A 72,089-nucleotide genomic window follows, 5' to 3' on the forward strand; every position below is an offset into this window, starting at 1 on the left:
AAATCTGGCTCTGCAAAATCAGCCAACAATGAAATGTAGAAGTAGGCACTGGTAGCTCAAAGGTTAAGGTACTGGACTAGAGATAAACCAAAAGGTCGCTGGTTCAAGCCCCACCACTGCCAAGGAGCCACTGGTTAGGTCCATGAGCAAGGCCCTTAACCTTCAATTGATTGTGCTGTATTAAGTAACAAGTGAAAGTAACTTTGGATAAACGTGTCTGCTCAATGCAGTAAATGTAAGAAGACTGCTTGTACTAGAAAACAATATGTAACACGATACTCAAAGAAAATGTCTTGTTCTGAGAACATAACAGATAGATTTTGAGATGTAATGTCTTTAAAATTTAATTGCACTCTCCCAGGGTTGAGAGGAAACCCAAGCTGTTGTGTAGGGGAATTCGCTGGCGTGGTTAGATGTAAAAAAAAAAAAAGCAGGTTGATTTAGTCCACAGTCATGTGAGATTTGCAACACCATGGGCCTAGAGGATGCCAATAAAAAAACGATTTTACAAAATTAATTTTTTTTTTTAATTATTATTATTATTACTACTATTATGAATCATCTTTATCATGACATCTTTTATTATTAATTTATTATTTTTAATAATGGTATATATTATTGGTATATATATATATATATATATATATATATATATATATATATTAATGGTATATATATATATATATATATATATATAAAATGTACACCAATGAGGCATAACTTTATGACCACCTTTCTAATATTGTGTTGCCAAAACAGCCCTGACTGTAGTCCATCTGTTTCTTTACATACTTTTTAGCCCCCGTTCATGCTGTTCTTCAATGGTCAGGACTCTCCTAAAACCACTACAGTGGTTTGGGTGGTGGATGATTCTCAGCACTGCAATGACACTGACATGGTGGTTTTGTGTTAGTGTGTGTTGTGCTGGTATGAGTGGATAAGACACAGCAATGCTGATGGAGTTTTTAAACGCCTCACTATTACTGCTGGACTGAGAATAGTCCACCAACCAAAAATATCCAGCCAACAGCGCCCTGTGGGAGGGTCCTGTGAACATTGATGGAGGTCTAGAGATAAACAACTCAAACAGCAGCAACAGATGAGCGATCGTCTCTGACTTTACATCTACAAGGTGGACCGACTAGGTTGGAGTGTATAATAGAGTGGACAGTGAGTGACCACAGTATTTAAAAACGTCATCAAAATTGCTGTGTCGGATCCACTCATACCAGCACAACACACACTAACACACCACCACCATCTCAGTGTCACTGCAGTGCTGAGAATGATCCACCTCCTAAATAATACCTGCTCTGTAGTGGTCCTGTGGGGGTCCTGACCATTGAAGAGCAGCATGAAAGAGGGCTAACAAAGCATGATATGGCTGATCTGTATATACATACAGTGTATCACAAAAGTGAGTACACCCCTCACATTTCTGCAGATATTTAAGTATATCTTTTCATGGGACAACACTGACAAAATGACACTTTGACACAATGAAAAGTAGTCTGTGTGCAGCTTATATAACAGTGTAAACTTATTCTTCCCTCAAAATAACTCAATATACAGCCATTAATGTCTAAACCACCGGCAACAAAAGTGAGTACACCCCTTAGTGAAAGTTCCTGAATTGTCAATATTTTGTGTGGCCACCATTATTTCCCAGAACTGCCTTAACTCTCCTGGGCATGGAGTTTACCAGAGCTTCACAGGTTGCCACTGGAATGCTTTTCCACTCCTCCATGACGACATCACGGAGCTGGCGGATATTCGAGACTTTGCGCTCCTCCACCTTCCGCTTGAGGATGCCCCAAAGATGTTCTATTGGGTGTAGGTCTGGAGACATGCTTGGCCAGTACATCACCTTTACCCTCAGCCTCTTCAATAAAGCAGTGGTCATCTTAGAGGTGTGTTTGGGGTCATTATCATGCTGGAACACTGCCCTGCGACCCAGTTTCCGGAGTGAGGGGATCATGCTCTGCTTCAGTATTTCACAGTACATATTGGAGTTCATGTGTCCCTCAATGAAATGTAACTCCCCAACACCTGCTGCACTCATGCAGCCCCAGACCATGGCATTCCCACCACCATGCTTGACTGTAGGCATGACACACTTATCTTTGTACTCCTCACCTGATTGCCGCCACACATGCTTGAGACCATCTGAACCAAACAAATTAATCTTGGTCTCATCAGACCATAGGACATGGTTCCAGTAATCCATGTCCTTTGTTGACATGTCTTCAGCAAACTGTTTGCGGGCTTTCTTGTGTAGAGACTTCAGAAGAGGCTTCCTTCTGGGGTGACAGCCACGCAGACCAATTTGATGTAGTGTGCGGCGTATGGTCTGAGCACTGACAGGCTGACCCCCCACCTTTTCAATTTCTGCAGCAATGCTGACAGCACTCCTGCACCTATCTTTCAAAGACAGCAGTTGGATGTGACGCTGAGCACGTGCACTCAGCTTCTTTGGACGACCAACGCGAGGTCTGTTCTGAGTGGACCCTGCTCTTTTAAAACGCTGGATGATCTTGGCCACTGTGCTGCAGCTCAGTTTCAGGGTGTTGGCAATCTTCTTGTAGCCTTGGCCATCTTCATGTAGCGCAACAATTCGTCTTTTAAGATCCTCAGAGAGTTCTTTGCCATGAGGTGCCATGTTGGAACTTTCAGTGACCAGTATGAGAGAGTGTGAGAGCTGTACTACTAAATTGAACACACCTGCTCCCTATGCACACCTGAGACCTAGTAACACTAACGAGTCACATGACATTTTGGAGGGAAAATGACAAGCAGTGCTCAATTTGGACATTTAGGGGTGTAGTCTCTTAGGGGTGTACTCACTTTTGTTGCCGGTGGTTTAGACATTAATGGCTGTATATTGAGTTATTTTGAGGGAAGAATAAATTTACACTGTTATATAAGCTGCACACAGACTACTTTTCATTGTGTCAAAGTGTCATTTTGTCAGTGTTGTCCCATGAAAAGATATACTTAAATATCTGCAGAAATGTGAGGGGTGTACTCACTTTTGTGATACACTGTATATATATATATATATATATATATATACTTTTTTCTTAAATATTATAACTTTATTTTCAAAAGTGGCTGACTTTTTGTACTGTTATGGTTTTTTTATATTCTTATATAATAATAAGTTTATAATATTATATGACTAGTATTATTATGTCATTAGAGTCTTTTTCTTGAAATATCAGACCATGTGACTTCAAAATATTTTCTACTTTATTTTTAAAAGGTCATAACTTGATTCTTAAATATGATTTTGTTCTTGTATTTTTAAGACCAGAACTTGTTTACTTTAGAGATTAAATTGTCATTGCCATTAGTAATATGTGAAAAAAAAGTCTGACTGCTTTGTGTGCTACTGTTTAAATACAGCAGTTATTCTTAAGCTTTCTATCAACATACAAAGAGTCTAGTGTAGATTTTGGAATGCAACAATCAGAAGCCGTGTGACTGGTGTGTGGTAGACCTTACTTACACAGAAGGATACTCACCTTCAGCAGGTGATGCTTTGGTACAGTTAGCTAGAAGACAAAATATACATTTCATGGGCAACATTTATATAGACATAGCAGAAACATTAAAATCATGGCACTGGCATTTGTGGTTTCGGCACATGTTAGAATGACTTGAGTCCCTGTACAATTAGAGAAGGTGAAATGCATGTCAGGGCAGGCTTGGGATTTTCTACATTTTTGCCACTGTTCTTTTCTGTGATTGTGGAATTAAACAAATGAAACATAGTTTTGTATGTTTAATGTATTTAGTTTTAATAGGTTTATTGTGAGATCTATGTAAAAATCTACTAGATCAAAAATTTACCAAGTGATTTTCTTCCTCAGCAGCCTCGAAGCCCATGACAATATAAAATACCCAGTCTTGTCCCATTATCAGATTACTAAATGGCTAATGTGTGTGTGTAAGTGAATGTGTGTGTGTCTGCCATGTAATGGACTGGTAAAATAACAGACAATGAACGAATGAATAAATTAATATTACGTACATTTAAACACACACACATTGATATAAAATAGTTTGTGTTATATGATCAATTAAAGTGGACTTACATGAGCAGTCAACAATCGTCTGTAGACATAAAAAAGAAAAACTTTATTATTATTATCTAATAACTTTATCTTACAACCCCAATTCCAATGAAGTTGGGACATTGTGTAAAACATGAATAAAAACAGAATACGATGATTTGCAAATCCTTTTCAACCAATATTCAATTGAATACACTACAAAGACAAGATATTTAATGTTCAAACGGATAAACTTTTTTATTAAACGGATATTGTTTTTTGCAAATATTCACTCATTTTGAATTTGATGCCTGCAACACGTTCCAAAAAAGTTGAGACAGGGGCATGTTTACCACTGTGTTACATCACCATTTCTTTTAACAACACTCAATAAGCGTTTGGGAACTGAGGACACTAATTGTTGAAGCTTTGTAGCTGGAATTTTTTCCCATTCTTGCTTGATGTACAACTTCAGTTGCTCAACAGTCCGGGGTCTCTGTTGTCGTATTTTGAGTATCATATGTCTGGCTATTATTTTCACATTTAAATGGATTATAAACAAAAGTTATACATTAATATGTCAGTATTATTCTGTAGAATGTAGAAAATTTGGCCTAAGGCTTTTCTGGCAACAACAGAATTCCCCACTGACCCCAGGAGACAAACCATGGGCATCATCAGAGACTTTTCGTCTGCTAGTGTGAATGCAACGTCAGTTTTATGTTAACTGAGGCTCTATTAACAATCTGTTATGATATTTTAAATAAAATGAATAATTGTTTGATCTACTGTCTAAAAATCATGTTGTGGAAGGCAGCCAGTAGATGTAAAAGTGATAACATTTGATGACTTACCCCAGTGCATATGTTCGTGTATTTAACATTTTTGTGGCAGCTTTTAAAGTTGATAGAATGAGAATCTTGATTTAGAACCATTGTCTTGTTAAAATCATCATTGTGGGCCACCGCTGTGCCCTAAATAACACAAACATATTTCATTACCTAAAATATAAATAAATACACATCTTGTACAAACATACATTAATCATTTTCTGAGCTACACATACCATACCTGTTATTGGTGTATCTGCTGTATTCACAATGTGTCAGAATCTTCTGCTAGACTAATGATTTCTGCTGGTTCAAGCCTCACTACTACCAGGTTGCCACTATTGGGCCGTTGAGCAAGGCCCTTAACCCTCAATAGCTAAGACAGTATATTGTCACATTACTATAAATCGCTTTGGATAAAAGCATCTGCTAAATGCTGAAAATGTGAATGAGCTGGGAGGAGTTTCAGCCGTGTCCAAACCTTGATTATAGGGGCCTAGTGGTTAAGGTACTGGACTAGTTATCAGAGGATCGTTGGTTCAAGCCCCACCACTGTCAGGTTGCTGCTGTTAGGCCCTTGAGCAAGGCCCTCAACCCGCAATTGCTCAGACTGTATACTGTAACTGTAATGTAATTGGCTTTGGATAAAGAAGTCTGCTAAATGCTGAAAATGTAAATGTAAAATTAAGTGACTCAGAGTGTTGGTCCTTAATTTTCTTGATTCTTAAAATGAAAAAAGAAATTAACACAGCAAACTATTACAACATCAGTAAAAGTTTATTATCAGTTACTCTGTATATAATTACGTTTAAAAAAACTTAAAATAGTAATTGTTGCATGTACAAAAAATTGGACTTGCAGAATGTTATTAGGTGTTATTTTACTTGCTATAACTCATTAGGAATTGTAATTTAATATTCCAGAGGGTAAACCATGTGCTAACACTCAATGATCATGTGATCCTTTAAACAGCTGAATGAGAATTTAACAGTGTGGCTTGCATAATTCCAACAGTCAAGCACACTGGCTGTCGTGTAAAAGTGTTGCCAGGTTGACCTACTGTAACTGATAAAACCATTATTTATCCTTTGGCAGGACCTTAAAGGGACATAGCATGCTTCCTAAATCTACTCTACAGCTGCTAATTTTAAGCAGTGAAGTGGGCCAGTATTGCTCTATAGCAAGATGAAAGGCTGACTGTTTAGCTATTGAAATGTGAAAGCTTTTGGTGGCACAAGCAGTAATGACTTTCTTTTTTACATGAATGATGCCTTTATGGAAGCACTTCTGTAAGTCACTCTGGATAGGCGCGTCTGCTGAATGCAGAAATTGTAAATGTAAGTGTTACTTTCCTATTTTCTTTCAAATGAGTGTATTAGGATCTGAAACAATTTAAATACAGTATACAGAAAATAAAGAGGGGAAAACTGTAAGTACATGAATTTCAAGCTATGGCCTTAATGTGGTTTGCATTTGATAATGTCAAGCCTATTGTTTTCTAAGTGCTTAAGATAACTACAACAAAAGACACACTTATAACAGACACAAACACTTGAGCTATATACTCACGTTATTGAGCCAGTTATATTGATCACAGGGAGTCCCGCTGTCATTGAAGTAGAATGTGGTTGTGCCATCATCATTGTGCTGACCATGACACAGTTCGTTGCCTTTAACCTTAGGTGTCCAAAGGATGAAGATGCAGGTGACTAGAAAAAAAGTGTTAAACTAGATTTAAAGAGTAAAATAAAATATCATTTTAAAACCTCTCTTCTCTTTTCCTGAATTTGTCAGCTAAGGTCAACAGGTAGTACAACATGCTTTGTGAGGCTGATCAGTCATTTCTAAAGAGATTTTATATCTGGGGAGGTCTTTACAAAAGCTGTGTTTTTCACAAGCAAAGCAATGTCTCAAACCTTACTAATCTAGCCAGATTTTCGTGTTTTATGTAGGAATGGGGCTGCCAACTACATTTACACAGAGGGAATGAAATAAATAGCCAAACAATCAGTTCATCAGATGCCCCCCAGGTGGGGCGGTCCGGGTCCTTTCTGTGTGGAGTTTGCATGTTCTCCCCATGTCTGCGTAGGTTTACTACAGGTGCTCCGGTTTCCTCCCACAGTCCAAAGACATGCAAGTGAGGTGAATTGGAGATACAAAATTGTCAATGACTGTGTTTGATATAACCTGTGTAACTACTGTTCCTGTCAAGAATGTAACCAAACGTGTAAAACATGACGTTAAAATCCTAATAAACAAACAAACATTAGTGTGCGCGGTTTAACGATTCTGTTTGCCATGTTGTGTGAGTGTAACAGGCTAAACTAAGGTAAAACTCCCCCAAATATGTGAAAACTACAGTATTACCTACATACACTGCTACAAAAACATTTTGTTGGACCGCCTTTAGCTTTGATTACTGCATGCATTCGCTGTGGCATTGTTTCCACAAGCTTCTGCAATGTCGCAACATTTATTTCTGTCCAGAGTTGCATTAATTTTTCCCCAAGATCTGGTATTGATGATGGGAGATTTGGACCACTGCGCAAAGTCTTCTCCAGCACATCCCAAAGATTCTCAATGGGGTTCAGGTCTGGACTCTGTGGTGGCCAATCCATGTGTGAAAATGATGTCTCATGCTCCCTGAACCACTCCTTTGAGCCCGATGAATCCTGGCATTGTCATCTTGGAATAAAAAATCCATTGATGGAATAACCTGGGCGTTCAGTATATTCAGGTAGTCAGCTGACCTCATTCTTTGGTCACATAACGTTGCTGAACCTAGACCTGACCAACTGCAGCAACCCCAGATCATAGCACTGCTCCCACAGGCTTGTATGATAGGCACTAGGCATGATGGGTGCATCACTTCAGACACCTCTCTTCTTACCCTAATGCGCCCATCACTCTGGAACAGGGTAAATCTGGACTCATCAGACCACATGATCTTCTTCCATGCTCCCTAGCAAATTGAAGCCGTTTTTTGTCGGTTAGCCTCACTGACAAGTGGTTTTCTTAAGGCTACACAGCTGTTTAGTCCCAATCCCTTGAGTTCCCTTTGCATTGTGCATGTGGAAATGCTCTTACTTTCACTATTAAACATTTCCCTGAGTTCTACTGTAGTTTTTCTACCATTTGATTTCACCAAACGTTTAAGTGATCGCCGATCACGATCATTCAAGATTTTTTTCTGACCACACTCCTTTCTCGAAGATGATGTTTTCCCCACTGTCCTTTCACTTTTTAATAATGTGTTGGACAGTTCTTAACCCGATTTTAGTAGTTTCAGCAATCTGCTTAGATGTTTTCTCTGCTTGATGCATGCCAATAATTTCACCCTTCTGAAACAGATTAACCTCTTTTCCACGACCACAGGGTGTGTCTTTCGACATGGTTGTTTAACAAATGAGAAGCTACTCACTGCATTAGTTAGGGTTAAATAACTTGTTGCCAGCTGAAACATAATCACACATGCAGTAATTATCCAATGGGAGGCTTTTACCTATTTGCTTAGTTAAATCCAGGTGGTGATCTTTTTTTTTTTGGCCAGGCAGTGTATTTACCTAAGCATTATCCTTAATGTGCAATACTTACAGAGCCAGAACATGTCGAAGACCGTACCGTGACCGTCGATCAGCCGTTATCTTCTCAGCCGCTTGTGACACTTGTCCCACTACACGCTCGCAGACAGATGTGCAAACTCATCAACTCAAATCAAATCAGCGTTCGCTCGGGGCTCGAAGATCGGCATGTGTGAACTGCTCATGTGTGACTCGATCCTAGCGGCTCGCAGATCGCTCGAAGTCTCGAGAAAACTATCTAGTTTGCTGCTAAATATCTGGACCTGTCGGCATCTCCAAATCCTGTAGTGAGAGATGTAGCGGTCAGCTTGTGCCTGGCAGCCGCTGAGTGTGAGGCTGAGGAGGAGAAACTTCAGAAGAGGAAATAGGGGGCGGGATTACGTCACACTGGCATTCACACAAGCATTCACACCAGCTTTGGTCTTTGCCATACACACAAACTGAGAATGAGAGCCAATAGAAGTCTGTGCTTTTGCTAAGTTATGTGTACTTTATTTAACTTCTTTTTTTTTTTACAAATAACTGTGTGCACCTTGTTTCCAAAAAGCAGAGAAGTGTAATCAAAAAGAGAACTTTTATTTTATTATATCATTGTCTATCACTGTAGACAAACTGAACTAACTGGATAAGAAGGATAAAGCAATAAGCCACGAGAGACCATGCGTTACTGCGATTTTAATAAAATCACAGACATCCCAAGTCTCCCGGAAGTTCCGGGAGTCTCCTGCATATACGTACATAGCGGCTCCCTGATGCCCGCAAGTCAGATAAAATCTCCCGGAATCTAGAACGAGCAGCCAAGAGCGCACACACACATGCGCGCACGCGTATTCAATCTAGCGCACTGTGTAGGGAACATAAATCAATTGTCTAATATACTGTCTAGTGCACTATGTAGGGAACATAAATCCGTTATCTGATATACAATTTAGTGCACTATGTAGGCAACATAAATCCGTGATCTGATATACAATCTAGTGCACTGTGTAGGGAACATAAACCAATTGTCTAATTCACTTTCTAGTGCACTATGTAGGGAACATAAATCCGTTATCTGATATACAATTTAGAGCACTATGTAGGCAACATAAATCCGTGATCTGATATACAATTTAGTGCACTGTGTAGGGCACCTAAATCCGTTAACTAATACGCTACCTAACGCATTAACATTCCTCCACAAACATTATTACACTATTTCTTGGACGAAACACCCGCTTAATGATTAGGATTACTGTTTATTTTAATCTGGACATTTCAAATAGTGTTCAACCAAGTTTGTACTTTTTCTTTTCAGTGGCGTATTAATATGGAATGATGAGATGTGGTCATAGGTATGTGAGTATATCAGGGATTTTACAACGGCTTCGAACGCGGCTCAACCAATCAGATTTTACGACCGGAACTATCCGTTTTATAATTTAAGTTTCAGAACATTTGTTGTTTAGTAATTGTTTATTTTATACAAAGCCATTGATAGTATGTAATTGTTTCTGTCTGAACATAACAAGTTTGAAAACATATATTGTTCTCCAGTAGTAATTTTGTGCACAATACATGTTTGAATATTCGGTTCATTAGCCGACACTAAAATCACCAAATAATTTGGTGGCCAAAAATATGTATTCAGACATTATTACAAATTAAGAATACAATTACAAGTAATTGTAATACATTACTGCAATATTAACAACTTATAAAAACACTGACAGATCCTAACATTAAGCAAAGCTTAATGTTGTTTTACCACCACTGTATCCTGGTCAGGGTTGCAGTGCATCTGGTCCACTTGGCGAAAGGCAGGAAACTCCCTGGACAGGTAGCCAGTACATTACAGGGTAAACAGGGTAACAGGGTAAACTTAGGCCAGCTGGCCTGACTGCATGTAGGACTGTGGAAGATTTCACTATTGACAGAGATTTTTTAGCTAGAACATAGAAACTGGTCTAAACCAGCTAGAACAGGGTTTAGAGGTCATACCATATTCACTGAGCGAAAGGCAGGAAACTCCCTGAACAGGTAGCCAGTACATTACAGGGTGAACACTTTACACTTAGGGCCATTTTTAGTAGCTCCGGGTGGCCTGACTGCGTGTCTTTGGATCTGTGGGAGGAAATCAGAGCAGCTAAAAGAAACATACACAGACACAGGGATTAAATGCAAACTCCACACAGAAAGGACCCTGGCCGCTGGGTCTGGAAATCAAAGTCCTTCTTGATTTGAAGCAACAATCGTTTATTTTTACAGTGTACAAGTGTAATAAAAAGATCTGTAAAATCTTTAAATGATTGCATTGACATGTATGCCTACACCCACTCTTGTGCCAAAACTCTAAGCAGCTCTTGACATTCTCAGAAAAGAAGAGTTTCTTGAGCAACACTTTTTTTTTCACTTTTTAATTTAGCAGTTGACCTACTTTTTCAAAGTTAAGGTGTGAAGTGTAAGAGCTGATGCTTCTACAAGGGGAAATCATTCTTGGCCATTCTTTTCTGAAATAGAAAGTAAACTGTGGATGGGCTTGACATTAATGTTGTATGGAAAATATTTGTAGGGCAAAGATTTTTTCTGTGCACATATAGGGTCAGGTCAGTAATGGCATTATTTTTTTTGTTTTAGCACATGTACATGTAGTTGCTTAAAGTTGAAAAAGCAACAAGAACTGCAGCAGATGTTAACAAATGTTTTTTACAAGGTCATGTTAAATTAAAAACACTGAACAATGGGTTTATGCTGTAAACATTACAGTAAATGAAGAAACAAACCATTCACACCACCGTGTTTACCTGTTTATTTATCTCAGTACATTTTAAACATCGACCTAATATCTAGCAATTTATTATTGTGTTATTTTATCACAATAATTATAAATATTACAATATAAAAATTATAATAATACATGGGCATAGGGATGAAGATTCGATCTTTATCTTTAGTCTCTGTCTGTGGAGTTCTTCATGTACCCCCTGCATGTCTACATGGGTTGACTTAAGTCAAGTCAAGTCAAATGTATTTATATAGCGCTTTTTTACAGTAGACATTGTCTCAAAAAAACTTTACAGAATCCAGGACCAACAGACCAAAAATCCTTACTCCACACACACCCATCTTCTTCAAACTGTTCCTAGCATTAAGTGATTGAAGTGGTCTAAAAAAAAGGATGCAAATCAATCTAGCGGCCAGTGTTAGACCCACCACAAACTTGACCAGCATAAAGCATTTAAAGAAAATGGAAATATAATATCTGTTTTGTTCTGAGGTGATGTTTTGTTTTGAGGTATGACGTTGGTTATCAGGCTAACATTTTTATACATATTCAGAGCAGATACATTTTCACAAACTTACCTTAACCTGTCTGAACAATTTAAAGCTCTCTTCTGGTGTTTGCTTAGGTCAGGTATGGTTGGATAGGGGGTATCCTGATACTTCCACTGGTGTTGTAAAGTGTTTACTTTGGTAGCTTATGTGGTTACTAGTGTGTTGCTAAGGTGTAGCCCTGATATACCATGTATTTGGAATTTGACATCACTGCCTTGTATCTGTTAAGATTAATCAACAGCTGTGTTTGGACACACTGCTGTCTATAATGACATTTTTGTGGATGATCCATTAGAAATTCAACACTCAGTTAGTGCTATGATAAAACCACCACAATGGCTTAATGAGTCAAACTAAACTGGTTTACTGATACTGTAAAATGTGTTATTATATGATTCATCAGGTGATATGGGGCTCAGGTGTCAAACATGAAAGAAAATAATATATTTAAAAGCTACTCTGTACAGTTTATTTAGTTTTAGATTACCTTTAAGTTTGAGATTTGTATAAATTGAAGAAAATCTTAACTCTTAGCCACTCACTCAGAACAAACTCAGATCTGTTCATTTATAAAAGTAAATATTTACAGACTTGTCCCTGAGGTGACCACATTACAGCCCAGGTGACACATCTGCCCAGATGAAAACCAATTTACAGCATGTAGCTATAAATTGGTACAGTTTATTTAGTTTTAGATTACCTTTAAGTTTGAGATTTGTATAAATTGAAGAAAATCTTAACTCTTAGCCACTCACTCAGAACAAACTCAGGTCTGTTCATTTATAAAAGTAAATATTTACAGACTTGTCCCTGAGGTGACCACATTACAGCCCAGGTGACACATCTGCCCAGATGAAAACCAATTTACAGCATGTAGCTATAAATTGGTACAGTTTATTTAGTTTTAGATTACCTTTAAGTTTGAGATTTGTATAAATTGAAGAAAATCTTAACTCTTAGCCACTCACTCAGAACAAACTCAGGTCTGTTCATTTATAAAAGTAAATATTTACAGACTTGTCCCTGAGGTGACCACATTACAGCCCAGGTGACACATCTGCTCAGATGAAAACCAATTTACAGCATACATGCTTTTACAAATAACACCGTTATGCCTTAATTTAAAACTTGATTAATTCCAAAACAATGTTTAAGCCTTTCTCCAGGATTTTGGAACTTGGCCAGTTCAGTTAAAAAAGCAGTTGTCAGGACATGTGGTAATGTTAGACAAGGAGTACTGGCTTACAATCTATCTTTTGTTTATCCCAAGGGTGTTTAATTAGGCTGAGATCATTAAATATCTCTGTAGGCACAGACAGAACTTACAAGTAGAAAATAAATTAAATAAACAGCTCTATAATTCAGTACATGATGTACACTGATCAGCCACAACATTATACCCACCTCCTTGTTTCTACACTCACTGTCCATTTTATCAGCTCCACTTACCATATAGAATCATCAGTTTCTTTGCATACTTTTCTATATATATTTCTATTTGTGCGCAGTTCTTATCGGCGGTAATCCACCCATTCGGCTAAGCAGAAACAAACACAGGCACATCTCTGCACAAGAGAGGATTTTTCTGAAACTAAATGCAATGTAACCACAGTATGTCTCTTCCCTGTAGATTTTTCTCTATCACCTATTATCTTTAAAAGTCAAAGAACTTGTTTTTTTTTATGCAAACTTGCCCTAAATGCAAATTTTTGTAAATTTTACTAAATTGCTTTTGTGTTTCTAATGTTTTTATGCTTGAAATGTAAGCCCAGTTTGGCTACAAGTTATACAACAGATGGTTTATTGCAATTATTTTAAACTATTTTTGTTATTAAAATATACTTGTTGTCAATTTGTATACTTTTGACAATCTTTTTTTCTCATTTAAGTGTTGTTTGAATTAGGCCTACATTTAAGGACAAAATTTGACAGCACATAAGCTGCTTTTATAAGTAAAATGTACTGGTATCAGTATCAATATCAGCAGTACCGCCCCTGTATTTACAATGGATAAAGTTGCATTTTATCTGTCCACAATGACTAGGCCGTAGCCATGAATTGAGACGGCAACCAATCCTATGGGGCAGGGGAAGGGGGTCCTGGGGGTTCTGTAATTGTAAAACATTACTGCAATATTAACAACTTATAGGGACACTGACAGATCCTAACATTAAGCAAAGCTTAATGTTGTTTTACCACCACTGTATACTTGTCAGGGTTGCAGTGTATCTGGTTCACTTGGCGAAAGGCAGAAAACTCCCTGGACAGGTAGCCAGTACATTACAGGGTAAACGCTTTATACTTAGGACTGTGAAAGATTCCACTGTTGGCAGACATTTCTTAGCTAGAACATAGGAACTGGTCTAAATCAGATAGAACGGGGTTTGGAGGTCATACAATGCACTGACGTACTTTTTAATACATACAGTACATACACATCCAGTAACATTCCATTGTAGCCGTATTCTTGGAAAATTGAAATATGACTACTGGCAATTATGTACAGTTGTAGCCTAGTAGTTAAGGTACTGGTACAGTAATTAGAAGGTTGCTGGTTTAAGCCCCGCCTCTGCCAGGTTTCAACTGTTGGGCCCTTAAGCAAGGCCCCCTACCCTCAATTGCTTAGATTGTATACTGTCACAGTACTGTAAGTCGCTTTGGATAAAAGCGTCTGCTAAATGCCATAAATGTAAATGTAGACGTATTAATAGAGTATGTATTAATACTTCTAGTGTAAATTAACACTTTTCTCCCACACCAGTAAAACTGGGTAATCCGGTTTCCTTTAACCTCATGAAAAGCAAATTCTGGATCAGGTGCTCCAAATTAAGCCTTTCGTGTATCAGTTGTATCAATATCAGTGATACCGCCCCTGTATTTACTTGGTGAAAAGATTTTTTTCATTACCAATTCAAACAGCAGCAATAGATGAGCGATCGTCTCTGACTTTACATTTTTAAGGTGGACCAACTAGGTAGGAGTGTCTAATAGAGTGAACAGTGAGTGGACACGGTATTTAAAAACTCCAGCAGCGCTGCTGTGTCTGATCCATTTGTACCAGCACAACACACACTAACACACCACCACCGTGTCAGTGTCACTGCAGTGCTGAGAATCATTCACCACTAAAATAATACCTGCTAAAAAAGTAAGTAGAGAAACATATTGACTACAGTCAGTAATTGTAGAACTACAAAGTGTTTCCATAAATGGACAGTGAGTGTAGAAACAAGGAGGTGGTTTTAATGTTATGGCTGATTAGTGTATGTGCCTCCCCCAAAGTATATTGTGATTATGGACTTGCACAGTGGTTAGCGTTAAAAGTGTGACTTTCTTCTGGTTCATTGTGCTTTCCAATCAATGTTCTTTATTGGTCAGTATACTGGTTAAATACTACTCTTCCTCAACAAATATTAAACCTATGAATGTTTTTTCTAATAGCAACAAAAAGTATCAATGCCAAAAAAAAACACCAGTTTAGCACCTAATAACGGCTGTACTGTTGACTACTATAGGGGTACACGAGCAAAACATTCAGAAAATAAAGAAAATGAAATACCAGATTGAGGAACAGTATAATGATTGCTTTAAAGACTGCTGTGGGGCATTCCATTGAATAAAAAACAGCTTGATCAGAATTTGCTTTTTAACATAATGTGTTCTTAATATTTTAGAACATGGTTGGCACAGTGGTGCAGAAGGTAGTGTGGGTGTCATGTAGCAACATTGCTTTTGAGGACTTGGTTTGAGTAATTGCATCTGATTACAGATTGCTGCGCAAGCTTCATGTTAGAACATGTTTAATGTCAATTTAATAACTCATGTCATAGGTAAAATTATAATGAAACATAATTTTAGTTATACGTTCTGGTATCCAAGACTTTATTATGTGTTAATAGACCTTCAGTTTGCCCACCAGCCTGGCGTTGGGGTGGATGATGCTGTCATCTATCTTCTACATAAAGCTCTTTCTCATCTGGAGAGGCCTGAGAGCACTGTGAGAATCACCTTCTTTGATTTCTCCAGTGCTTTTAACACCATACAGCCAGGGCTCCTGAAGGACAAACTGGAACATGTTGGAGTGGACTGTCACATGTCAAACTGGATACTGGACTTCCTCACCAACCGACCATAGTATGTGAGGACATGGGACTATGTGTCTGATTTGGTGGTCTGCAGCACAAGGGCCCTCAGGGAACGGTCTTGGCCCCGTTCCTCTTCACCCTGTACACGGCTGACTTCTGACCTCCACAAGTTCTCTGATGTCTCAGCGATCGTCAGACTCATAACTAATGAGGAGGACAGCGAGTACAGAGAACTGATTCAGGACTGGTGTCTGCAGAACCACCCCCAGATAAACGTGGGGAAGACCAAAGAACTGGTGGTGGATTTCCGCAGGTGCAGACAACCTCTCCCATCACTGAACATCCAGGGAATGGACATTGAGAAAGTGGACTCTAATAAGTACCTGGGTGTTCACCTAACCAACAAACTGGACTGGTCAGTTAGCACTACTGCACTTTACAAAAAAGGTCAGAGCAGACTCTACCTACTTAGGAGACATTTGGAGTGTGGGCGGGGGGGGGGGTGGGGGGCTCCTGAGGACTTTCTTCCATTTTTTATGGAGTGGTATGCAGGGGCAGCAGCATCTCTACGGCAGACAGACAGAGACTGAACAAACTCATTATAAGGGGCCGGCTCTGTCCTGGGAAGCCCCTTAGACCCAGTGCAGGTGGTGGGGAACAGTAGGATGTTAGCCAAGCTGGCATTCATGCTGGAGAATAACTCCCACCCCTTGCATGTCTATTTTTGAGTGCCTTGCTATCGCTTCGCTGCTGCAACAGAATTTCTTCACTGTGGGACGAATAAAGGATTATCTTATCCTATCTTATCTTAGTTGGCATCTGAGTTGTATTTTATTTGTTACACAAACATCAGTAACATGTAGTAATGACTACAGGCCAGTCGCAATAATTCTGTTTCCTAAGTTGTCTAATCCAAGTAAGCAGGATATTTATTAAACCAAACATAAGCATGAAAGTAGCTAGTCTCTGATATTTTTATAACTGTAAGTGTAGTAGGTAAGCATAAGTGACATTTAACTAAAGTCATAAAAGAAAGTCAGTGCAGCGAAAAGGCTAATCACACCATAACTACTTCATTTGACTAGATGTGAATTTAAGTACGTTTACTTATGAATTAAAAACATTTGTTCATTGTCTGTTTTACCACCACTTTATCCTGGTAAAGGTCGTGGTGCATTTGATTCACTGGGTGAAAGGCAGGAAACTCTGCACATGTAGCCAGTACATTACAGGGTGAAGACTTTACACTTAGGGCCATTTTTAGTAGCTCCGGGTGGCCTGGCTGCATGTCTTTTGATCTGTGGGTGGAAATCGGAGCAGCTAAAAGAAACCCACACAGACTCAGGGTTTAAATGCAAACTCCACACAGAAAGGACCCTGGCCGCTGGGTCTGGAAATCGAACCCAGGTCCTGCTTGATTTAAAGCAACAATCATTTATTTTAACAGTGTACAAGTGTAATAAAAAGATCTGTAAAATCCGTAAATTATTGCATTGACACATATGCGAACCTACATCCACCTCTTGTGTGCGTTTGGGTAGCCTCCAAGGGTTGTCAGCCCTAATAAAATACCTCAGAGACTAGATTATGAATAGAAAAGAGTATGGTGTCAATCATTTTGTGGTTCCCACTAAGTGGTTAGAGACTGTAATTCACTTGTGTGAGTAATTGCCCGTGTGAGTGTTGTGGCTAAATCTGGAAGGGTGGATTTCACCGTTTACATTTTCGGCATTTAGCAGATGCTCTTATCCAGAACGACTTACAGAAGTGCTTCCACAGTAAACATTACCTTACTCTAGTTTAAGTAAACAACAGTCCAATGTGGGGACAGGTAAATCATCAGGTACAAAAATGGTGCCATTAATTATTTCCAGGTATTGTTTTTAATCTTTACATTTACATTTTCAGCATTTAGCAGACGCTTTTATCCAAAGCGACTTACACAATGAGCAATTGAGGGTTAAGGGCCTTGCTCAGGGACCCAACAGTGGCAACTTGGTGGTAGCGCGGCTTGAACCGGGAACCTTCTGTTTACTAGTCCAGTACCTTAACCACTGAGCTATCACTGGATAAAATAAGATAAACATAAAATAAGATAAACAGAGCTTATTTTTAACAATGAGCTCAGTTTTAAAAATCACATTACTAATATTTGTAAAACTATGTGTTTCTACATATCTTCGGGATATTTTAATGGTACAGAAAATCTAAACACAGCAAAAGCAGCATCCAGGAAAGGCTGAAAAGCAGTTTGTCAACAAATGCGTGAGAAAACAATGTACCTCAAAGATAGATCAGAAGGGATTTGCAGATTTCTCCCTCTACAGTGCATAATATCATTAAATGATTCAAGGAATCATAAGGAATTTTGGTGCGTAAAGACCAAGGAAACACGCTTAAGCTAAACGCTGTGATCTTCAATCCCTCAGATGGCACTGCATCAAGAACCGCCACTCAACAATAGCTGATATAACCACATGGGTGAGGGATTACTTTGGCAAACCTTTGGCCAGCACTACAATACAGAGTTACATGTACAAATGCCACTTACAACTTTATTGTGTAAAAAAGAAGCCTTATGTTAACCATGTCCAGAAGCATGTTCCATGCTTTTTCTGATTTGGGGTTGTATTTGAAATGAGATACACACTGATTGGCCAAAAGTATGAGCTTGTTGGACATTCCAAAACTATAAGTACTATATGAAGTTTGCCCCTCTTTGTGACTAACAGCTTTCTTTTTTTTTTGGCAAGGCTTTCCACATGATTTGTGTAATTTTGTGGGAATTTGTACCCATTTAGTCAAAAGAGCAATTGTAAGTTAAGGCTTTGATTTGACAAAAATGTGACACTATCAGAGCGTTTTAGTCTTTACTTCATTTATAATAGCACTAAATTGCATTCTACGAATTTGACCAATTAACTTTACTTACAGCTTACTACCAATAAATTATTTATGATCCAAGATTATAATTAATAATATTATGATTAAGATTAAGATTATGATTAATAATAATAATAATAATAATAATAATAATAATATTAACAATAAAATAATTATGAGTTAAAACCCATTAACCATTTAAGGTAGAAATGACATTTTTTAAATAATAATAAATTATATATAATAATAAATTCTTAGTATAATAATAATAACATTAATAATTATGAGTTAAAACACAAATTGTTATTATTATTACTATTATTGTTATTAATAATAATAATAATAATAATAATAATAATAATGAGTTAAAACCTGGTAACTATTTATAGTAGTGTAACGGTATGTGGGCTACACGGACAGGAGGGGCGGACACCCACGCAGAGATGTATATTAACCAAAATATATTTATTGATAAAGACAAAAGACAGGTAGAACAAGACAAAACAAAGGTACAAAATCAAACACTCAACCTATGCTAAGCTAAATGCTAAACACATGAAACACGAACCTAAACCCTAAGCTAAGCTAAGCAGGAACTAGACAGGACAGGACAACACAAACTAAACGGGACTACAAGAACTAAACAGAGATAAACCAAACTAAAGCAAAGGACAAAGGCGAACACACAGAGCTAAGACAGAGCTAATAAACAAAGAGGCTAAGAAACAGAGACAAAGGCTAAATGAGACTAAACAGGATTACTAGAACATGAACTAACTAGACAGGAACATATGACAAACAAGACAGGATCAGAACAAACAAACCAGATGAGACGGATACGAGCAAGGCAATAGTTCAGACGGCACTTTACACAGGAAACAGTCGCCAGAGCAAACAAACAGAGTTAACCAGAGCAAACAAACAGAGTTACTTTGAACTGCTGCTGTATGAAAAACACACTCATTCACACTCAGAAAAATTTTAGTAGCTCCAACTGGCTGGGCTTTATGCGTTTAGGCTTGTAGGAGGAAACCAGAACACCAGTTAGGAAACAGAGCTACCATTCATTAGAAGGTGCTGGAATGTGGATGATACTGTCCTCAGTCAAGTAAGCTTCTTGAATAGACAGATTGATTGCTGTCAAATAACAGTTTTTTCTTAAGTGGGGTGAGGGGTCTAGTTCACAGTTATGATACATTTACTGAAAGTTGCCAGTAATATCTACACAAACATCCTGTACCACATGCTACTACCTAGAACATTGTGAAATATGAGTCATTTGCTGTAAATACCCCGAACTATTGTGCTCCACAAACATGGACTTTCATGCAATGCACTTACCAAGAAAAACCATATATTGCTTCCTGTTCTTATTGTACTCTGCACTCCTTATAATGATTTAATGATGTTTTAAACTTAGGTGCTCCATTGAATTAACTTAAATATTTAAGTATTTATGGAAGTATGCATAGTGGCATTATTAATATAAGTACTGTACATTATAATAAAAGTATTAGAATAAAAAGAAAACAGTGATGTACTGAAATATGTGATAAACAAAAGTTTTGTCTCTCTAGGTCATCAAAGTTGCATCGCTGCTCAAGTAAAACAATGAAGGAACCAACACAGATAAAGTCATGGTGAGGTTTTAAAAATATATATTGAACTACATATTATCACATATATTATTATGCAGGATCTGAGAACCTTATGCTTTGAGTTGTTCAAAGAAATTAAATGGATTGTTCATCTTTTAATTAAATAAAAATTAAACAATTTTCTGCATCCAAATATAACAAAATGAATGTTAGTGTAAATGATTAAGCATTAAAATCATTCTCAGCACTGCAGTGACATGGTGGTGGTGTGTTAGTGTGTGTTGTGCGGGTATGAATGGATCAGACACAGCAGCACTGCTGGAGTTTTTAAATCCTGTGTCCACTCACTGACGATCATCTATTGCTGCTGTTTGAGTTGGTCATCTTCTAGGCCTTCATCAGTGGTCACAGGACGCTGCCCATGGGGCGCTGTTGGCTGGTTATTTTTGGTTGGTGGACTATTCTCAGTCCAGCAGTGACAGTGAGGTGTTTACTCCATCAGCGCTGCTGTGTCTGAACCACTCATACCAGCACAACACACACTAACACACCACCACCATGTCAGTGTCACTGCAGTGCTGAGAATCATCCACCAGCTAAATAATACCTGCTCTGTAGTGGTCCTAGGAGAGTCCTGACCATTGAAGAACAAAGGGGGCTAACAAAGCATGCAGACAAACAGACGGACTACAGTCAGTAATTGTATAACTACAAAGTTCTTCTATATGGTAAGTGGATCTGATTTAATGGACCGTGAGTGTAAAAACAAGGAGGTGGTTTTAATGTTGTGGCTGATCGGTGTATATCTGGCTATGAAATCTCTGCAAATTATAATCAGACTGTCACCCTACACCCAACTCATTAGATGCAGATAACCAGTCATAGTTTGCCTTATAGCTGGTCAGACTATAGAAATGTATAACAATCATTTAAACTTTAGTCCAACACAATCCAGCACAGTTCTCAAAGAATAAATGTAATGATATACAAACAACAATAATAATGAATATGTGTCACTTGATGAATGATACACATACAAATAATATCAGCAAAATGCATATAATAACTTTGAAGGTATTGTCTATTGATGTGTTGAAGATGTTGATAATGAATCCATAGGCATTTACATTGCTTCTTCTTCTGCTCCTTGTGATTTTACACCACATAGAAGGGCTTGTTAATAGGTCTGAGACCAGTGGCACAACACAGCATACCAGTACAATAAGAATGAAAAGAAATACAAACAAAATTATTTGCATTGTAAACAAAATAGCTTTCCATTTGCATTTTCGGCATTTAGCAGACGCGTTCATCCAAAGCAACTTACATTACAGTTACAGTATACAGTGTGAGCAATTGAGGGTTAAGGTATCCATCTTATTTTTCCTTTAATGTTTCTTAAAATGGCTTAGTGTGTGTGTGTGTGTGTGTGTGTGTGTGTGTGTGTGTGTGTTATTTCACTTCCTCCTGTCTTTCTCCTTCTCAAAATTGTCTCTCTCTTTATACTTCCTATCAAACCAGCAAACCACTTACTGCAGATCAAATGGAGATGGCTACTAAAACAATGATATCATTACTAATATACAACCGCAAATCAGAAAAAGTGCAACAAAAAAAAAAAAACACAAGAGTTTCTTATATTTACTTTGACAGGATGAACCTGAGATATTTCATGTTTTATCTGCTCAACTTCATTTCATTTATTAATAAACATCCATTCCTGCATTTCAGGCCTGCAACACAATAAAAAAACATTTACCACTTTGTAATGTTGCCATTCCTTTTCACCACACTTAAAAGACATTTTAAAACACACACTTAACATTTATCCTCTAGCATGTTTTTTGTTCATTATTCTTTTTTTTATCTTTATTCTGTATTTCTTCTCTAAAGTTGTATTATCTTTATGCTATATCTTTTCTCTAAGCTCTTATTATCTTTATTCTATCTCTTCACTGAGCTCTTTATCTTTATTTTATCTCTTCTCTGTGCTCTTTTTTCTCTTATTTTATCTCTTCTCTGTGCTCTTTTTTCTCTTATTTTATCTCTTCTCTGAGCTCTTTTTTGTCTTACTTTATTTCTTTTCTGTGATCTATATTTCTTCACTCTGTTTACTTTTTATAAAGCCGTGTTTTTCTACGTTAGTCATTTTATAGTTTTTTTTTTTTAAGATTTTGGTCTTTTATAGTATAATTAAATGATTTTAGACTGTTTATAGTATGGTTTTATAGTTTTGGTCTTTTAATATTACTTTTTTTTTTCTTCTAATTTTATACATTTTTTTCCTCCAAATCTAGTCTACAATTTGAACAGCCCAAAAAAAAAAAATAAAAATAAATAAATACTACAAAAAAATTATTTACAAACCACAGCCACAAACCCTGTAAGCAAAATCCAAACTTCCACTAAATGCAGATTTTAGAAAAAACATAATGTTTGTGCTGTAAACATAACGGGAAATAAAGAAACAAACCATTCACACCACTGTGTTTACCTGTTTATCTAACTGAGTACATTTCAAACATCAGACTAATATCTAGCAATTTATTATTGTGTTATTTTATCACAATAGTTTAAAATTATAATAATGCATGAACATAGGGATGAAGATTTTGGTCACTGTTTGTGGAGTTCCTCATCTTAAAGAACATGCAGAAGCTGGCTTGGCTTCTTTAAACTGCTCCTGGGATTAAGTGATTGAAGTGGTGAGTGGTGACCTGTAATAAAATAGAACTCTATAAAGGGTGCAGGTCAATCCCGTAGGCAGTGTTTTCTGGTGGTCAGATCCACCACAAAGTTCTGCTGCACGGAAACAAACAACAAACAAACAAACAACAATTCCTATATTATCAGGCTTACATTTCCAGTTTGTGCTATTACACAACCACCACTATGGCTCAACAGGTTTGTGCTGGTTTACTTGTAATTGGGAGTCCTTTAAGTCGTTGTGGTTTTCGTACTACATAATTGATCAGCAATAGGTGGTCACACGCTACACAACCAGGAGGAATCTCAGGCGAGTCTGTCTGGTCCCCCAAACTACGTTTTGTCAAGAAAACACACACACAGGAAGTGACAAGTAGTGACATATAGTGTGAACTCAAACCAGCACAAACCTGTTGAGTTATAGTGGTGGTTTTGTAATAGCACAAACTGGAAATGTAAGCATGATAATACTGGAACCTGTGTATGCAGATGTATTGTAAAGCTTTAGTATGCACCTGTTCCACACATAGATAGCAGGATAGATGTTTTCTTAAGTCCCTGAGGTGACCACATTATAGTTACAAACACATCTACCCAGATGAAAACCAATTTACAGTATGAAGCTATAAAAGGCTTTGACTAATAATACTAATTAATTAATTTCAAAGCAGGTTTTTCAAGGTGTGTCATTGGGAATGTGCCAGTTTCTCCTGAGGTGATGTTTTGTTTTGGGGTATGACATTGGTACAGCTGGTTGTTTGAGTGCTGCACTAAATTTTCTGTATTATCATGCTAACAATTCCATGCATATTCAGAGCAGATACATTTTCACAATCTTACCTTAACCTATCTGAACAATTTAAAGCTCTCTTCTGGTGTTTTTTTACTAAGTGCTAGGTCACAGGTGTTTGGATAGGGGGTATCCAGATACTTCCACTGGTGTTGCAAATTGTTTACTTAGGTAGATTTTGTGGTTACTTACTAGTTTGTTGCTGGGGTGTAGCCCTGGTGTACCATGTTATTTTAATATGATATCACTGCCTTGTATCTATGTTAAGATTAATCAACATCTGTGTTTGGACACACTGCTGTCTATAATGACATTTTTGAGGACGATCCATTAGAAATTCAACACTCAGTGCTATGATAAAACCACCACAATGGCTTAATGAGTCAGACTGAACTGGTTCATGGATACTGTTATTATATGATCAGGTGATCAGGGGCTCAGGTGTCAAACATGAAAGAAAATAATATATTTAAAAGCTACTCTGAACAGTTTATTTAGTTTTAGATTACCTTTAGGTTGAAGAGTTGTATTACATTAAGACAATCCTCTCTTAGCCACTCACTCAAAACAAACTTAGGTACAGTATGTTCATTTATAAAAGTGAATATTTAATATAATGAATATTTCTCCAGGATTTCGGAAGTGTGTCATTGGGAACTTGCCAGTTCAGTCAAAACAGCAGTTGTCAGGACATGCGGTAATGTTAGACAAGGAGTACTGGCTTAAAATTGATCTTTCAGTTCAATCCCAAGTGTATTTAATTAGGCTGATTTATAGGCTCTGTGCAAGCACAGACAGAACTTTACACAATTTATAAGTAAAACCAATAAATTAAATAAACAGCTCTATGATTCAGTACATGATGTACACTGATCAGCTATAACATAATACCCACCTCCTTGTTTCTACACTCACTGTCCATTTTATCAGCTCCACTTACCATATAGAAACACTTTAAGGTTGATTGATTGATTGACTTTGTAGTTCTACAGTTACTGACTGTAGTCCATCTGTTTCTATGCATACTTCTGCAGTCTGCTTTCACCCTGTTCTTCAATGGTCAGGACCCCCACAGGACCACCACAAAGCAAGTATTATTTAGGTGGTGGATGATTCTCAGCACTGCAGTGACAATGACATGGTGGTGGTGTGTTAGTGTGTGTTGTGCTGGTATGAGTGGATCAGACACAGCAGCCCTGCTGGACATTTTAAATACTGTGTCCACTCACTGTCCACTCTATTAGACACTCCTACCTAGTTGGTCCACCTTGGTTGGTCTGCTGTGTGATACCGTCTGGCCCATAGTACCTGTGTTGTATCAGTACTAGGTGATGCTGTGTGTTCCACCCCGGTGGGAATCAGACGACGCTATGTGATATCGTCTGGCCCATAGTACTAGAAAAGGTGACGCTGTGTGTTCCACCTGACCGAAATCGCTATATGAGCGTCATTGTGTAGCAGTAGAACTGAAACACTCTACTATTGGTGATGACCGGTAGTATAAGTTACTCTGTTTGCTGTCAGTCTGTGGGATAGTCTTAGTATTTAGTACTGTAATTTCCCTGTTAATAAGTATAATTAATCCCTCATAATAATGTGTATCTCTCTTGTTTTCATTTCAGATTCCCTAAATTGTATTAATGCTAATTGTAATAATGTGTATCTCTCTTGTTTTAATTTCATATTCCCTAAATTGTAGGGTATATTTTACAATATTTTCTTTTAATTTTTCATGTTCTTAATTTTTTAACTCTCTTGTTTGAATTTCATGTTGTCTTAATTGTAACTAAATGTTTGCAAGAAGTCTTTCTGAGGTTCTAGATCTCAGGAATGTTTTAATGCTTTATTGGTCATTTTCTGAACCTTTATCAGTGGTCACAGGACGCTGCTTGTGGGGTGCTGTTGGCTGGATTTATTTTTGGTTGGTGGACTATTCTTAGTCCAGCAGTGACAGTGAGGTGTTTAAAAACTCCAGCAGTGCTGATGTGTCTTATCCACTCATACCAGCACAACACACACTAACACACCACCACCATGTCAGTGTCACTGTAGTGCTGAGAATGATCCACCACCTAAATAATACCTGCTCTGTAGTGGTCCTCGGAGAGTCCTAACCACTGAAGAACATTATAAAAGGGGGCTAAAAAAGCATGCAGAGAAACAGATGGACTACAGTCAGTAATTGTAGAAATACAAAGTGCTTCTATATGGTAAGTGGAGCTGGTAAAATGGACAGTGAGTTTAAAAACAAGGAGGTGGTTTGATGATGGCAGGGGTGATATTTCTAAACTTTCATTTAAAGTCAGTGCGCACAACATATACCTTAGTGTTGGGAACACAAAACCTTGAACCCTGGGGCAAGAGAAAAAAAGTATTCCGGGTGATGAGTGAGCATGAGTAAGCAAAATTACTACATCTGCAAGTATTTATCTTAGTAGGAATTTAGAATATGCGGTTGTTGCCAATGTATGGTATGGAATGTCCAGCATTTGACTAAAGTTTACACCCTATGGGGCAACATTTTCCTAATTGGAAAAGAAGATTATAAGACATTTTGCAGCAATTATTTAGGAGTGGTTTCCACCATAAACATCTCAAAACAGCTGAGAGCATTCCATTGTTGCTCTAAAGGAATAGACTGTGCTTACTCATATTAAGTGCCTTTTGTCACAAATAAAGCCTTAATGCACCAGGAGATTATTTATGTGCCACGGTGGTGGAGTGTTTGTTTTTAAGTGTCAAGCCAACACCCCTCATTGTGTTTGGTCTACTGCTTATTTTCACAGCTGAACCTTATTGTAGGTGTAATGCGAGGATCATTTAAGCAAGCAGCTGTGTATCCTATGGCGGAAACTATTTTGGTTCCAAGCTCATGTTATTTTGGTTTGTCATGCTCATGCATTGTTGGATATTCTTGCTCTTGGTTTGTTCATGCTCTTGTTGGTTTGTTTAGGCTCATGTTCTGGTCTTATCTTGTGCAAACCTGTCTTTTGTTAATATTAAACTTTATTAAATGTCTCTGCATGTGTGTCTGCCCCCTCTTGTCACGTTTAGCCCATTTATTACACCTTTATATTAATATATTGCTTCATAGGTAAATTTTTTAGCCATCCATACAGCATACTACAAACATATTCCCAATATGTGGGTGATGTTTAATTTAGTGGATAACAGTTTTATGGTCCAGAAAATCCCCATTTTACTTCAGTGTTCTTGAATTCATTCACAATAGCAATGAAACAAAGTTTACAGCAGGATTATGTTCTTGTACTGTTTGTTTAGAAGTATTTCAGTCTCCAGAAGATTTAAAAGATCTTGTGTTATCTGAAAATATCATGGCTTTAGACTGAAGCATTTTTCTTGTGTAATGTAAATCACCACACATGCAGCTGTTTAAAAAGTAAGTGCCCTCTGTTATTACATACTTTTCACACTGAATGATTTTAGATATGCACATTTTACACTTATCTTTTGAAGAAATCTGGACACATTGAGGTCAGTTTAAACAAACACAGCACAAACATCATTCTAACTCTGGCTGCATTACGTCTGTTAAATCTTTTTTGTTACTTCATACCCAAGAAAGTAATGTGGTTTGACGATATATCTTCAACAATTTCCTACACCTGGCAGATATGTGTTTAAAGAAAGCCACATAGAGCCCTCGTCTCGCAGTGTCAGCTGCCAGCTTTTAAGTGGTGTACTGCAAACATTATACCTCTGTATGGTTGAATTACAGAACCTGTGGTTAGCTTAAGAAATTGCAGACGACTTTCTTCTAAGCTTTTTTTTGTGTTCCACAAGACTTGAGGCAGTTGTACAATATAGAACTGTAATATATAAGATAATAATAATAATTAGAATAACTATATAATAATTGTGATCATTTAAGATTATTAAACCAAAGATAATATTTGACAAAAGGGAATTAAAGACATTTTGTAAGACAAAGGAATTTAGGTGAAAAAAATTCATTTAACACAGTGTCGTCCTTGTAAAATAGCAGTGGTTTTCTTGATTATTTAATCAACCAATTTACAAAATGGAACTGGTAATGCCTAGTTTACACTACACGGTTTTTGTCTTCATTTCCGCTCCCTGACAGATTGCCGCTAGATGTGGCGAGCTGCGACTCAACGTTCATTCTGGGCTCCAAAATTGGCTCTCGATCGCTGTGTGTGAACTGTTCAATGAGTAGATCCGAGTGGCTCTCCAAACGCTCACAGACTCAAGAAAAATATCCAGCATGCTAAACATCTGGACCTGTCAGCGACTCAGTCATGTAGTGTGAAAGCTGTTGCGATCAGGTTGTGATTGTTATGAATGCAAGATGCAAAGAGGAAACCCGGGGGGAGGAGTTGTAAATATGTGGAACAGGGCCACAATATAGTTTCTATCAGAGTACATCAGCACACACACAAGCTTTACAAGCACCCAAGTATTTGTGACTTATCATTGTGAGGAAACAAAGGACGTCTCTCCGAACTTGGTCGATTTTTATTACAAGAAGGAGTAGCAAGATACATGGATGTAACTTGGATTCAGCGGAGCTGGACTAAACAATTAGTGACTAAAGAACACACCAATATATACATTTGAAAATACCGCCTAGCATTTAAGCCCTTCCTGTGAAGAATGCAATGTCAATTGTGTATCAAAAGAAGTGCAGACAAGATGGAACTGTCACCTCAGTTCTAACTGTGTTATTATTTTTATGTCTAGGCCAGTTTTCTCTGTCTGTGATGATTGTTGATCACTCATTATAATAAACGTCTGGTTCCCATAGTGAGAGCTGTCGCTGTCTTCCTGTTTTCCTTTTTCGTATGCTAAATAAGCCACATGGTCTTCCCAACTTTGGGGAGAGAAACCCTGGTTTAGACCTTGATTATGATAGTAATGCCATTGAGCGCAGCTAGGTAAAATCAGTCATCATTGGGTCCATGCTGTAATTTTTACATCATCCATGCCAAAACATAATAAAAATATTTATTTGACTTCCAACTTTCTCTGCAAAACAGACATGCTAGCTGTGTAGCCAAATCCACTCCTTTTTCCAGATTCATGTATTTTTCCTACTTGCTTTTACACTACACATCAGAGCACAAGCAACATTGATCGCTCGCTTCATCTTCCTGGCGTGCATTTTTGGATGTGGTATCATTACACCCCTTGTCACTTCTCATTTGTGTTTTCGTGACAAAATGTAGTTTGGGAGACCAGACAGACTAAGGTTCCTGCCGGTAATCGCGATCAGTCAAGTGTGAAAACCACAATGACTTCCGATTACAAGAGTTACATCCAGTTGTGTAGTGTTAACTGTACAGTGATCTGATGACTTGAAAGTTGTGTAGTGTGAACTTGGAATAAGCAAGCTGTAAAAACTGAACCAAACCAGGCTTGATATCAGTAAGCCCTGTAACATATCAATCTCACTTACCTTTAACCTTATTATCAATGTCAATAAATCACCACAAGGTTTCTAAAGAAACACTATGTTATGATTCATCAAATTTCCAGAAGAGCTTTTCAGTCTGAAAAGGGTTACTAAGGCTCTGGGACACCATTGGTGGGAGTCTGTTGATCAATCTGTTACACTAAACGGTGTGACAAACAAAAAAGGACACAAAAGTAAAAGACTGCCCTAGATGGGATTCAAAAAGAGATAGGAAAGCCGACTCACCCAATGAATCGAAACACAAAAACATACATCTAACATACACTGATCGGTCATAACATTAAAACACCTCCTGGTTTCTACTCTCACTGTCCATTTTATCAGCTCCACTTACCATATAGAAGCAATTACTGACTGTAGTCTATCTATTTCTCTTTTGGCCTGCTTTCACCCTGTTCTTCAATGGTCAGGATCATTCTCAGCATTACAGTGACACTGACATGGTGGTGGTGTGTTAGTGTGTGTTGTGCTGGTATGAGTAGATCAGGTACAGCAATGCTGCTGGAGTTTTTAAATACTGTGTTCACTCACTGTCCACTCTATTAGACACTCCTACCTAGTTGGTCCACCTTGTAGATGTAAAGTCAGAGACGGTTAGTCTTGTGCTTAGTTGCCACTCTACAATGAAGTCAAATTGTGTTCCAAACCCTGTAAAAAACCTACACAATTGGTATACAATTACTGACTGTCAGTACAACACAATTAACACTGTCACCCTTATTTAACCTTATCATAGATAATATAGATGCTCAACCATCCTCATCACTGCAGTGGCACTAACACTGTAATTACAGGGTAATGTGTTAAATGGCACATTACGTGCAGCACCTCACTGTCAACTATAATAATAATAATAATAAAATATAAAGCAGACAGATTCCTTTGATTAGATAGTGTTTACTGATAAGACTACAAGTACATTACCACACCTTGTGCATTAGTGTCTTACTACACACCAACAGGAAGTGTTCACAAGGTATGTGATAAGACATAGGTGTGATCAAGGGTGTGGTTCGGTACATTAGTGGGAACAAACAAACTCTTTTTTTACACATGCATATACAGTATATATATATATATATATATATATATATATATATATATATATATATATATATATATATATATATATATATACTGTATATATATATATATATATATATATATATACAGTATATATACTATATATATATATATATATATATATATATATATATATATATATATATATACAGTATATACGTGTATATATATATACAGTGTATCACAAAAGTGAGTACACCCTTCACATTTCTGCAGATATTTAAGTATATCTTTTCATGGGACAACACTGACAAAATGACACTTTGACACAATGAAAAGTAGTCTGTGTGCAGCTTATATAACAGTGTAAATTTATTCTTCCCTCAAAATAACTCAATATACAGCCATTAATGTCTAAACCACCGGCAACAAAAGTGAGTACACCCCTAAGTGAAAGTTCCTGAAGTGTCAATATTTTGTGTGGCCACCATTATTTCCCAGAACTGCCTTAACTCTCCTGGGCATGGAGTTTACCAGAGCTTCACAGGTTGCCACTGGAATGCTTTTCCACTCCTCCATGACGACATCACGGAGCTGGCGGATATTCGAGACTTTGCGCTCCTCCACCTTCCGCTTGAGGATGCCCCAAAGATGTTCCATTGGGTTTAGGTCTGGAGACATGCTTGGCCAGTCCATCACCTTTACCCTCAGCCTCTTCAATAAAGCAGTGGTCGTCTTAGAGGTGTGTTTGGGGTCATTATCATGCTGGAACACTGCCCTGCGACCCAGTTTCCGGAGGGAGGGGATCATGCTCTGCTTCAGTATTTCACAGTACATATTGGAGTTCATGTGTCCCTCAATGAAATGTAACTCCCCAACACCTGCTGCACTCATGCAGCCCCAGACCATGGCATTCCCACCACCATGCTTGACTGTAGGCATGACACACTTATCTTTGTACTCCTCACCTGATTGCCGCCACACATGCTTGAGACCATCTGAACCAAACAAATTAATCTTGGTCTCATCAGACCATAGGACATGGTTCCAGTAATCCATGTCCTTTGTTGACATGTCTTCAGCAAACTGATTGCGGGCTTTCTTGTGTAGAGACTTCAGAAGAGGCTTCCTTCTGGGGTGACAGCCATGCAGACCAATTTGATGTAGTGTGCGGCGTATGGTCTGAGCACTGACAGGCTGACCCCCCACCTTTTCAATCTCTGCAGCAATGCTGACAGCACTCCTGCGCCTATCTTTCAAAGACAGCAGTTGGTTGTGACGCTGAGCACGTGCACTCAGCTTCTTTGGACGACCAACGCGAGGTCTGTTCTGAGTGGACCCTGCTCTTTTAAAACGCTGGATGATCTTGGCCACTGTGCTGCAGCTCAGTTTCAGGGTGTTGGCAATCTTTTTGTAGCCTTGGCCATCTTCATGTAGCGCAACAATTCGTCTTTTAAGATCCTCAGAGAGTTCTTTGCCATGAGGTGCCATGTTGGAACTTTCAGTGACCAGTATGAGAGAGTGTGAGAGCTGTACTACTAAATTGAACACACCTGCTCCCTATGCACACCTGAGACCTAGTAACACTAACAAATCACATGACATTTTGGAGGGAAAATGACAAGCAGTGCTCAATTTGGACATTTAGGGGTGTAGTCTCTTAGGGGTGTACTCACTTTTGTTGCCGGTGGTTTAGACATTAATGGCTGTATATTGAGTTATTTTGAGGGAAGAATAAATTTACACTGTTATATAAGCTGCACACAGACTACTTTTCATTGTGTCAAAGTGTCATTTTGTCAGTGTTGTCCCATGAAAAGATATACTTAAATATCTGCAGAAATGTGAGGGGTGTACTCACTTTTGTGATACACTGTATATATATATATCTTCCAAAGGGGGTGTGACAGAAAAAGTTTGAGAATCACTGGTGTACTGAGAGACACACCCTGACAGTACTCTTTTCTCATCTTTGTGCAGGGGCCATCAATCAGCCAGTACAGGTTGTAACTGCATTAGTTATGAGAGAAACCCTATCTGGCTTAGCCCCACCCTTATCTGAACAACAGGCCAATCGTTCATGTGGCTTCTCAGCCCAGCCGGCAATGTATTCAAAGTCCCAACTCTGGTTCCAGCGTTCCTGCGTTTTGTGTTGTTTTTTGTTTGTAAATGTTATCTATTGTGTGTCAAACTCGGCCAGTTGGAGCAAAGAACAGCTACTGACCTTCAGAGACAATGTTTCACCAATTTTTATTTCAGAATTTTTTCAAAGTCCTTCAGAGGTTTTAGAAATCCTCACAACAGGTGCACTGGCTCTACTCAATCTGGCAAAAAAGCGGTGAAGCGAACACCTTTAACAACTTTATTCCTCTGGAAGAACTACTCCTGCTCCACCAAACTAACAGGGACTTTTCAAACACATCTGCCCTGTGCTTTACGGAGACCTGGCTTTCGGAGGTGACCCAGGATAACACGCTGCACCTCCCTGGTTTTCAGCTGCACCAAGTGGATAGACACGCAGAGCTAAGCGGCTTAACCACAGGAGGACTGTGCTTTTACATCAATGGTGTAAAGACATAACGGTACTGTTAAAATTATGCACTCCTCATTTAGAATCACTTTTCATTAACTGAAAACCGTACTACTCTCCCAAAGAGTTTTCTTCATTCATTCTGGTCGCTGTTTACATTCCGCTGGACGTGCACGACAGCTGCTGCTGGCCGATCAAATAATAAAAATAAAATGGGAAAACCCCTGGGAGACTTTAACAGTGCAAATCTTAGGAAAGACATACCGAAATATAAACAACATGTCAACTGTGCCACGTGAGAGGGGAACACATTGGATCATTGTTACACCACTGTTAAAAACACCTATTGCTCCGTCACACATGCGGCTCTCGGGCATTCGGACCACGGACTTGTTCACCTCATTCCCACATACAGACAGAGACTCAAAACTAATAAGCCTGTCATTACAACAGTGACGAGGTGGACCAGTGGAGACAGTATAAAGCTACAGGACTGCTTGGAATCCACAAACTGGGCTGTCTTTGAGGAGGCGACAGACTGCTTGGATGAATATACAGACACTGTAACATCATATATCAGTTTCTGTGAGGACAGCTGTATTTCTTCTACAACACAGGTAAAACACAGCAACAATAAACCATGGTTCTTAGCTGAACTCAGACAGCTTTGGAGTTCAAAGGAGGCAGCATTCAGGAGTGGTAATACAGGAGTTCTCTACAAAGAGGCCAAATACAAGCTGGAGAAAGGTATCAGACCAGCAAAAAAGGAATATTCAGAAAAGCTGAAAGCTCCTTTTCCTAAATGACCGTCAACTCACCAAGAACCTAAACAGATTCTACTGCAGATTTAAATTCAGTAAGCCAATTCTTCATCCTTCTCCTCCACCCTGGCTCTCTCACCTCTGTCCCCTACTCTTCCAACTATCAACAAGCAGGACAGACTCTTTAAAAACAAAAGGTGAGAGCAATGCAGTCAATGTGGCTCTGCACTTCATTCTATACCATCTTGACAGTCCTGGAACCTGTGCTAGAGTTGTGTTTGTGTACTTCAGCTCGGCTTTCAACACCATAGTACCAGAACCATTGCCAGTTAAACTATCCCAGCTGTCTTTGCCTGAAGTCATCTGCCGGTGGATCCTAGACTTCCTGACAAACAGGACACAGCAGGTATGGCTAGGAAAACACATGTCAGACCAGTGGACCCTAAGGCTGTGTGCTCTCTAAGGAACCAGGTGTAAAGATCCTAAAGTTTGCTGATGATGTGCCTCATAGCCAATGGTGATGAATCTGCCTACAGAAAAGAAGTCGAGCAGCTGGTCTCCTGGTGCAGCAGCAACCACCTGCTGATCAACACGCAAAAGGGCAAGCCATAGCCTAATGGTTAAGGTACTGGACTAGTAACCAGAAGGTTGCTGGTTCAAGCCCCACCACTGCCAGGTTGCTGCTGTTGGGCCCTTAAGCAAGGCCCTTAACCCTCAATTGCTTAGACTGTATACTGTAACTGTAATGTAAGTCGCTTTGGATAAAGGCATCTGCTAAATGTTGTAAATGTAAATGCAAAAGACTGTAGAGATGGTGGTGGACTTCAGGTGCAACCCCCCTCCTCACCCCCCCCACCCCACCCCAGTCAATGGCTCTCTGGTCTCGATGGTGGAGTCTTCAGTTCCTGGGCACCACCAGACAGCTGAGGAAATTCAACCTGCCACAGAGTCTGCTGATCCAGTTCTGCACAGCAATCATCGAGTCCATTCTCACATCATCTATAACCATCTGGTTTGGTTCCTCCACATCACATGAATGAGCCAAACTCCAGCGTATAATCAGGACAGCGGAGAGGATTGTTGGATATAGTCTGCCAATGCTACAACAGTCTACAACAGTCAATCTACAACAGCAGGGTGCTGAAGCGCACCAGCAAATTTACAACGGATCCCTCTCATTCTGGACATCACCTTTTTCAAACACTTCCATCTGGCAGAAGACTCAGGGCAATAAAAACAAACACAACCAGACATGCTAACAGCTTTTTCCCCAGAGCTGTACCATCTCTTAACCACAGTTGTTCTCTTGGTTAAATACTGGTTAAATACTTAGTTAGTTAACAGTCCGTGTGCTGTCGGGTCTGTTAAATATGTTATATGTTACATGTCATACATGTGTATTATCTGTACTATTATGTGTCATTATCATTATGTGTAATTATCATTATCACCAAAACAAATTTCTTGTATATATAACATACCTGGCAAAACAAAGTGATTCTGATTCTGAAATTAAACCCATTAAACCTTGTGACAGAGGTAAGCAGTAGGAGAAAGTAGAAGCCCAGTACTGGGTGTGGTATAGCTGTATGTACAAGGCACAACTGCATTTGGTAAATAATGAATTTGTGCTGTATAACTGTTGAGACACTGGGGTTTTCCCTCAGTTCAAAAAGAGACATGGGTATTTTTATTTTGAGTCCTGTAACCTGATTGTCCAAGTACTGAATACACACATACACACATAAGGTTCAACCTAAGAAACCACTTCTTTGTTGTCTTCTCTGTTCTCTTTCTCTCTTACAAGTCAAACATGGACTTACAAATTACTGTATTCATTTTCATATTCATTCATTTTCGTCTTTCACATACTGTCCTAACATTTCTGGAATTGTTTATAGTATGTCAAATTGGTAATATTGTATGTAATGGCACTGTTAGCTTTCCAACAGCCTTTGACCTTCATTAACTTTAAAAGATGACAGTGATTAGCTACACTGTATGGCCAAAAGTATTTGGACACCTAAACATAAGCTTGTTGGACATCTTATTTCAAAAACAAATGATATTAGAACAGAGTGACCTCTATGTGATCTTTTCAGCTATAACAACAGCCTCTCCTGTGAGAAGCCTTCTCACAAGACTTTGAATTATGTCTGTTGGATGTTGTGCCTGAGCATTTCTATGTCTGGGCCTTGATGTTGGTCAAGAAAGCCTCAGTTGACGTTTCAGTTAACTACAAAGCTGTTCAATGGAGCTGAGATCAGAACTCTGGAGTTTCTTTAAACCAAGCTTTTCTCTATGTCTTTACAGACCTTGTCATGCTGGAACAGAAAAGGGTGTTGCCTGAACTATAGAAGCACTTTGTAGTTCTACAATTACTGACTGTAGTCCCTTCTATTTCTCTACATGCTATGTTAGTCTGCTTTCATGCTGTTCTTCAATGATCAGGACTCTCACAAGACCACAACAGAGCAGGTATTATTTTGGTGGTGGGTCATTCTCAGCACTGCAGTGACACTGACATGGTGGTGGTGTGTTAGTGTGTGTTGTGCTGGTATGAGTGGATCAGACACAGTAATGCTGATGAAGTTTTTATACACCTCACTGTCACTGCTGGAATGAAAATAGTCCACCAACCAAAAATATCCAGCCAACAGCGCCCTGTGGCCACTGATGAAGGTCTGGAAGACGACCAACTCAAACAGCAGCAATAGATGAGTGATAATCTCTGACTTTACATCTTCAAGGTGGACCAACTAGGTAGGAGTGTCTAATAGAGTGCGCAATGAGTGGACACGGTATTTAAAAACTCCAGCAGCGCTGCTGTGTCTGATCCACTCATAGCAGCACAACACACACTAACACACCACCACCATGTCAGTGTCACTGCAGTGCTGAGAATCATCCACCACCTAAATAATACCTGCTCTGTAGTGGTCCTGACTATTAAAGAACAGAGTGAAAGTAGCCTAAAATTTATGTAGAGAAATAGACGGATGGTGGCATGGATAGGTGGCATACATATTTGAATAATTTATTGTAAAGTGATTAATAATAAATATTTGGCTACTATTAAGACCATGCTAACAATTTATTGCTACACAAAACACTGAAACAATATTTTGTTTAGATAATTTTATTGGTTAATGCAAAGATAAAATAGACACAAATATAGCATAGAAAAGCAATAGGGTAGCACGGTGGCACAGAGACGATATTGGGACTAAACAGCTCTACAGACCCATGTTTTCAATGCCTGCCTCAAGTTACAATCTATGGTTTCTCCCACATTAAAAAACATTCCTGTAGCATATGGGCTGTAAGTAAATTGCCTCCTCTAAAGTGCCACTACATGTAAATAGGTAAATTCCAAATATGCACGCACTGGTTTAATATAAGCCCATGAGCCATCTTGGCCCCTACCGTGAGAAGTTCTCACACTAACATTAGACAGTGATTCCCATGACCCAAGTCTGTAGAATGTTCACATAATTTTCTTTAACCTTCCGGTTATTCCGGCATCCTTTCACCTGCCAAATACCTGGCAGTAAGCAGTTGCCTAATCAGTTGCCTAATTGGAATTTCCCTATGTGAAAGCAAGTGAGTGAATGAAGACTGTAGTGCCCTGCTATGAATTGGTGATCTGTTTTAGGTGTATTTTTAAGAGACACCTGACAATCATCAGAATTAAGCAGTTACTGAAGATGAATGAATGAATTGTTCTTTAGGACAGGATATGAACAATATGATTTGCATTTATTATAACATAGTATTATCACAGTATAACATTATCGGAATATAGTATTAACATTAGTATTTACAGGTATTTACAGGCGACTTACAGGGTTAAGGGCCTTGCTCAAGGGCCCAACAGCAGCAACCTGGCAGTGGTGGGGCTTGAACCAACAACCCTCTGATCACTGGTCCAGTACCTTAACCACTAGGCTACAGCTGGCCCACACTGTAATACTCAAACCAGAACAAAACACACTTACATGTTATTAACCTATTAGTAGTGATAAAAATGGTCAACCACCCAAAGTACATCTGCTTAGTGTAAAACCTATGAGCTACAGGGGGTTGGGTGGAGTTAGTAACTGTATACCCACAAAGTTTATATGTATGGTAGGTATAGCTATAAAATAATCAATTAATGCATGTACCAGATAAGTGTACCTAATGTGCTCAGTGTATGTATGACTGTTTTTAATATAAGCTCCTGCCCCTACCATTAGAAAAAATAAAGAATAATAATAAGATTAATGGTAACCATGATTAAGGCATTTAAAGGGGTATGTAAGGAGTGGTCCTTACAACCGGTCTGTGGAAAGTTTTGCATGTTTTTTTATTTTATTTGCATCTGGTTATTCTTGTTTCCTTTCACCCCTTAAAACACCTGGCAGTAGACAGATTGGCTAATCCTAAATTCCCCCAGTAAAAGGGGAGGAATGAAGGGGGAAATTGTGGTGATCTGTTTTAGGTCTATTTTTAACCTGACAAGCATCAGAATGAAGCAGTTACTGAAGATGAATGAATTAAATTGTAATATATAATATGATGATTTGCAATTATTATTATCATAGTATAACATTATCTTATAGTATATATAGTATAAATATAATATTAACATTAATATTTATGTAACACATTATTCCACCTGGCTAACCCATAATACAAACACAAGTGCTGGACTGCTAATTGAATGATATGTGTTCACACTGGTACAGCATTTCACTGCTAAAGCTTCCACAGCCCCACAATGACAGATTATTAAATTAAGGTTACTGTGTGGTATTGTAAGGAGAGTTCAGATTGGGTTTGTACTCCTATGTCATATTAGGCACTTGTGAATTCACACACATCTGATCTTCATGTGTTACATAAATATATTATATATGAATAATATATATTATTATTATACATTAATATTATAATATATTAAAAATATGAGGGATCTTCATTAAGTTTCCACACTTTTATATTGTGGTTGGAAACGGTGAGGGTGGAGGAGTAGTAATTGGTCGTGTCTGAGAGACTGAGAGAGACGCTTATAGTTTGTATTTAGCGCCATCTGATTTCCACCTTTTTGAAGGTGGCACAGTGCACAGAGCAACAGATGGGCTACAGTCACACCGTATACCCACAAAGCTGATTTGTTTGGTAGGTATAGCTTTTAAAATAACCAATGAATGTACATACCAGATAGGTACGTACCTAATAAAGTGATAAGTGAGTGAAACTCTGTATAGATATTTATGATTATAAATCAATACTGATTATATATTAAATATATTATTATGCATCGCTTATATTGGGCTATGGCCAAACCGCAGGTTAAAGTTTTCGCTCCTTTTGACATTTTGTTTTAAGCGTATCTATACAGCTAAATCAGATTAAAGTCGACAACTTCAGTTTAGAAGTTTTGCCATGCATCAACCACATTCAGGCTACAGTGAACAACTGAGAATTTAGACCATTTGCTAATAATATGTTCATTCATTCAGTAACTGCTAACTCCCTTAATCAATCATTCTAATAACCAGAAAAATGTAAAGTAGCCAATCCTGCTGCTGTCATGTTTTAGGAGGTAAAAGGAAACTGCTGTACCTGGAGAAAACCCAGTGCACAGATAGCGTTTTTCCGGTTCTGTTTGTGTTCTTTGAACATTGTGTTTTTAGAGAACCGACCCGCGTTTCCACCAGTTTTTGAGAACCAAGCCTGCGTCATCAACGGTGGGCTTTGCGCAACGAAAGTAAAGAGTAGTAACATGACGGTGGAGCGTGTAGAATGCCTGTGAGCATTTGTGCTGTTGTTACAGATGTTCGTTTTTATGCAAAAAGCATCACTCAACTATAGGTGATAAAAAGATGTAGATGTGTTTGCACCAAAGAAAGCAACAATGGCGACATTCACATGAGAAGCGTTTTGCACTTTGCTCTTATTGCGACTCTCGACACAAATAGCCGCTTTGCTCATGAGCGGTGCGGTAAAATATCACTAACGTTTCACGTCAAGAACATCAATTTGTGTAAAATAACCATTGAACTCATTCTAAAATACAATACATGTATCTATATTTAGTTGTATTTACTTCACGTGGTAGTTCTGCAGATCGGGGTTCTGAGAATCCGCTTCTCAAGAGAGTCGAAAAAAGCTTAACATAACATAAAAAAAAGCTTAACATAAAAAAACGTGACCTTATGTACTAAAAGTATGACATAAAAACACAAAATTTCTCTCCGTTATTACTGGTTATAAGTGCTCTGTACTGCCCATATTTATCGGTCTTTGCTTCAGTAAAACAAGCCACATAACGTTTTTCGTACTTACTGGGCACTTTCACCACGTCATATTATAAAGTTTGAGGCGCTTTGAAAATATCAATGGCAAACTGGCTCAAAATTCAATCAGGTGAACTTTAAAAGATGGAAGTGCAGCGTCAAGCTCCATACGAGACAACGGCACAGCGGTTTTACAACTTCTCATGTGAAAGCACCCAAACCTCTTCACTTTGACACACCCACAGGTGACGTCATGGTTCGTGCTAAAAAACCTAGTATTCTGTGGTGCCAGATTAGAACACTGGTTCGCTGTCTGGAACCTCTTTTTTGTGGAAACACACAAAACTGGTTTAAAATCAAGCTTGCGAACCGGAACCGTTCCGGGTGGGTGGAAAAGGGGTATGAGAGAACAGGCCAAACTTCATACAGACACTAACCTGGACTTTAGGCTCGAACATGGGTACAATTAGCATACAATTAGCCATGCAAAAGAAAATTAAGACTATATGACTAAGAAAGGAAAGGAGTATCCACGAGTAATGGAGACGACTTCAAATAATTCCAGCCCGCTTTGTCCTAAAGTAAAGACAAAAAAGAAAAACAATGAATAATTGAAAAGTATAAGAATTTTACACCAAACATTATTTTATGTTATTTTACATACAGCGATCAGCAATAACATTAAAACCACCTCCTTGGTTCTACACTCACTGTCCATTTTATCAGCTCCACTTACCATATAGAAGCACTTTGTAGTTCTACAATTACTGACTGTAGTCCATCTGTTTCTCCCCTTTCATGCTGTTCTTCAATGGTCAGGACACCCACAGGACCACCACAGAGCAGGTATTATTTAGGTGGTGAATCATTCTCAGCACTGCAGTGACACTGACATGGTGGTGGTGTGTTAGTGTTGTTCTTGTATGAGTGGATCAGACACAGCAGTGCTGCTGGAGTTTTTAAACACCTCACTGTCACTGCTGGACTGAGAATAGTCCACCAACCAAATATGTTCAGCCAACAGCGCCCTGTGACCACTGATGAAGGTCTAGAAGATGACCAACTCAAACAGCAGCAATAGATGAGCGACTCTGACTTTACATCTACAAGGTGGACCAACTAGGTTTTAGTGTCTAATAGATTGGACAGTGAGTGGACATGGCATTTAAAAACTCCAGCAGCTCTGCTGTGTCTTATCCACTCATACCAGCACAGCACACACTAACACACCACCGCCATGTCAGTTTCACTGCAGTGCTGAGAATCATCCACCACCCAAATAATACCTGCTCTGAAGTGGCCCTGTGGGGCTCCTGACCATTGAAAAACAGGGTAAAAGCTAAAAAAAAGTATTTAGAGAAACAGATGGACTACAGTCAGTAATTGTAGAACTACAGTGCCTTGCAAAAGTATTCAGCCCCCTTGAACTTTTCAACCTTTTGCCACATTTCAGGCTTCAAACATAACGATATGAAATTGTAATTTTTTGTGAAGAATCAACAACAAGTGGGACACAATCGTGAAGTAGAACGAAATTTATTGGATATTTAAAACTTTTTTTAGAAATAAAAAACTGAAAAGTGGGGCGTGCAATATTATTCAGCCCCCTTGCGTTAATACTTTGTAGCGCCACCTTTTGCTGCGATTACAGCTGCAAGTCGCTTGGGGTATGTCTCTATCAGTTTTGCACATCGAGAGACAGAAATTTTTGCCCATTCTTCCTTGCAAAACAGCTCGAGCTCAGTGAGGTTGTATGGAGAGCGTTTGTGAACAGCAGTTTTCAGCTCTTTCCACAGATTCTCGATGGTATTCAGGTCTGGACTTTGACTTGGCCATTCTAACACCTGGATACGTTTATTTGTGAACCATTCCATTGTAGATTTTGCTTTATGTTTTGGATCATTGTCTTGTTGGAAGATAAATCTCCGTCCCAGTCTCAGGTCTTTTGCAGACTGCAACAGGTTTTCTTCCAGAATGGTCCTGTATTTGGCTCCATCCATCTTCCCATCAATTTTAACCATCTTCCCTGTCCCTGCTGAAGAAAAGCAGGCCCAAACCATGATGCTGCCACCACCATGTTTGACAGTGGGGATGGTGTGTTCAGGGTGATGAGCTGTGTTGCTTTTACGCCAAACATAACGTTTTGCATTGTGGCCAAAAAGTTTGATTTTGGTTTCATCTGACCAGAGCACCTTCTTCCACATGTTTGGTGTGTCTCCCAGGTGACTTTTTATAGATATCTTTGAGAAATGGCTTTCTTCTTGCCACTCTTCCATAAAGGCCAGATTTGTGCAGTGTACGACTGATTGTGTCCTATGGACAGAGTCTCCCACCTCAGCTGTAGATCTCTGCAGTTCATTCAGAGTGATCATGGGCCTCTTGGCTGCATCTCTGATCAGTCTTCTCCTTGTTTGAGCTGAAAGTTTAGAGGGACGGCCGGGTCTTGGTAGATTTGCAGTGGTCTGATACTCCTTCCATTTCAATATGATCGCTTGCACAGTGCTCCTTGAGATGTTTAAAGCTTGGGAAATCTTTTTGTATCCAAATCCGGCTTTAAACTTCTCCACAACAGTATCTCGGACCTGCCTGGTGTGTTCCTTGGTCTTCATGATGCTCTCTGCGCTTTAAACAGAACTCTGAGACTGTCACAGAGCAGGTGCATTTATACGGAGACTTGATTACACACAGGTGGATTCTATTTATCACCATCAGTCATTTAGGTCAACATTGGATCATTCAGAGATCCTCACTGAACTTCTGGAGTGAGTTTGCTGCACTGAAAGTAAAGGGGCTGAATAATATTGCACGCCCCACTTTTTAGTTTTTTATTTCTAAAAAAATCTTTTTTTATTTTATTTCTTAAAATATCCAATAAATTTCGTTCTACTTCACGATTGTGTCCCACTTGTTGTTGATTCTTCACAAAAAATTACAATTTCATATCGTTATGTTTGAAGCCTGAAATGTGGCAAAAGGTTGAAAAGTTCAAGGGGGCTGAATACTTTTGCAAGGCACTGTATAAAGTGCTTCTATATGGTAAGTAAAGCTGATAAAATGGACAGTGGGTGTAGAAACAATGAGGTGGTTTTAATGTTATGACTGATCAGTGTACAACCCCTATTCCAATGAAGTTGGGACGTTGTGTAAAACGTAAATAAAAACAGAATACGATGATTTGCAAATCCTTTTCAACACCTATTCAGTTGAATACACCACAGACAAGATATTTAATGTTCAAACAGATAAACTTTATTGTGTTTTGCAAATATTCACTCATTTTGAATTTGATGCCTGCAACACGTTCCAAAGAAGTTGGGACAGGGGCATGTTTACCACTGTGTTACATCCCCTTTCCTTTTAACAACACTCAATAAGCGTTTGGGAACTGAGGACACTAATTGTTGAAGCTTTGTAGCTGGAATTCTTTCCCATTCTTGCTTGATGTACAACTTCAGTTGCTCAACAGTCCGGGGTCTCCGTAGTCGTATTTTGCGCTTCATAATGCGCCACACATTTTCAATGGGGGACAGGTCTGGACTGCAGGCAGGCCAGTCTAGTACCCGCACTCTTTTACTACGAAGCCACGCTGTTGTAACACGTGCAGAAGGTGGCTTGGCATTGTCTTGCTGAAATAAGCAGGGACGTCCCCGAAAAAGACGTTGCTTGGATGGCAGCATATGTTGCTCCAAAACCTGTATGTACCTGTCAGCATTAATGGTGCCTTCATAGACGTGCAAGTTACCCATGCCATGGTCACTAACACACCCCCATACCATCAGAGATGCTGGCTTTTGAACTTTGCGCTGATAACAATCCGGACAGTCCTTTTCCTCTTTGGCCCGGAGGACACGACGTCCATGATTTTCAAAAACAATTTGAAATGTGGACTCGTCAGACCACAGGACACTTTTCCACTTTGCGTCAGTCCATCTCAGATGAGCTCGGGCCCAGAGAAGCCGGCGGTGTTTCTGGGTGTTGTTGATATATGGCTTTCGCTTCGCTTGCACTTATAGATGGAGCGACGGACTGTGTTCACTGACAATGGTTTTCTGAAGTGTTCCTAAGCCCATGTGGTAATCTTAGGACGAAGATGGCGGCGCGTGTACATCGCGAGGCTCTGCGTCTCACCAGTTTTCGCAATTTAGTGTTTATTTACTTAGTAATTTACTGCGTTTTCGCTCGTATCACTCGGGCGAACTACATATACGACAGACAGACGCTGTTGGACATTAATTTATATTGCTCAAACGTTGTTTTAGACCATCCATTCAAATTCGACGAGCTACCTCCGGAGCTGAGCAGAACACCGCGTCCAAGCGAGCTGTTCGTCCCGACCGCCGGGACCGACCAAAGTGCTCGGCGCTGGCGTAGAGACCGTAAACAAAAAAGAGGTAAGCGTAGAGGTTTGCGTGCTAAGCTAAGGCTAAATTCACACCGGCCAGCGCTTCCTACTATCTTCCTTGCCAATGTGCGGTCTCTGCCGAATAAGATGGACGAGCTAAAACTCTGGACCCTGACACAGAAAATGCTTATGGACTGCAGCGTCATGATTTTTTCAGAAACATGGCTAAACAATAATGTTTCGAACAGCGTGGTGGATAGGGTGGCCAGACGTCCGGTTTTAGGCCGGACAGTCCGGCTTTTCAGCTGCCAGTCCTCCACTCACGCAACGCTAGGACGGACACTTAAAAATCATCCTTTTGGAGTGAACTGGTTTCATTTTTGATCAGTATTATTTACCATTGGCTCAGGTACATGTCAGAACAAATGCTTTGTATTTCATTGGTTTAATAGCCTCATTTGACTCCTTATAGAGCTACCACTGGCCAATCGGAGAAGGTCCTCCCTCTAAATGCTAGTCTGTGATTGGGTGGTTGAATTTCGCCCGCCCTCTCTGTCCTGTAAACACCGCTACCTGAGTCAATCACTCAGCTCTCATGATCAGGAACGCGGTGAAAATGCCAAAAAGTAAACTTTTGGAGGCAGCGAGGAACAGACTTCAATATAAAAAGTAGACACAACATTTAGTGAGTAAAACAGTAATTTGATATAGAATTCTTGCTTAAATTGGTCAAAAACTCTGTTATATGGGTTCTGGATTCATTCTGTGTGTTGCAGTATCATGGCCCCCTGTTCCTAATATGACGTCCGTCTTTTTGGTGTAATGTCCGGCTTTTTGGGGTGTAATGTCCTCCTTTTTGTTACAATGAATCTGGCCACCCTAGTGGTGGAGCTGGAGGGGTACACTTTCTTCAGAGCTGATAGAGTAGCAGCAGCATCGGGTAAGAGCCGCGGTGGTGGTGTTTGCATTTATGTAAACAAAACATGGTGCATGGACTCTGTCGTAGTGAACACCTACTGCTCTGCTGACCTGGAATACCTGGTTATAAAGTGTAGACCTTTCTATCTTCCACGTGAGTTTTCCTGCATTGTTGTTGCTGCAGTTTATATTCCTCCGGATGCTAATGCTAACATAGCTAAGAAAGAGCTATGTACTGCTGTTGGCAAACTTCAAACTTTGCACCCAGATGGAGCCTTTATTGTTGCTGGGGACTTTAATCATTGCAGTTTAAAATCTGGACTTCCAAAGTTTCATCAGAGTGTCCACTGCACCACAAGGGGACTAAAAACTTTGGACCATGTTTACACAAATGTTGCTGATGCCTACAAAGCCACACCCCTCCCCCACCTGGGTCAGTCTGATCACCTTTCTTTGTTCCTGCTCCCCAAGTACACACCAGTCATCAGGCGTGTGAAACCCACAACGAGGACAGTCAAGATCTGGGCGGAAGGCGCTGACTCAACTCTCCAGGATCAATTCCAGCACACAGACTGGAACCGGTTTGCTCTCCAAGCCACCACGGATCACACTGTCTGCATTGACTCCTACACTAACTCTGTGCTGGACCATATCAACAACTGTGTGGACAGTGTGACAACATACAGAAAAATAAAAATATTTCCCAACCAGAAGCCCTGAATGAACAGCGAGGTTCGCCTTCTGCTCAAAGCAAGGAATACAGCCTTCAGGTCTGGAGATCGAGCAGCTTACAGCACAGCCAGATCCAGTCTGAAGAAAGGCATCTCCAGGGCTAAACACAGCTACAAACAACGGATTGAGGACCACTTCAACTCCTCCGACCCTCGGCGTATGTGTCAAGGGATCCAAACAATCACGGACTTTAAACCACTTATTACAGCTCCCTATGCCGACAATGATTCGCTCCCCGATGAGCTTAACAACTTCTACGCTCGCTTTGACCGGGGTAATAACATGGTTGCCTTCAAAACAGATCTTCCTGCAGATGAGCAACCAATCACACTCACTACCACGGATGTCTACCGCATGCTGAACCAGGTGAATGCTAGGAAAGCTGCTGGCCCCGATGGAGTACCTGGACGTGTGCTAAAAGCTTGTGCTAAGCAGCTTGCTGGGGTCTTCACTGACATTTTCAATCTGTCTCTGGTCCAGGCTGTGATTCCAACGAGTTTCAAGACAGCCTCCATTGTGCCAGTACCAAAACATTCAACTGCTTCAGCACTGAACGATTTCCGACCTGTTGCACTCACTCCCATCATCTCCAAGTGCTTCGAAAGACTAGTCTTCTCTCACCTGAAAGCCAGTCTACCCGCTACATTAGATCAGCATCAATTTGCTTATCGTCACAACAGGTCAATAGAGGATGCTATCTCCACTGCACTTCACACTACACTGACCCACTTGGACTGCCAAAACACTTATGTTAGGATGCTTTTCACTGACTTCAGTTCAGCATTTAACACAGTGATTCCATCCAAGCTGATTTTGAAGCTCAGTCAGCTTGGCATCAGCACGTCACTCTGTAACTGGATTCTGGACTTTCTAACTAATAGACCTCAGTCTGTTAAGTTAGGCAACTTCCACTCAGCCTCCATCACCCTGAACACTGGCGTGCCACAAGGCTGTGTGCTGAGTCCCCTCTTATACTCCCTGTTCACCTACGACTGTGTTCCTGTTTATGGTTCCAACTCCATAATCAAGTTCGCGGACGACACCACGGTGATAGGCTTGATCAAAGACAACGATGAAACGGCCTACAGGGAGGAGGTTCAGCATCTGGCTACATGGTGTGTAGCCACATCTCTGAAGATCTCTCTTGGTCCCTCAACTCATCAATCCTGGTCAGAAAGGCACAACAGCGCCATTACTTTCTTCGGAGACTCAAAAAAGCCTACTTGTGTCCCAGAATACTCGTGGACTTTTATCGCTGTACCATTGAGAGCATTCTTACAAACTGCATCTCTGTGTGGTACGGCAATTGCTCCGCAGCTGACCGGAAAGCTCTCCAGCGGGTGGTTAAAACCGCCCAACGCATCACCGGCACTCAGTTACCTACCATACAGGACATTTATCACAAACGGTGCGTGGGCAAAGCGAGAAACATTATCAAGGACGTTTCTCATCCTAACCATGGACTTTTCACCTTACTTCCGCCTCCGCTCTCGTACCAGCAGACTCAGGAAGAGCTTTTTTCCTGAGGCTGTAACCCTGCTAAACTCCAGCACACCATTGTAAAAATATCACTGCACTTTGTACCACATTTAACTCTGTACTTTTTACAAATGTTTCATCTTGACTGTATATACAATCAGTATTTAGCAAATTTGCACATGGCACTATTGCACTGTTTACACCAGCACGATAATAATGTATATACTGTATATACTTGCTACACTTATATACTTCACTTTATTTATTCTCATTCATTACCCATTCATGTAGCCACTTTAGTCACCTTCATTACTCTGTAAATACATATTAGTCTATTCACTGTACAATCATCATTATCTGTTTAATAGTCTTAATATTCTGTTTAATAGTCTTAATATTCTTATATGTCACCTCATTTCACCTATCTGGTCACTTCTGCACTTTAACTGTGTATTATATGTATATAATCTCTATCTTGCACTTCTGGTTAGATGCTCCTGCATTTCGTTGGCTCTGTATTTGTTTACTCTGCACAATGACAATTAAGTTGAATCTAATCGAATCTAATCTAATCTAATATCCGTTACAGAATGATGTGGGTTTTTAATGCAGTGCCGCCTGAGGGATCGAAGGTCACAGGCATTCAATGTTGGTTTTCGGCGTTGCCGCTTACTTGCACAGATTTCTCCAGATTCTCTGAATCTTTTGATATTATGGACTGTAGATGATGAAATTCCTAAATTCCTTGCAATTGCACGTTGAGAAACGTTCTTAAACTGTATTTGCTCACGCAGTTGTTCACAAAGTGGTGAACCTTGCTTGTGAACGACTGAGCCTTTCAGGGATGCTCCCTTTATACCCAATCATGACATTTACCTGTTTCCAAATAACCTGTTCACCTGTGGAATGTTCCAAACAGGTGTTTTTTAGCATTCCTCAACTTTCCCAGTCTTTTGTTGCCCCTGTCCCAACTTCTTTGGAACGTGTTGCAGGCATTAAATTCAAAATGAGTGAATATCTGCAAAACACAATAAAGTTTATCTGTTTGAACATTAAATATCTTGTCTTTGTAGTGTATTCAACTGAATATGGGTAGAAAAGGATTTGCAAACCATCGTATTCTGTTTTTATTTACGTTTTACACAACGTCCCAACTTCATTGGAATTGGGGTTGTATTAAATTTTAGAGCAACCAGCAGATCTAAATAAGATTCAAGTTTTAGGTGTGCCTAGCCATTTTTTGTTTTTGTTCAGTAAAGAAAAAAGGCTTCATTATTAAACTACTTTTTATTTTAATGTAGCCAGTGCCAGATCCCGCCTGAGGTTTCCCTATTAACAGCTGGAAAAGTGAATGCTGAACTACACTGTCAAGTCACATTATTATCTGTGGCACCATCTGTGGCACCACCTCGACTGTCGTGTTTGCTTTATGGATCCTCCTCCTTGCACCCTCCAGCAGCTGTGAAATGCACTGCAGTCAGCATGGCTCCTGATACCTGTGACAACCTACAAGGACCTTACTGAGTCTCTCCCAGCCCGTCTAGCTGCTGTCCGTACTGCACATGACGGGTTACACTGGATATTAGCTGGTGGTCATAATAATGTAACATACACCATCTCTATTCAGACTACAGCTCATGCATGTACAACATCAGTGGCCAGATCAATGCACTAAGTAAACCATTTTCTCTGAATAGTTTTGGTCATTTGTATGCTGTTTTGGTGTAGCTACATTTAGCTACATTCATTATAATGTTTTCATTTAACAGGAAGGAGAAATACCAGCTTTTTAGGGATACTGATTCCAGTGCATTTTAAAAATCAAAATTCACAAAGACAGGACAAATGATTTCCTAATTTTTTCTAAAAACTGCACATATTTAAACAAATAACTTACAAATGCTGTCTAACCCACAGATAAACCTCTACTGACATAAACTAGCATTTAAATAGCATAGTATTATTTATTATACTCACTTTTTGTTTCTCCATTTAACATAAATGATCACAGCAGCAATCACCAGCAACACGAAAACCAGAATTATCCACCAATGCTGGCGCACTAATAATTCATGCAAAACAACAACAACAATAATAATGTTATAAACACATATTAAAGAAAACAAAAAGCTGATTTTTTTGTGAATTATGTTCCAAATCAACAGTTTAAAACAATGAATAAGATGCATTTATGATGTTGATGTAATTTATTTACTCTAATATCTGCTCTACTTACCAGAATAACTGGCGAGGGCATTCTTTTCTCCAGAGCTGGTGTTGTTTGAAACTGCAGAAAGTCAGAATGGGTAAAGTAAAAATTTGAACAAAACACAACCTTGGCACCACGGATGCCAGTATAATCCACAGATGGTGCACTAATAATATGTGCAAGACAACAACAATAATAATATTGTTATAAAAAACATGATAAAACAATAAAAAGCCAAATTTCATGAATTTTGTTCCAAATGAACAGTTTAAAATAAGATGCATTTTTTGATAATGATGTAATTCAGTTTATTTACTCTGATATCTGCTCTACTTACCAGCGTCATTAGTGGGGGCATCCTCATGTCCAGTGCTGGTGATGTTTAAAGCTGCAGAAAGTCAGAATAGGTAAAGTAAAATGTGTTATTATATAGTTATATAATTATATAGTTACAGGGGTTGGACAAAATAACTGAAACACCTGGTTTTAGACCACAATAATTCATTAGTATGGTGTAGGGCCTCCTTTTGCGGCCAATACAGCGTCAATTCGTCTTGGAAATGACATATACAAGTCCTGCACAGTGGTCAGAGGGATTTTAAGCCATTCTTCTTGCAGGATAGTGGCCAGGTCACTACGTAATGCTGGTGGAGGAAAACGTTTCCTGACTCGCTTCTCCAAAACACCCCAAAGTGGCTCAATAATATTTAGATCTGGTGACTGTGCAGGCCATGGGAGATGTTCAACTTCACTTTCATGTTCATCAAACCAATCTTTCACCAGTCTTGCTGTGTGTATTGGTGCATTGTCATCCTGATACACGGCACCGCCATTGGATGCACATGGTCCTCCAGAATGGTTCGGTAGTCCTTGGCAGTGACGCGCCCATCTAGCACAAGTATTGGGCCAAGGGAATGCCATGATATGGCAGCCCAAACCATCACTGATCCACCCCCATGCTTCACTCTGGGCATGCAACAGTCTGGGTGGTACGCTTCTTTGGGGCTTCTCCACACCGTAACTCTGCCGGATGTGGGGAAAACAGTAAAGGTGGACTCATCAGAGAACAATACATGTTTCACATTGTCCACAGCCCAAGATTTGCGCTCCTTGCACCATTGAAACCGACGTTTGGCATTGGCACGAGTGACCAAAGGTTTGGCTATAGCAGCCCGGCCGTGTATATTGACCCTGTGGAGCTCCCGACGGACAGTTCTGGTGGAAACAGGAGAGTTGAGGTGCACATTTAATTCTGCCGTGATTTGGGCAGCCGTGGTTTTATGTTTTTTGGATACAATCCGGGTTAGCACCCGAACATCCCTTTCAGACAGCTTCCTCTTGCGTCCACAGTTAATCCTGTTGGATGTGGTTTGTCCTTCTTGGTGGTATGCTGACATTACCCTGGATTCCGTGGCTCTTGATACATCACAAAGACTTGCTGTCTTGGTCACAGATGCGCCAGCAAGACGTGCACCAACAATTTGTCCTCTTTTGAACTCTGGTATGTCACCCATAATGTTGTGTGCATTGCAATATTTTGAGCAAAACTGTGCTCTTACCCTGCTAATTGAACCTTCACACTCTGCTCTTACTGGTGCAATGTGCAATTAATGAAGATTGGCCACCAGACTGGTCCAATTTAGCCATGAAACCTCCCACACTAAAATGACAGGTGTTTCAGTTATTTTGTCCAACCCCTGTATATAATAGGTACTATATGACTATACTGTATATTAGATTGATACTTACGTCTGTAACAGACCACAGAGCAGTTCTGAAAAGGAAACCCACAAAAAGGTTATACAATAAAACAAAATTAATTTTCGTAAAAGTTAGGGCAGTATGTCAAATGCAAATCAGACACGTTTAAATTAAGGTCTTGCAACAGCATCTCAATAAAAGTCAGGACTTTGGTTCAAAAGAAACAAAATTAAGAAATGAACCATTCAGAGGTGATTACATCAGCCATTGCTTAAGTGCTCTGCATCATTGTCCTACTTGTCCTACATTGTCGCCATGCCCCATGCAGTCCTAATAAACAAACAAACCTACTGCATAACTTAACTGTGTCTGAGTTTTAGGTCATGGAATGACAGGTAAACATTCTCCTTTAGTATCTGCCCAGGGCTGATAACCACTAAATGACAAGTAACGGACGAGAGTAACAGGTGAATGAGGCTTGCAGGTCCCTGGATATTTGTCTAGGTTTTTTTGCAACTTAATGAATAAGTTGTATTAATAAGTCACTTTTACAGAGATTTGTCTAGAATTGTCTTGTATTTTTTTACAGATAAATATATTTACATTTTTACTCTTTCAAAATGTATTAGCTTTAGTGAATCACTGCTTTGTGTGTCATCACATACTGTTTAAACTTTTGGAGGAATTAAGCTTTGCATAATTTAAAGCAAAAAGAAAATAGACAAAGAAAATATTCAAACTTTTACAAATTCACTTACGTTGATGAGAATGTTGTGTATTTTTATGCGATATTCAGGCAAGGTGCATGGCACAGTTAGGTCCCCAGATGGAACTTCTCCAATATCCTTGTTCTCCTAAGTGAAACATAGTATATACAAATATATTATTATACTAGGTAGCTCCAAATGAAAATGTTACATATTTCTGGTTATTTTAACAAAGTTTGGGGGAAATATGTTCTTTACTCACCTGATCCAGCCTTCGGAAGTCACAGTCCTTCCCAGAGCATTCCTTAGTTATATTTACGTTTTTAGTGCCACATGGTACATAGCAGATCTTTGAGCAACCTGAAACTAAAAGTTTGGCATTAATAAGCTACTACAAAATGTGTATATCCAATATTTCCTAAAATAAAAATCTACATTGCTGTGTTTTTTTGTAATCCAAAAACATTTGAAATTAGGTACATTCAGCTGGTGCATAAATAAATATAAGACTCTTGATTACAAGAGATCCAGTCGTGTAGTGTAAACTGTACAGCGACCTGACGACTGAACTTGTTATAAGCTGTAATAACTGTTCACGCTCTCAACATGACGAAACACACACACACACACACACAGCCTAGGAGTAGGAACAGAGTAGAAAAGATAAATTTGATGCCTTTTATACTACAGTATCACAAGTAGACTAAATGTGGTGAGTAGAACATTTATTATCATGGCAATGTTCTAGTTAATTGTTTGCATCATAATTATATCAATTGGTTACAAGATTTTAATTTAGTGTTCTGTAGACGCTACCCTGACTACCCACTGTCATACCCTCTTTTTTGGGGTCTAATTCCCTCTTTTTCGAGTTATGGAAGTGGCCAAACTAGTTTGTACATCTGTAAACAGAAGCGTGAGGAAGCCGGTGTTCTGTCGATTTATCCTACCCATCGATTTGTCCTACCGAGCATGCGCACATCGCTGCGGGGAACGCCTATAATTCTGTGCTACCTTTGCCTATTTTATTTATTGTAGCGGTTAGTAACGTGTGGTTTCGTTTTAATTCTTTAAAAAATTTAAAGTTTAAGTGTATGTAATGCCGTTATTATGTGACTTTAAAAAAAAGCTATATAAAAATATGCAAAGTGCTCAAATTAGCTGTACTTAATTGATTACTGTTGAATAACTGTTTATCTAATAACTGTAAGAAATCCCGACGCTGACTCTCCCTCGGTGACGCGCTCCCTTAGCCCCGCCTTCTAATCTGCACGCTTTCCATTCACAGGGTGCGGTTCATTAGTTCCGGGTTCTTTCCTTCTCTATTTAAGGTTTCCGTTTTCACTGTTCGAGTGCGAAGTATTTGATTTGCCGTCATACCGAGCGATTCTCTTTCCAGTTACCTTTTCTCCTGCGACTTACTTCCGTGTTTATCTACGTCGGGTGAGTGTGTGCGTGTGTGCGTAGCGTGTTCAGTTTTACGTTAGTCTGTGTGTTTCCCAGCGTTCTCCTTCACACGCGCCCTTTCTCCTTTCCCTGTTCTCCTTAGCATTTAGTTAGCCTGTGTTTAGGTGTGTGTGTGAACTGTCCTGGTCTCTGTATTGTTGCTCCAGTGTTTTGTTTGTCTAGATCCATAGGTTTCTCACTCCTTTCCCTCTTCCTCTATCGCTGTTTGTTTGGAGCATTATTTGTCCTCACAGGTGGTTTGTGTTCGGCCGGCTGGGTTGAGTTAGGTCTCACCCTAGCCCGCCCCTCCGGCGCGTCCCTACCTGTGCTTGTGTAGTTCGTCCTGTTTTTTCCCTTTTCATTAACATTTCTCTCTTTCATACTAACATCCTCTCTGTCGGTGAACTAACGCTCTCTCTATCTCCCCCTACTAACTCTCTTACTTTTTTCCTATCCCTCGCTCTCCCTGTACTTCTCTCTCACTCTACTTGCTCTCGGTCCCATCCGTTGGCCGCCTCGTTCAGTTCACCACCTCTCTGTCTCTTACTGTCCTATCTAGGTTTTTCTGTTCTCCTACTTCTCTCTCTCTTCGCTTCACCCTATTCTACAACTGTTGTGGAGTTTGTGATTCTCTTCTAAGCCTTCACCATTTGTCAGTATAGTCCTCTCCCTTATCTCTCTGTTAGTTCTTAGTAACATTTTCCCTCTCCAGTATTTCCCCTTTTCTTTCGTCATCCATTTTTGTTTTGCCCTGCTACCTCCGACCGTATTTTTGTTCCTGTTGTTCTCTAATAAACGTTACGTGTTCTGCATCCTCGTCTCCAGACCACTCATTAAGCAATTACTGACAGAATACTTCGCCAAAATATGGAGACGGCGGAACAACTTATCCAGCGCCTTATGAAGCAGCTCGACGATCAGGGTAAGGTGATTCAGGCTCTCACCCAACAGGTCCAGAACCTCACCGTGGGGGCTACGGCGGCTCCGCGGGTGCCCACAGCCAGTACCGCACCTGTCTACACCCCCGTCACCGCACAACCCACCACGCTTATCCCCATCCCGGAACCTCCTCCATACTCCGGGGACCCTGAGAGCTGTGAGGAGTTTCTACTAAAATTCTCGCTGTTCCTAGCCAGCAGACCGCTCAGTCCAGAACGCAATGCTATCGCACTGCTTATCTCTAGGCTCACTGGTGAGGCCTCCTCGTGGGCCACGGCCATCTGGCTCACCAATGGTCCCGAAGCCCAGGACTTGCAGCGATTCCTTAAGGCGTTCCGTAGTACGTTCCACCACCCTCGTCATGCCGTCTCGGCCGGGGACGAGCTCCGTCAGCTCACCCAAGGGAAAAGAAGTGTTGCTGAATACTCCCTCAGGTTCCGCACCTTGGCTGCCTCTAGTGGATGGAATGAGACGGCACTTATATCCCAGTTTAAGGCCGGTCTCATACCCAGTCTCCAGAAGGAACTAGTTTATCGCTCCTTAAACATGAGCCTCGAGGAACTAATCGAGTTATCCATCCAGCTGGATCACCATGTTTTGTCAGCGACTCAGCACCCGTGTTCCAGTCAGAACCGTCAGCTCCCTACCACCTCGAGCCACGTACCCATGGAGATGGGTCGTACACGTCTGACTGAACGGCAGCGAAGAGAACGTCTGAGAAACCATCGTTGTCTCTACTGTGGAGAAGCTGGTCACCAACTCCCTGAGTGCCCTTCTAGGCCGGAGAGGTTAGCAGAGGCAGCAGGAGGAGCTCAGAGACCCAAGACGCCATCACAGAGCCCTAGACTTCATAAGGTGAGCGCGTTTCGTTCCATCCATAAGACCGAGTCTCGCCTCAATATCCAGTTGTCTCACAACTCCAATGTTTGTGTGTTAGCGGCTCTGATTGACTCCGGGTCGGAGGGTGACTTCATCGAGGACAGTCTGGTGCAGAGACTCCAGATACCATCAATTCCTCTCCAAGCACCCCAACGTATTTCCGGAGTCAATGGTAGGATTGTGGGTAACATCACCCATCGCACCATCCCTATCTCCCTACGCATAGGGGCTCTCCACGAGGAGAAGAGGGCCCTGTACATCATGACCGCCACCATTTCGCCCATCATCCTGGGTCAACCTTGGTTGCGAGACCACAACCCCACTATGGCTTGGGTTCCTCTGGACATCTTGGCTTGGTCACCACAATGTCTCAAGCGGTGTCTGACGTCGCCAACCAAGAACATGTCTGTGGCGGCTACTAACTCCCCCTCTGAGATCCTTCCTGCTAACGTCCCTCCCGAGTATCAGGAATTAGCCATGGTATTCAGCAAGGGCCACGCCTGTCGTCTGCCATCTCACCGCGAGTACGACTGCGCCATTGACCTACTGCCAGGCTCCAAGATCCCTCGTGCTACGCCCTATCCTCTATCCGTCAAGGAGACAGGGATTATGGAGGAGTACATCAGCGAGGCTCTAGCCGCTCTCCAAGCGGTATACCTATCCCATTCCACTCGTCCCGTCAGCACTGGAACAGCTACGGAAAGCCAAGATATTCACCAAGCTCGACCTTTGCAATGCCTATAACTTGGTGAGAATCAAGGAGGGCGACGAGTGGAAAACTGCTTTTAGTACCACAGCGGGACACTATGAATATCTGGTTATGCCTTTCGGACTAACCAATGCTCCGTCTGTTTTCCAGTGTTTGGTGAACGACGTATTAAGAGAGTTCCTGGGTAAATGTGCTATTGTTTACCTCGACGACATCCTCATCTACTCACCGGACTCCAGTTCCCACCAAGTCAACACCAAGAGTATTCTGAAACGACTGCTGGAACAAGGACTATACGTTAAAGCGGAGAAGTGCGAATTTGACCAGAGGGAGATTACTTTCCTAGGTTACATCATCAATGACCAAGGGATCCAGATGGACCCCACGAAGGTCAAGGCAGTGCTAGAGTGGAAGACTCCCAAGTCCATCAAGGAACTGCAAAGCTTCCTGGGGTTCGCCAACTTCTTCCGGCGCTTCATACGTTCGTTCAGCCAGATCGCACTCCCTCTGATCAGCCTACTAAAAGGTAAACCCAAAAGGCTCTCCTGGTCCGAGGAGGCAGAGGCTGCATTCGAGAGGCTTAAGAGAGTGTTCACCATAGCCCCGGTGCTCGCTCACCCGGATCCCGAGTCTCCTTTCATTGTCGAGATCGACGCCTCCTCCCTGGGTTTAGGAGGCATCCTCTCCCAACGCCAAGGCGAACCTCCTAGACTGCACCCCATCGCTTATTTCTCCCGTAAACTCACGCCTGCCGAACAAAACTATCATGTGGGAGACCGGGAGCTACTAGCTATCAAACTTGCTTTCGAGGAGTGGCGCCACTGGCTTATGGGCGCTAATTTCCCAGTCCAAGTCATCACGGACCACAAAAATCTAGAATATCTTAAGTGTGCTCGTCGACTTAATGCCCGGCAAGCCCGGTGGTCCCTGTTCTTCAACAGATTTGACTTCACTGTGACGTATCGGCCGGGCAAGGACAACGCTAAAGCCGACATTCTATCACGAAGGTATGAGAATCAGGAGAAGGCCGAACCTCCAGTCAAACCCATCCTGCCCTCACGAGCCTTTGTGCAGTCCATTTCCTGGGAGATGGACAAGGACATTCGGGAGGTCAACATCAAGGAACCACCGCCCGGTGAGATGAAACCTCCACCTAATAAGACCTATGTTCCTCCGCAATTCCGTCGCCAACTCATCTCGTGGGCACACACGAACCCTAGTTCGGGTCATCCGGGGGCCAATCGGACTTTCGACAAGCTTAAACACAAATACTGGTGGCCTGCCATGCGGGCCGAAATAAGCAGAGACATCGCCTCTTGCGCTACCTGCGCCGCCTCGAAGGTTCCTCGTCAGCTTCCCGCAGGCAAGCTTAAGCCCTTACCCGTCCCATATCGTCCCTGGAGTCACATAGCGATAGATTTTGTGACGGACCTCCCCGTATCTGAGGGCAATACCACGGTTCTCACGATCGTGGACCGTTTTTCCAAGGGGGTAAAATTCATTGCTCTGCCCGCACTGCCCTCAGCGTTCCAGACCGCGGAAACCCTTTTCCATGAGGTTTTTCGTCACTATGGCCTCCCGGAAGACATCGTCTCTGATCGAGGGCCCCAATTCACCTCGGCCGTCTGGGAGGCTTTTGTGAAGAAGTTGGGTGCATCCATCAGCCTGACGTCGGGATACCACCCCGAGAGTAATGGACAGTGCGAACGGGCCAACCAGGAGCTGTCTAAATTCCTACGATCCTACTGCCAGAGTAACCAACATGACTGGGCCACATTCCTCCCATGGGCTGAAATCGCCCAAAACTCCCTGAGGAGCTCCAGTACGGGGATAACCCCTTTTCAGTGTACCCTAGGTTCTCAACCCTCCTTCGCTCCATGGGACCCCACCCCTTCCAACGCCCCTGCTGTGGACGAGTGGTTCCGGAGAAGCGAAGACATCTGGGAGACTGTTCACCAGCGCATAACGGAGAGCAATGCCCGGACTAAACGCTTCGCTGACCGCAGAAGGAGTGAGGGTCCCACGTACCAGGTGGGAGACAAGGTATGGCTATCCACGAAGGACCTCCGTATCCCCGGCTCCAGAAAACTTACGGCCAGATACATCGGGCCGTTCTCTATAATCAAGAAGGTTTCCGACGTGACGTTTACCCTTCAGCTATCCTCTGTCTTAAAATATCCCCCTCTTTCCACGTCTCCCTACTTAAACCTTTCACCCCTGGGCCCCTTGACTCCCAACCCCACCAACATCTCGTTCAAGAACTTCCTCACGACCGTCCCATATACACCATCGACAGTATCCTAGACTCTAGAAGGACTGACACAGGACTAGAGTATCTAGTTGACTGGGAGGGTTACGGACCGGAAGAGAGATCTTGGACTAAGAGGACTGACATACTTGATAAAGCTCTGCTCGACCAGTTCCACCTTACGCATCCCCAATGCCCGGCTCCCCGACCCCGAGGCAGACCGCCTCGCTCCTCTTCCCGCAGAGGTAGACCTGCCTGTTCACTCCCCCTTAGGCCTAGGGGTCGCCCTCTCTCCCAGTCGGCTCCTGACGTACGTCGTTCTTCTTCCCCGCCGACTCCTGCCGAGCACCGTCCCCGAAGCAGAGCCACTCGCAGTTTTTTTTTTTCTTCCCGCTCCTGCCCTCCCCGAGATGGTCCTGCCAGGTCGCCTGTTGGGGTCCCCAGTGTTCCCCCCTTGACGACCTCTTCGGGGGGGGGCTATGTAAGAAATCCCGACGCTGACTCTCCCTCGGTGACGCGCTCCCTTAGCCCCGCCTTCTAATCTGCGCGCTTTCCATTCACAGGGTGCGGTTCATTAGTTCCGGGTTCTTTCCTTCTCTATTTAAGGTTTCCGTTTTCACTGTTCGAGTGCGAAGTATTTGATTTGCCGTCATACCGAGCGATTCTCTTTCCAGTTACCTTTTCTCCTGCGACTTACTTCCGTGTTTATCTACGTCGGGTGAGTGTGTGCGTAGCGTGTTCAGTTTTACGTTAGTCTGTGTGTTTCCCAGCGTTCTCCTTCACACGCGCCCTTTCTCCTTTCCCTGTTCTCCTTAGCATTTAGTTAGCCTGTGTTTAGGTGTGTGTGTGAACTGTCCTGGTCTCTGTATTGTTGCTCCAGTGTTTTGTTTGTCTAGATCCATAGGTTTCTCACTCCTTTCCCTCTTCCTCTATCGCTGTTTGTTTGGAGCATTATCTGTCCTCACAGGTGGTTTGTGTTCGGCCGGCTGGGTTGAGTTAGGTCTCACCCTAGCCCGCCCCTCCGGCGCGTCCCTACCTGTGCTTGTGTAGTTCGTCCTGTTTTTTCCCTTTTCATTATCATTTCTCTCTTTCATACTAACATCCTCTCTGTCGGTGAACTAACGCTCTCTCTATCTCCCCCTACTAACTCTCTTACTTTTTTCCTATCCCTCGCTCTCCCTGTACTTCTCTCTCACTCTACTTGCTCTCGGTCCCATCCGTTGGCCGCCTCGTTCAGTTCACCACCTCTCTGTCTCTTACTGTCCTATCTAGGTTTTTCTGTTCTCCTACTTCTCTCTCTCTTCGCTTCACCCTATTCTACAACTGTCGTGGAGTTTGTGATTCTCTTCTAAGCCTTCACCATTTGTCAGTATAGTCCTCTCCCTTATCTCTCTGTTAGTTCTTAGTAACATTTTCCCTCTCCAGTATTTCCCCTTTTCTTTCGTCATCCATTTTTGTTTTGCCCTGCTACCTCCGACCGTATTTTTGTTCCTGTTGTTCTCTAATAAACGTTACGTGTTCTGCATCCTCGTCTCCAGACCACTCATTAAGCAATTACTGACAATAACGCTGTGTGTTAATGTTTTAATTAACCATGGTAATTTGATAATATGTACAGTTAAAGTTGTGTAAAGTTTAAAGTTGAGTTAAAAGTTAATTACTGAGGGAATATGTTGAGCATTTATTACGTGTTTTATGTACTTAGCTATTGGTATGTGTAAAACTATTTTGTTGATGCTCCCTTGTCAGTTCAGTTCTAACTATTTGAGATTAAGATATCCCTCATAGAGGGTTAGAATATTATTTACTACAAAATGTTTTGTATTTATATTACAGATCTTTAATATATATATATATATATATATATATATACATATATATATATATATATATATATATATATATACAGTGTATCACAAAAGTGAGTACACCCCTCACATTTCTGCAGATATTTAAGTATATCTTTTCATGGGACAACACTGACAAAATGACACTTTGACACAATGAAAAGTAGTCTGTGTGCAGCTTATATAACAGTGTAAATTTATTCTTCCCTCAAAATAACTCAATATACAGCCATTAATGTCTAAACCACCGGCAACAAAAGTGAGTACACCCCTTAGTGAAAGTTCCTGAAGTGTCAATATTTTGTGTGGCCACCATTATTTCCCAGAACTGCCATAACTCTCCTGGGCATGGAGTTTACCAGAGCTTCACAGGTTGCCACTGGAATGCTTTTCCACTCCTCTATGACGACATCACGGAGCTGGCGGATATTCGAGACTTTGCGCTCCTCCACCTTCCGCTTGAGGATGCCCCAAAGATGTTCTATTGGGTTTAGGTCTGGAGACATGCTTGGCCAGTCCATCACCTTTACCCTCAGCCTCTTCAATAAAGCAGTGGTCGTCTTAGAGGTGTGTTTGGGGTCATTATCATGCTGGAACACTGCCCTGCGACCCAGTTTCCGGAGGGAGGGGATCATGCTCTGCTTCAGTATTTCACAGTACATATTGGAGTTCATGTGTCCCTCAATGAAATGTAACTCCCCAACACCTGCTGCACTCATGCAGCCCCAGACCATGGCATTCCCACCACCATGCTTGACTGTAGGCATGACACACTTATCTTTGTACTCCTCACCTGATTGCCGCCACACATGCTTGAGACCATCTGAACCAAACAAATTAATCTTGGTCTCATCAGACCATAGGACATGGTTCCAGTAATCCATGTCCTTTGTTGACATGTCTTCAGCAAACTGTTTGCGGGCTTTCTTGTGTAGAGACTTCAGAAGAGGCTTCCTTCTGGGGTGACAGCCATGCAGACCAATTTGATGTAGTGTGCGGCGTATGGTCTGAGCACTGACAGGCTGACCCCCCACCTTTTCAATCTCTGCAGCAATGCTGACAGCACTCCTGTGCCTATCTTTCAAAGACAGCAGTTGGATGTGACGCTGAGCACGTGCACTCAGCTTCTTTGGACGACCAACGCGAGGTCTGTTCTGAGTGGACCCTGCTCTTTTAAAACGCTGGATGATCTTGGCCACTGTGCTGCAGCTCAGTTTCAGGGTGTTGGCAATCTTCTTGTAGCCTTGGCCATCTTCATGTAGCGCAACAATTCGTCTTTTAAGATCCTCAGAGAGTTCTTTGCCCTGAGGTGCCATGTTGGAACTTTCAGTGACCAGTATGAGAGAGTGTGAGAGCTGTACTACTAAATTGAACACACCTGCTCCCTATGCACACCTGAGACCTAGTAACACTAACGAGTCACATGACATTTTGGAGGAAAAATGACAAGCAGTGCTCAATTTGGACATTTAGGGGTGTAGTCTCTTAGGGGTGTACTCACTTTTGTTGCCGGTGGTTTAGACATTAATGGCTGTATATTGAGTTATTTTGAGGGAAGAATAAATTTACACTGTTATATAAGCTGCACACAGACTACTTTTCATTGTGTCAAAGTGTCGTTTTGTCAGTGTTGTCCCATGAAAAGATATACTTAAATATCTGCAGAAATGTGAGGGGTGTACTCACTTTTGTGATACACTGTATATATATATATATATATATATATTAAAGATCTGTATTAACAGAACATCTTGTGTATTAGCCAGTATACAAAACATTTTGTGTTTATATATATATATATACGTATATACATACACACACACACACACACACACACACACACACACACACACACACACACACACACATATATATATATATATATACAGTGTATCACAAAAGTGAGTACACCCCTCACATTTCTGCAAATATTTTATTATATTTTTTTCATGGGACAGCACTATAGAAATAAAACTTGGATATAACTTAGAGTAGTCAGTGTACAACTTGTATAGCAGATTTACTGTCTTCTGAAAATAACTCAACACACAGTCATTAATGTCTAAATGGCTGGCAACATAAGTGAGTACACCCCACAGTGAACATGTCCAAATTGTGCCCAAAGTGTCAATATTTTGTGTGACCACCATTATTATCCAGCACTGCCTTAACCCTCCTGGGCATGGACTTCACCAGAGCTGCATAGGTTGCTACTGGAATCCTCTTCCACTCCTCTATGATGACATCACGGAGCTGGTGGATGTTAGACACCTTGAACTCCTCCACCTTCCACTTGAGGATGCGCCACAGGTGCTCAATTGGGTTTAGTCCATCACCTTTACCTTCAGCTTCCTCAGCAAGGCAGTTGTCATCTTGGAGGTTGTGTTTGGGGTCGTTATCCTGTTGGAAAACTGCCATGAGGCCCAGTTTTCGAAGGGAGGGGATCATGCTCTGTTTCAGAATGTCACAGTACATGTTGGAATTCATGTTTCCCTCAATGAACTGCAGCTCCCCAGTGCCAGCAACACTCATGCAGCCCAAGACCATGATGCTACCACCACCATGCTTGACTGTAGGCAAGATACAGTTGTCTTGGTACTTCTCACCAGGGCGCCGCCACACATACTGGACACCATCTGAGCCAAACAAGTTTATCTTGGTCTCGTCAGACCACAGGGCATTCCAGTAATCCATGTTCTTGGACTGCTTGTTTTCAGCAAACTGTTTGCTGGCTTTCTTGTGCGTCAGCTTCCTTCTGGGATGACGACCATGCAGACCAAGTTGATGCAGTGTGCGGTGTATGGTCTGAGCACTGACAGGCTGACCTCCCACGTCTTCAACCTCTGCAGCAATGCTGGCAGCACTCATGTGTCTATTTTTTAAAGCCAACCTCTGGATATGACGCCGAACACGTGGACTCAACTTCTTTGGTCGACCCTGGCGAAGCCTGTTCCGAGTGGAACCTGTCCTGGAAAACCGCTGTATGACCTTGGCCACCATGCTGTAGCTCAGTTTCAGGGTGTTAGCAATCTTCTTATAGCCCAGGCCATCTTTGTGGAGAGCAACAATTCTATTTCTCACATCCTCAGAGAGTTCTTTGCCATGAGGTGCCATGTTGAATATCCAGTGGCCAGTATGAGAGAATTGTACCCAAAACACCAAATTTAACAGCCCTGCTCCCCATTTACACCTGGGACCTTGACACATGACACCAGGGAGGGACAACGACACATTTGGGCACAATTTGGACATGTTAACTGTGGGGTGTACTCACTTATGTTGCCAGCTATTTAGACATTAATGACTGTGTGTTGAGTTATTTTCAGAAGACAGTAAATCTACACTGCTATACAAGCTGTACACTGACTACTCTAAGTTATATCCAAGTTTCATGTCTATAGTGTTGTCCCATGAAAAGATATAATGAAATATTTGCAGAAATGTGAGGGGTGTACTCACTTTTGTGATACACTGTATGTATATATATACAGTGCCTTGCAAAAGTATTCAGCCCCCTTGAACTTTTCAACCTTTTGCCACATTTCAGGCTTCAAACATAACGATATGAAATTGTAATTTTTTGTGAAGAATCAACAACAAGTGGGACACAATCGTGAAGTGGAACGAAATTTATTGGATATTTTAAACTTTTTTTAGAAATAAAAAACTGAAAAGTGGGGCGTGCAATATTATTCAGCCCCCTTGCGTTAATACTTTGTAGCGCCACCTTTTGCTGCGATTACAGCTGCAAGTCGCTTGGGGTATGTCTCTATCAGTTTTGCACATCGAGAGACAGAAATTTTTGCCCATTCTTCCTTGCAAAACAGCTCGAGCTCAGTGAGGTTGGATGGAGAGCGTTTGTGAACAGCAGTTTTCAGCTCTTTCCACAGATTCTCGATGGGATTCAGGTCTGGACTTTGACTTGGCCATTCTAACACCTGGATACATTTATTTGTGAACCATTCCATTGTAGATTTTGCTTTATGTTTTGGATCATTGTCTTGTTGGAAGATAAATCTCCATCCCAGCCATCCCAGTCTCAGGTCTTTTGCAGACTGCAACAGGTTTTCTTCCAGAATGGTCCTGTATTTGGCTCCATCCATCTTCCCATCAATTTTAACCATCTTCCCTGTCCCTGCTGAAGAAAAGCAGGCCCAAACCATGATGCTGCCACCACCATGTTTGACAGTGGGGATGGTGTGTTCAGGGTGATGAGCTGTGTTGCTTTTACGCCAAACATAACGTTTTGCATTGTGGCCAAAAAGTTCGATTTTGGTTTCATCTGACCAGATCACCTTCTTCCACATGTTTGGTGTGTCTCCCAGGTGACTTTTTATAGATATCTTTGAGAAATGGCTTTCTTCTTGCCACTCTTCCATAAAGGCCAGATTTGTGCAGTGTACGACTGATTGTGTCCTATGGACAGAGTCTCCCACCTCAGCTGTAGATCTCTGCAGTTCATTCAGAGTGATCATGGGCCTCTTGGCTGCATCTCTGATCAGTCTTCTCCTTGTTTGAGCTGAAAGTTTAGAGGGACGGCCGGGTCTTGGTAGATTTGCAGTGGTCTGATACTCCTTCCATTTCAATATGATCGCTTGCACAGTGCTCCTTGAGATGTTTAAAGTTTGGGAAATCTTTTTGTATCCAAATCCGGCTTTAAACTTCTCCACAACAGTATCTCGGACCTGCCTGGTGTGTTCCTTGGTCTTCATGATGCTCTCTGCGCTTTAAACAGAACTCTGAGACTGTCACAGAGCAGGTGCATTTATACGGAGACTTGATTACACACAGGTGGATTCTATTTATCACCATCAGTCATTTAGGTCAACATTGGATCATTCAGAGATCCTCACTGAACTTCTGGAGTGAGTTTGCTGCACTGAAAGTAAAGGGGCTGAATAATATTGCACGCCCCACTTTTTAGTTTTTTATTTCTAAAAAAAATTTAAAATATCCAATAAATTTCGTTCTACTTCACGATTGTGTCCCACTTGTTGTTGATTCTTCACAAAAAATTACAATTTCATATCGTTATGTTTGAAGCCTGAAATGTGGCAAAAGGTTGAAAAGTTCAAGGGGGCTAAATACTTTTGCAAGGCACTGTATATATATATATATATATATATATATATATATATATATATATAGTGTGTATAATATATATACTGTATATTATATAATATATTATAATATATATATTATATATATATTATATATATATATATATATATATATATATATATATATATATATATATACAGTATATATATTCAGATTATTCAGATATTCAGACAAATCGATGTATATATACAGTGTATCACAAAAGTGAGTACACCCCTCACATTTCTGCAGATATTTAAGTATATCTTTTCATGGGACAACACTGACAAAATGACACTTTGACACAATGAAAAGTAGTCTGTGTGCAGCTTATATAACAGTGTAAATTTATTCTTCCCTCAAAATAACTCAATATACAGCCATTAATGTCTAAACCACCGGCAACAAAAGTGAGTACACCCCTAAGAGACTACACCCCTAAATGTCCAAATTGAGCACTGCTTGTCATTTTATAGTGTTACTAGGTCTCAGGTGTGCATAGGGAGCAGGTGTGTTCAATTTAGTAGTACAGCTCTCACACTCTCTCATACTGGTCACTGAAAGTTCCAACATGGCACCTCATGGCAAAGAACTCTCTGAGGATCTTAAAAGACGAATTGTTGCGCTACATGAAGATGGCCAAGGCTACAAGAAGATTGCCAACACCCTGAAACTGAGCTGCAGCACAGTGGCCAAGATCATCCAGCATTTTAAAAGAGCAGGGTCCACTCAGAACAGACCTCGCGTTGGTCGTCCAAAGAAGCTGAGTTCACGTGCTCAGCGTCACATCCAACTGCTGTCTTTGAAAGATAGGCGCAGGAGTGCTGTCAGCATTACTGCAGTGATTGAAAAGGTGGGGGGTCAGCCTGTCAGTGCTCAGACCATACGCCGCACACTACATCAAATTGGTCTGCATGGCTGTCACCCCAGAAGGAAGCCTCTTCTGAAGTCTCTACACAAGAAAGCCCGCAAACAGTTTGCTGAAGACATGTCAACAAAGGACATGGATTACTGGAACCATGTCCTATGGTCTGATGAGACCAAGATTAATTTGTTTGGTTCAGATGGTCTCAAGCATGTGTGGCGGCAATCAGGTGAGGAGTACAAAGATAAGTGTGTCATGCCTACAGTCAAGCATGGTGGTGGGAATGCCATGGTCTGGGGCTGCATGAGTGCAGCAGGTGTTGGGGAGTTACATTTCATTGAGGGACACATGAACTCCAATATGTACTGTGAAATACTGAAGCAGAGCATGATCCCCTCCCTCCGGAAACTGGGTCGCAGGGCAGTCTTCCAGCATGATAATGACCCCAAACACACCTCTAAGACGACCACTGCTTTATTGAAGAGGCTGAGGGTAAAGGTGATGGACTGGCCAAGCATGTCTCCAGACCTAAACCCAATAGAACATCTTTGGGGCATCCTCAAGCGGAAGGTGGAGGAGCGCAAAGTCTCGAATATCCGCCAGCTCCGTGATGTCGTCATGGAGGAGTGGAAAAGCATTCCAGTGGCAACCTGTGAAGCTCTGGGAAACTCCATGCCCAGGAGAGTTAAGGCAGTTCTGGGAAATAATGGTGGCCACACAAAATATTGACACTTCAGGAACTTTCATTAAGGGGTGTACTCACTTTTGTTGCCGGTGGTTTAGACAGTAATGGCTGTATATTGAGTTATTTCGAGGGAAGAATAAATTTACACTGTTATATAAGCTGCACACAGACTACTTTTCATTGTGTCAAAGTGTCGTTTTGTCAGTGTTGTCCCATGAAAAGATATACTTAAATATCTGCAGAAATGTGAGGGGTGTACTCACTTTTGTGATACACTGTATATATAGTGTATTATATATATATATATATATATATATACAGTATATATATATACAGTGTATCACAAAAGTGAGTACACCCCTCACATTTCTGCAGATATTTAAGTATATCTTTTCATGGGACAACACTGACAAAATGACACTTTGACACAATGAAAAGTAGTCTGTGTGCAGCTTATATAACAGTGTAAATTTATTCTTCCCTCAAAATAACTCAATATACAGCCATTAATGTCTAAACCACCGGCAACAAAAGTGAGTACACCCCTAAGAGACTACACCCCTAAATGTCCAAATTGAGCACTGCTTGTCATTTTCCCTCCAAAATGTCATGTGATTTGTTAGTGTTACTAGGTCTCAGGTGTGCATAGGGAGCAGGTGTGTTCAAATTAGTAGTACAGCTCTCACACTCTCTCATACTGGTCACTGAAAGTTCCAACATGGCACCTCATGGCAAAGAACTCTCTGAGGATCTTAAAAGACGAATTGTTGCGCTACATGAAGATGGCCAAGGCTACAAGAAGATTGCCAACACCCTGAAACTGAGCTGCAGCACAGTGGCCAAGATCATCCAGCGTTTTAAAAGAGCAGGGTCCACTCAGAACAGACCTCGCGTTGGTCGTCCAAAGAAGCTGAGTGCACGTGCTCAGCGTCACATCCAACTGCTGTCTTTGAAAGATAGGCGCAGGAGTGCTGTCAGCATTGCTGCAGAGATTGAAAAGGTGGGGGGTCAGCCTGTCAGTGCTCAGACCATACGCCGCACACTACATCAAATCGGTCTGCATGGCTGTCACCCCAGAAGGAAGCCTCTTCTGAAGTCTCTACACAAGAAAGCCCGCAAACAGTTTGCTGAAGACATGTCAACAAAGGACATGGATTACTGGAACCATGTCCTATGGTCTGATGAGACCAAGATTAATTTGTTTGGTTCAGATGGTCTCAAGCATGTGTGGCAGCAATCAGGTGAGGAGTACAAAGATAAGTGTGTCATGCCTACAGTCAAGCATGGTGGTGGGAATGCCATGGTCTGGGGCTGCATGAGTGCAGCAGGTGTTGGGGAGTTACATTTCATTGAGGGACACATGAACTCCAATATGTACTGTGAAATACTGAAGCAGAGCATGATCCCCTCCCTCCGGAAACTGGGTCGCAGGGCAGTGTTCCAGCATGATAATGACCCCAAACACACCTCTAAGATGACCACTGCTTTATTGAAGAGGCTGAGGGTAAAGGTGATGGACTGGCCAAGCATGTCTCCAGACCTAAACCCAATAGAACATCTTTGGGGCATCCTCAAGCGGAAGGTGGAGGAGTGCAAAGTCTTGAATATCCGCCAGCTCCGTGATGTCGTCATGGAGGAGTGGAAAAGCATTCCAGTGGCAACCTGTGAAGCTCTGGTACACTCCATGCCCAGGAGAGTTAAGGCAGTTCTGGGAAATAATGGTGGCCACACAAAATATTGACACTTCAGGAACTTTCACTAAGGGGTGTACTCACTTTTGTTGCCGGTGGTTTAGACATTAATGGCTGTATATTGAGTTATTTTGAGGGAGGAATAAATTTACACTGTTATATAAGCTGCACACAGACTACTTTTCATTGTGTCAAAGTGTCATTTTGTCAGTGTTGTCCCATGAAAAGATATACTTAAATATCTGCAGAAATGTGAGGGGTGTACTCACTTTTGTGATACACTGTATATATATATATATATATATATATATATATATATATACAGTATATATATATATATATACATACAGTATATATATATATATATACAGTATATATATATAAATATATATATATATATATAGATAGATATAGATATATAGATAGATATATATATATATATATATTATACACACTATATTGCCAAAAGAACTCGCTAGCCTAGAACTTAAGTTCATCCTGAAAAACTTACCATATAGAAGCACTTTGTAGTTTTACAATTACTGACTGTAGTCCATTTCTTTCTCTACATGCTTTGTTGGCCTCTTTCATTCTGTTTTTCAATGGTCAGGACCCCCACAGAGCAGGTATTATTTAGGTGGTGGATCATTCTGACACTGACATGGTGGTGGTGTGTTAGTGTGTGTTGTGCTGGTATGAGTGGATCAGACACAGCAGTGCTGCTGGAGTTTTAAAATACCGTGTCCACTCACTGTTCACTCTATTAGACACTCCTGCCTAGTTGGTCCACCTTGTAGATGTAAAGTCAGAGATGATCGCTCATCTATTGCTGCTGTTTGAGTCGGTGATCTTCTAGACCTTCATCAGTGGTCACAGGATGCCTTCCACGGGGCGCTGTTGGCAGGATGTTTTTGGTTGTTAGTCGATTTTCAGTCCAGCAGTGACAGTGAGGTGTTTAAAAACTCCAACAGCGCTGCTGTGTCCGATTCACTCATAGCAGCACAACACACACTAACACACCAGCACCATGTCAGTGTCACTGCAGTGCTTAGAATGATCCACCACCTAAATAATACCTGCTCTGTGGTGGTCCAGAACAGGGTGAAAGCAGGTTAAAAAGTATGTAGAGAAACATATGGACTACAGTCAGTAATTGTAGAACTAAAAAGTGCTTCTACATGGTAAGTTTTTCAGGATGAACTCAAGTTCATATGCATGTATAAATAACAGCTGGAGGTGTTATTGTTATTGAACATTTTAAACTAGTTAGAATTTGCTAAACCAGTTTGTAACTTTTGCCAATGTCTCCATGAATTATGAAGCCAAGGCAACTTCATGACAGCAGGGCTGAGTGGTGATTTACGACAATGCAAAGGATTACTGATTACTGCATAAATTGCTCCATGCTGCAAGACAGAGCTGACAAGAGCATGATTGAAATTGTAAATATTTAGAGCAGCTATATTATACAGATTTCATCTAATTTTACCTTTACTATTAAAAAGTCAACATTATTTACTGATTTGTACAGCATTGTTACCTGTTTTTCTCGGGTGCAGTGTGACAGTAGATGGGTACATTTTAATGTGCAGAATTTACACCCGAACTACATATGTAAAAAATGTAGACATTAATCCTCCAGAGACTCAGGATGTGGTGTTGTTGTTGTTAATAAACTAGTTGAACAATTACACAATTATTTGAGATGTATGGGCTGCATAGTGGCTCAGTGGGTAGCATTGTCGATTCACAGCAAGAAGGTCCTGGGCTCGATTTACAGGTGTGTTCTTTCTTTGTGGAGTTTGCATGTTCTCCCATGTCTATGTGGGTTTTTTTTCCGGGTGCTCCGGTTTTCTCCCACAGTCCAAAGACATGCAAGTGAGGTGAATTGGAGATACAAAATTGTCTATGACTGTGTTTGATATTAAACTTGTGAATTGATAAATCTTGTGTAATGAATAACTACCGTTCCTGTCATGAATGTAATCAACATGTTAAAATCCTAATAAAAAAAAAAAAAAAGAGATATATGTCTGAGAGACAGGTCAATGAATCAAGTGTGCTACCCATCGTTTTTAATGATATATAGAGCTATCGAGATGTGCTACCACTAATTATAATAATATATAGACCTATCGAGATGTGCTACCACTAATTATAATAATATATAGACCTATCGAGATGTGCTACCACTAATTATAATAATATACAGACCTATCGAGATGTGCTACCTATAGTTTATAATAATATACAGACCTATCGAGATGTGCTACCACTAATTATAATAATATACAGACCTATCGAGATGTGCTACCTATAGTAATAAGATATAGAGCTATCAAGATGTGCTACTACCTATAGTTTATAATAATATACAGACCTATCGAGATGTGCTACCACTAATTATAATAATATATAGACCTATCGAGATGTGCTACCTATAGTTTATAATAATATACAGACCTATCGAGATGTGCTACCACTAATTATAATAATATACAGACCTATCGAGATGTGCTACCACTAGTTATAATACGATATAGACCTATCGAGATGTGCTACCTATAGTTTATAATAATATATAGACCTATCGAGATGTGCTACCTATAGTTTATAATAATATACAGACCTATCGAGATGTGCTACCACTAATTATAATAAGATATAGAGCTATCGAGATGTGCTACCACTAGTTATAATACGATATAGACCTATCGAGATGTGCTACCTATAGTTTATAATAATATACAGACCTATCGAGATGTGCTACCACTAATTATAATAAGATATAGAGCTATCGAGATGTGCTACCACTAGTTATAATACGATATAGACCTATCGAGATGTGCTACCTATAGTTTATAATAATATACAGACATATCGAGATGTGCTACCACTAATTATAATAATATACAGACCTATCGAGATGTGCTACCTATAGTTTATAATAATATATAGACCTATCGAGATGTGCTACCTATAGTTTATAATAATATACAGACATATCGAGATGTGCTACCACTAATTATAATAATATATAGACCTATCGAGATGTGCTACCACTAATTATAATAATATATAGACCTATCGAGATGTGCTACTAGTTATAATACGATATAGACCTATCGAGATGTGCTACCTATAGTTTATAATAATATACAGACATATCGAGATGTGCTACCACTAATTATAATAATATATAGACCTATCGAGATGTGCTACCACTAATTATAATAATATACAGACCTGTCGAGATGTGCTACCTATAGTTTATAATAATATATAGACCTATCGAGATGTGCTACCTATAGTTTATAATAATATACAGACATATCGAGATGTGCTACCACTAATTATAATAATATATAGACCTATCGAGATGTGCTACCACTAATTATAATAATATATAGACCTATCGAGATGTGCTACCACTAATTATAATAATATACAGACCTGTCGAGATGTGCTACCTATAGTTTATAATAATATACAGACCTATCGAGATGTGCTACCTATAGTTTATAATAATATACAGACCTATCGAGATGTGCTACCACTAATTATAATAATATATAGACCTATCAAGATGTGCTACCACTAATTATAATAAGATATAGAGCTATCGAGATGTGCTACTAGTTATAATACGATATAGACCTATCGAGATGTGCTACCTATAGTTTATAATAATATACA

The 72,089-nt window shown here is 40.5% G+C and overlaps 2 long non-coding RNA genes across 2 annotated transcripts; one reads left to right on the forward strand and one right to left on the reverse strand.

Moving 5' to 3' along the window:
* The first annotated feature begins 19,775 nt into the window (after window positions 1–19,775).
* On the forward strand, window positions 19,776–49,460 carry LOC134310324 (uncharacterized). The gene is made up of 3 exons (XR_010011287.1): window positions 19,776–19,857; window positions 20,327–20,389; window positions 48,669–49,460. It is a non-coding gene; the product is annotated as an uncharacterized LOC134310324 (long non-coding RNA).
* On the reverse strand, window positions 49,344–51,350 carry LOC134310325 (uncharacterized). Its single transcript, XR_010011288.1, has 4 exons — window positions 51,326–51,350; window positions 49,914–49,964; window positions 49,604–49,654; window positions 49,344–49,429 (listed from the first exon to the last, which is right to left on the reverse strand). It is a non-coding gene; the product is annotated as an uncharacterized LOC134310325 (long non-coding RNA).
* Between the last annotated feature and the right edge of the window lie 20,739 nt (window positions 51,351–72,089).

This window comes from Trichomycterus rosablanca, chromosome 3 (genome assembly GCF_030014385.1).
Source record: "Trichomycterus rosablanca isolate fTriRos1 chromosome 3, fTriRos1.hap1, whole genome shotgun sequence".
NCBI classification, from domain to species: Eukaryota; Metazoa; Chordata; class Actinopteri; order Siluriformes; family Trichomycteridae; genus Trichomycterus; species Trichomycterus rosablanca.